The sequence below is a fragment of the Oncorhynchus clarkii genome, chromosome 27, assembly GCF_045791955.1.
Source record: "Oncorhynchus clarkii lewisi isolate Uvic-CL-2024 chromosome 27, UVic_Ocla_1.0, whole genome shotgun sequence".
Taxonomy (NCBI): domain Eukaryota; kingdom Metazoa; phylum Chordata; class Actinopteri; order Salmoniformes; family Salmonidae; genus Oncorhynchus; species Oncorhynchus clarkii.
The window spans coordinates 32,129,390-32,189,308 of record NC_092173.1 but is presented as its reverse complement, the minus strand read 5'-3'; the positions used below and the strand labels follow the sequence as shown (position 1 = coordinate 32,189,308).

General features: G+C 43.5%; 3 protein-coding genes across 5 annotated transcripts; 2 read left to right on the top strand and 1 right to left on the bottom strand.

Moving 5' to 3' along the window:
- The first annotated feature begins 6,317 nt into the window (after nucleotides 1-6,317).
- Nucleotides 6,318-30,771, top strand: LOC139385622 (RAC-beta serine/threonine-protein kinase-like). 3 transcript variants are annotated; one of them, XM_071130841.1, is made up of 13 exons: nucleotides 6,332-6,384; nucleotides 6,660-6,790; nucleotides 19,926-20,104; nucleotides 22,896-23,027; nucleotides 23,317-23,428; nucleotides 23,695-23,845; nucleotides 25,359-25,490; nucleotides 25,808-25,873; nucleotides 25,994-26,185; nucleotides 26,900-27,028; nucleotides 27,334-27,548; nucleotides 27,629-27,819; nucleotides 27,940-30,771. In XM_071130841.1, the coding sequence occupies exons 3-13, from the start codon at nucleotides 20,059-20,061 to the stop codon at nucleotides 28,020-28,022; spliced, it is 1,449 nt and encodes a 482-aa protein (XP_070986942.1). In that variant the 5' UTR covers nucleotides 6,332-6,384; nucleotides 6,660-6,790; nucleotides 19,926-20,058; the 3' UTR covers nucleotides 28,023-30,771. The 3 variants fall into 3 exon arrangements, with proteins under 3 accessions (XP_070986941.1, XP_070986942.1, XP_070986943.1); XM_071130840.1 differs by lacking the exon at nucleotides 6,660-6,790 and having other exon boundaries at nucleotides 6,318-6,384; XM_071130842.1 differs by lacking the exons at nucleotides 6,332-6,384; nucleotides 6,660-6,790 and having other exon boundaries at nucleotides 19,978-20,104; nucleotides 22,896-23,031.
- A 353-nt stretch (nucleotides 30,772-31,124) lies between these two features.
- On the top strand, nucleotides 31,125-42,648 carry LOC139385761 (cyclin P). Its single transcript, XM_071131021.1, has 10 exons — nucleotides 31,125-31,193; nucleotides 31,620-31,718; nucleotides 37,503-37,628; nucleotides 38,070-38,145; nucleotides 38,238-38,410; nucleotides 40,318-40,416; nucleotides 40,639-40,751; nucleotides 41,491-41,677; nucleotides 42,158-42,336; nucleotides 42,471-42,648. Exons 1-10 carry the CDS (start codon nucleotides 31,125-31,127, stop codon nucleotides 42,646-42,648), a joined length of 1,299 nt encoding a protein of 432 aa, XP_070987122.1.
- A 7,497-nt stretch (nucleotides 42,649-50,145) lies between these two features.
- LOC139385479 (sodium- and chloride-dependent GABA transporter 2-like) lies at nucleotides 50,146-57,619 on the bottom strand. Its single transcript, XM_071130551.1, has 13 exons — nucleotides 57,378-57,619; nucleotides 56,993-57,127; nucleotides 56,033-56,173; nucleotides 55,237-55,324; nucleotides 54,304-54,436; nucleotides 53,904-54,142; nucleotides 53,614-53,738; nucleotides 53,405-53,517; nucleotides 53,177-53,314; nucleotides 52,037-52,139; nucleotides 51,709-51,809; nucleotides 51,275-51,445; nucleotides 50,146-50,739 (listed from the first exon to the last, which is right to left on the bottom strand). The coding sequence occupies exons 1-13, from the start codon at nucleotides 57,550-57,552 to the stop codon at nucleotides 50,617-50,619; spliced, it is 1,785 nt and encodes a 594-aa protein (XP_070986652.1). The 5' UTR covers nucleotides 57,553-57,619; the 3' UTR covers nucleotides 50,146-50,616.
- Nucleotides 57,620-59,919: the final 2,300 nt, after the last annotated feature.

The window sequence follows — 59,919 nt, the reverse complement described above, 5'->3', positions numbered from 1 at the left end:
AAGTTCTACGCTTTGAGAATTAGTGCTGAGGTATGTAATAAATAACATGTAAATGCAATGTCTCATCCTTCTCACTAGGTGGCAGTATAAACCAGCCTTTCTCGACAATGATAGGCAGATGAGCAGAAGAGCCAGAGCCCCAAGCTGCCTGCAGCATGTTTAAGATTCACTCAAAGAGTTGAAAGAGTAAAGAAGATGACATTTCATTCTGCTTGTCTCCTTCTCTCCAGGGGGTTTAGGGGTGTTCCACTGTGTTACATTAGAAAATCGTATGCCTCAGAAATCAAGGCTACAGGCAATCTTAATGGGGATGAGATACAAAGCCACAAGCTCACTCATGAATTTGCACATTGAGATACATTTACACTTTTTCTCACTTGCTGAAACACACACACACCAGACTGATTGCATACATTTCACCCGCTCAAATGCACCCATTCTCTTTGGTTGTAGGACTGACCAGGACAGAACCTCCACACTTGGGGGATGAAAGCCTCTGTATTAAACTGAGCAGAGGATGCATTCGAGTCTCTCCTGATTCAAGCACATTGGAAATAAGAATAACCACAGAATCTATTTTGTATTTAGGAAATAAAAGGCAAATTACATTTCTAAAGCAACATTAGTCTATTTTACATTTTCTTCCTCTATTCCCATTCCTCAAAGAGGGAACATGTGGGTTAAGAGAATGCAGCATGATTTATATATACAGTACCAGTAAAAAGTTTGGACACACCTGCTCATTCCAGAGTTTTTCTTTATTTTTATTTTTTTACAGTTTTCTACATTGTAGAATAATAGTGAAGACCTCAAAAACTATGAAACAACACATATGGAATCATGTACAGTTGAAGTCAGAAGTTTACATTCACCTTAGCTAAATATATTTAAACTCAGTTTAACAATCCCTGACATTTAATCCTAGTAAAAAACCCTGTTTTAGGTCAGTTAGGATCACCACTTTATTTTAAGAACGTGAAATGTCAGAATAATAGTAGAGAATTATTTATTTCAGCTTTTAATTATTTCATCACATTCCCAGTGGGTCAGTAGTTTACATACACTCAATTAGTATTTGGTAGCATTGCCTTTAAATTGTTTAACTTGGGTCAAATGTTTCAGGTAGCTTTCCACAAGCTTCCCACAAAACGTTGGGTGAATTTTGGCCCATTCCTCCTGACAGAGCTGGTGTAACTGAGTCAGGTTTGTAGGCCTCCTTGCTCACACACACTTTTTCAGTTCTGCCCACAAATCTTCTATAGGATTGATGTCAGGGCTTTGTGATGGCCACTCAAATGCCTTGACTTTGTTGTCCTGAAGCCATTTTGCCACAACTTTGGAAGTATGCTTGGGGTCATTGTACATTTGGAAGACCCATTTGCGACCAAGCTTTAACTTTTTGACTGATGTCTTGAGATGATGCTTCAAAATATCCACATCATTTTCCATCCTCATGATGCCATCTATTTTGTGAAGTGCACCAGTCCCTCATGCAGCAAAGCACACCACAACATGATGCTGCCACCCCCGTGCTTCACGGTTGGGATGGTGTTCTTTGGCTTGCAAGCCTCTCCCTTTTCCTCCATACATAACAATGGTCATTATGGCCAAACAGTTCTATTTTTGTTTCATCAGACCAGAGGACATTTCTCCAAAAAGTACAATAGTTGTCCCCATGTGCAGTTGCGAACCGTAGTCTGGCTTTTTTTAATGGCGGTTTTGGAGCAGTGGCTTCTTCCTTGCTGAGCGGCCTTTCAGGTTATGTCGATATAGGACTCGTTTTACTGTGGATGTAGACACTTTTGTACCTGTTTCCTCCAGCATCTTCACAAGGTTCTTTGCTGTTGTTCTAGGCGACGGAACACCTCTCCTTCCTGAGCGGTATGACGGCTGCGTGGTCCCATGGTGTTTATACTTGCGTACTATTGTTTGCACAGATGAACGTGGTACCTTCAGGCCTTTGGAAATTGCTCCCAAGGATGATCCAGACTTGTGGAGGTCCACCATTATTTTCTGAGGTCTTGGCTGATTTCCTTTGATTTTCCCAAGCAAAGAGGCACTGAGTTTGAAAGTAGGCCTTGAAATACAGCCACAGGTACACCTCCAATTGACTCAAATTATGTCAATTAGCCTATCAGAAGGGTCTAAAGCCATGAAGGGTCTAAGCCTGTTTGGCCCTGTCCGGGGGTGTCATCGGATGGGGCCACAGTGTCTCTTGAGCTGGTTGAGAGGCTTCTACACCTGCATTGCTTGCTGTTTGGGGTTTAGGCTGGGTTTCTGTACAGCACTATGAGATATAAGCTGATGTACGAAGGGCTATATAAATCAATTTGATTTGATGACGTAATTTTCTGGAATTTTCCAATCTGTTTAAAGGCACAGTCAACTTAGTGTATGTAAACGTCTGACCCACTGGAATTGTGATACAGTGAATGATAAGTGAAATAATCTGTCTCTAAACAATTGTTGGAAAAATTCCTTGTGTCATGCACAATGTAGATGTCCTAACCGACTTGCCGAAACTATAGTTTGTTAACAAGAAATTTGTGGAGTGGTTGAAAAACGCATTTTAATGACTCCAACCTAAGTGTATGTAAACTTCCGGCTTCAACTGTGGTAACCAAAAAAGTGTTAAACAAATCAAAATATATTTTATGTTTTACATTAGACCGGTGGAAATCTGTCCTTTGGTCTGATGAGTCCAAATCTGAGATTTTTGGTTCCAATCGCAGTGTCTTTGTGAGATGCAGAGTAGGTGCATGGATGATCTCCACATCTGTGGTTCCCACCTTGAAGCATGGAAGAGGAGGTGTGATGGTGTGAGGGTGGTTTGCTGGTGACACTGTGTGATTTAAAAAAAAAAAAATCAATTCACACTTAACCAGCATGGCTAGCACAGCATTCTGCAGTGATATGCCATCCCATCTGGTTTGAGCTTAGTGAGACTATAATTTGTTTTTCAACAGGACAATGACCCAAAACACACCTCCAGGCTGTGTTAGGGCTATTTGACCAAGGAGAGTGATGGAGTGCTGCATCAGATGACCTGTCCTCCACAATCACCCGACCTCAACCGAGGTGAGATGGTTTGGGATGAGTTAGACAGCAGAGTGAAGGAAAAGCAGCCAACAGGTCCTCGGCATATGTGGGAACTCCTTCAAGACTGTTAGAAAAGCATTTCAGGTGAAGCTGGTTGAGAGAATGCCAAAAGTGTTCAAAGCTGTCATCAAGGCTACTTTGAATCTCCCATATAATATATATTTTGATTTGTTTAACACTTCTTTTGGTTACTACATGATTTCATGTGTTATTTCATAGTTTAATGTCTTCCCTATTATTCTACAATGTAGAAAATTGTAAAAATATAGAAAAACCCTTGAATGAGTAGGTGTGTCCAAACTTTTGACTGGTACTGTATATATTTATTATTATACAGAATGATCAACTTACATCCCTACATCAAACATGTCTAACAAAACAAAACACAGGTATAAACAAGAAAATACTAAATACATACAACAACAAAAAATATATATAAATAACATTAAAAATATATATTAAAAAAATATTTTAAAAATATGACAATTCTAGTGCAATTGTATTCACTCAGAAAAAAAGTATCATTGTAATGATTCAGCAAGATGCTATTACTTTTGTTATTCACTATGGCTAATGTCTTAACAAGATATTTGTAATTTTGGAATAGAATTCTGGAATTTTTGTTTATGTATAAAGTATTTGGCAGCAAGAATAAAAAGAATCACAATCATTTCAATGGTCTTGTTATCATTGCAATAGTAACATATTATATCCTTCATGTTAAAAACATGGGTAGTGTTTAAAAAGGTAAATAAGTACACTGCAAGGTTTTTCCAAAAATATATCACAGATTTACATTCATAGAACAAGTGAGTCAGATATTCACCGTCTTTTTCACAACAAATTTCCACAACATAGAATTACATGGATATATCTTATGTAGAATCTTAAAAGTGCAGTTCCTTAAATGTGTTTGGTATACAATATTTGTAAGGCATTAACCAAGCTTTTTTCCAGTCAATGTCAGGAATAAGCATGTTCCAGAAACATTTTCCTCTAGTCGTAAGTTGGTTCCGTGAATGGAAAATGTGTCTTATGTATTTGTTACAACAAGATTTCTCAAGCTCACACCTTCCAAACTGAGTTCTGCATAAGCTCTGTGGTCATCCCCAAAGTTAAGATGAGTTTTCATTCGTGTAGTAAGACCACTGGGAATGGCTTTGATCACAGAAATAAACTATCTGAAAGGTATTGGAAACTCATTCAATGTTATAAATTGAAATGTGAAAGAAACATGAAAGAATATTACCCCTGTTGTCAAAAACATCAAGAACAAAGTTAATATTCTTTCTTCTCATGACAGCTAGGGTAGAACAATTACTTATTCTTTGCGGTTATGTCTGAATTATGCCACAAAAGAGCTTTGTGTTGTTAAAAATTGTGCAGGAAACATATTTTCCAGGACATTAAAGCTTGTTGGTGAAACCTAGCCAATTTAGCGGGTAATCTTTCAGGAATATAATTACATTTCAGTTCAAACTTAATACCTCCCAACTTATTAAACACGTCGTTTAGAATTAAATACCAAATTGATTCTGTATTGACCAAATATATTTTCAACCAATTGCTCTTGAAAGTGTTATTTATGTCAACAAAATCCAACACTTCCAGACCTCCTTCAGGTATTTTATTTGAGAGGACTGACTTTTTTAGTTTGTAAAATGTATTTTTCCAGATGAAGTCAATAAAGGTGTTGTTGATGTCTTTATAGGTAGAGGGATTTACAAATAAAGATAATGAGGCATACACAAAGCTAGACAGTCCCTCTGCCTTGGACAGAAGCACTCTCCCAAGTATAGAAAGATCCCTTTGTAGCCAATTATTAAATATATTCTTGGTTTTCTTAATTTTAGGAGAGAAATTAATGTCTGACTAAGTGTTTTTTTGGTAGATGTATTACTAAATATTTAACACAGCCCTTTACAGGAATATTTTCTATTTCTTTACATCAGAGTCATATAATCATAAGATTTCACATTTAGAAATGTTCAGTTTGAATTCAGATGTGATAGAGAATGCAGTGATAGCATTAAGGGTATGGACAACCTGGTCTTTGTCTTAAAAAACAAAAAAAGAAGAGTAGTAGCCATTTGGGAAATTTTGATTGCTATGTAAAAATGGATAAGCCATACAGATTTGTATTATTAAGAATATCTAGAGATAAAGTTCCACTACCAAAATGAATAAAAAGGCTGAAATTGGGCATCTCTGTTGTACACTTCTGTTGATACTGAATATTTTGGAAGTAGTAAGGTTTAATATCACATAACTATTTATCAATGTAAAAAAAAATGTGAATGACTTTGAAAACATTTTCCCAGAAACCAAAATGTTTAAGAGACCGAAAGAGAAATGAATGTTCAATTATGTCAAAGGTTTTACAGAAGTCCAAAACTAAAATGACAGCATCGGAGTCAATTGCATCTGAACACTAAACGAATGGTGGAGCTTAAATGACGGCCCTTCATACATATTTTGTCATAAACCAGAGCAATACATTTGTAATCAATATTTAATAAAGTAATTGGTTTCCAATTGTCAATGAAAGAAGGGTATTTGTCAGGCTTCGGAATCAGTGAAATAAGGCCCTTTTTCATAGTGGAGACTATTTTACAATTTTCAATGAAACCTTGAAACATATTAAAAATAGGGTATTCTAGTATCTCCCAAAACTGCCTATAGAATTCATCTGACAGGCCATCAGGGCCAGGTTATTTCCCTTTTTTCATTAAATTCAGAGCCTCATCTAATTTCTTAGATTGACACAGGTGAATCGCAAACAGTGGAACTAATCTTCAATTACAGGGACATAATTCTGAATGTGGCAAATGTAGCTATCACAGCCATCTTCCTGAGGTTTTCGTAAAAGGACTAGACGAATCTTGAAAATATCAGCTATTGTAATGGGATCTTTGCATTATTTAACTAAGCAAGTCAGTTATGGACACATTCTTATTTTCAATGACGTCCTAGGAATAATGGGTTAACTGGTTCATTTTTACCTTGTCGGCTCAGGGATTCGGTCTTGCAACTTCTCGGTTATTAGTCCAACGCTCTAACCACTAGGCTACCTGTCGCCCCATATATGTCATTAATTTTGAGTGCCATTACAAATTTTATTTTGTAGTATCTCTTTTCAAGTGCAAACAAATAGTTGGTGTTTCTTTTCGAGTTCTCAGTTGTTTCATGTAGGGTGGCCTCTCAAAACGTCATATCCTGTTTGTGAGCGTTTGAACGGGGCCTGCTGATTATAATTGAAGCACCAGCAATAACAGGGGACTGAAGGTAAAAGCAAATATTGTTATAACGTAAAAGGGAGAACAATAATGCCGGAAAAAAATACATATGAACTGTAATTCCAAATCCTAACGATTTGTAATTCTTTAAAAGTTGACTAGTAAAAACTAACGTACAATTCGCGAGTTTACACGACCACCGTTTTACTAACGTTATCTTGCTAGCTAACGTTATGCTAAGTTAGCTAACTAACCTGCAATAACACGCCGCCGTTGTGGGAAGAAAAACAAGCTCAGCTGGCATTTGTTGGTTGTTTTTTGGAGGATGTGAGACAGAGATCAATACACCACCTTGGAGAATCTGCAGAGGATTTGCTACTTCGTGAGAGCGTTATCCAGTTTGCTATTATTTCGGGGAGAGGGTCTCTTTGGCTAAAGTATCTAAAGAAGTCAAGGTAAGAAGCTTATCGTCAGTCGACTCAGAACTCGAATGATTGAGAACTAGCTGTTAGGAACTAACCAGCGAATGTTAGCCAGCTAGCTGCTAACAACACAAAACTAAAGGCAGTAAACCGTTCATTTACTATTCCATTCAAATGGCTTTATTGACATGGGAAACATGTTTACATTGCCAAAGCAAGTGAAATAATCAATACAAAATGTACAGTAAACATTACATTAACAAAAGTTTCAAAGGAATAAATACATTTTAAATGTCATATGGCTATGTACAGTGTCATAATGATGTACAAAAGGGAAAATAAACATAAATATGGGTTCTATTTACAATGGTGTTTGTTCTTCACTGGTTGCCCTTGTGCCAACCGGTCACAAATCTTTCTGCGGTGATGGCACAATGTGGCATTTAACCCGATAGATATGGGAACAAAATGTAATATGTTTTCAAATTCTTTGTGGATCTGTGTAATCTGAGGGAAATATGTGTCTCTAATATGGTCATAGATTTGGCAGGAGGTTAGGAAATCCATCTCAGTTTCCACCTCATTTTGTGGGCAGTGTGCACATAGCCTGTTTTCTCTTGGGAGCCAGGTCTGCCTAGGGTGGCCTCTCAATAGCAAGGCTATGCTCACTGAGTCTGTGCAGAGTCAAAGCTTTCCTTACTTTTGGGTCGTGGTTACGTGGTCAGTTATTCTCCCTCTGTACTCTCTGTTTAGGGCCAAATAGCATTCTAGTTTGCTGTTTTTTTTCTTTTTTTTTCTTTCCAATATGTCAAGTAATTATCTTTTTGTTTTCTCATGATTTGGTTGGGTCTAATTGTGCTGCTGTCCTGGGGCTCTGTAGGGTGTGTTTGTGAACAGAGCCCCAGGACCAGCTTGCTTAGGGGACTCTTCTCCAGGTTCATCTCTCTCTAGGTGTTGACTTTGTTATGGAAGGTTAGGGAATCTTTTCTTCGGGTGGTTATAGAATTTAACGTCACTTTTCGGGATTTTGATAATTAACGGTTATAGGCATAATTCTGCGCTGCATGCTTTATTTTGTGTTTTACATTGTATAAGGAAGATGGATGTTTTTGCAGAATTCTGCATGCAGTCTTAATTTGTGGTATGTCCCATTTTGTGAATTCTTGGTTGGTGAGCGGATCCCAGACCTCACAACCATAAAGGGCAATGGGTTCTATAACTGATTCAAGTATTATTTTGCCAGATGCTAAAGGCCCTCCTTGTCTTGTCACTCCGTACACGTTGGACCACCAACAGAGCTGATGAAAATGACTAATCAAGCCATGTCTTTGTTGGTAAATAGCAGTTTGTTTGGTTGATAACGTTAATGTGAACAAATTGGTCAGGTCGTTGGCTAACTTTCACAGGTTACCGGCATCTTTGGCTTTATTTTAGCATGTTTAGTAAGTAACTAGCTATTTACTAAGGTTAACGTTTTGTCTTGCTAACGTTGCTTAGTTAATGTTAGCTAGCTACGCTAGTTAGCTATTAATTTCAGTAGGCCATACAGGATGGCTAATTGTAACTTCATTTTGTAAACATCAGTCATTGGAAGCTAGGTAGAGATAGCCAGATGGCTAGCTAACCGGCCATTGTTCACAGCAGGTCATGCAGAGGCGAATTTAGTTCAGAGTGTGTTAACTAACCATTATCCATTGTTGTTCATTCACCCACACCTCCATGCAGTGGTGTCATTTTATCTGTCAACAACATTTTTACAAGGGGCAGGTGTAGATGGCGACCTAGCCGATTAAACTTAACTCCACGATTTATGATGAGTTGAGTCGGCTAATATCGATTCATGGTCACCGTTCGACGTAATGTTACTCTGAAAAGCCCCGGTCATTTAAGGCTTCAGTTGAGGTAGCCTCATATGTTTCATGCAGTAATGTTATTTAGCTAAGGCATGTCACCCACACGCAAGTTTTTCTTTTGAAAGTAGCAACCTACCCACCTAGTTGATGCTGTTATTGGTGGTTTGAATTTGTATCAATTCAAGTGTCTTACTGGTTGGTACCCAGTTCTCATCAAAATCAACCCAGATTTACACTTGATTATTTTAATAATATATTTGGAATTGACTAAGTGGAAGGGATCCATTGGATTTTATCTCTGCAAACAGTACAGTTCAAACAGACACCAGTCACTTCTGTGTAATGTCAGGCCCCTCCCACTGTTTATCATTTTGTGTTAACAAATAAACATTGAACATTTGACTACTCCTCTCCCAATAGAATATGGTTAAATCTACGTAGCCTATCCTGTAGCAGAACGTGTTGTCCCATTGTGTTTCTAGAAATTGATAATGCTGGTTCCCCTGTGGGGAGGCAGGTAGCCTAACGGTTAAAGGACAATTTCACCCAAAAATGGTCTTTTGGTATTTGTTTCATTAGTCTCTATTTTCAAAGTTAAATGTCTTAAACTTGATTGCTGACATGCAAAACATTTTGGGACTATATCAATAATGGACTAATAGTTTTTGGGTGGAGTTTTCCTTTTAAGGACTTTGGGCCGGTAACCAAAGGTCCCCGAGCTGACATATCGACTTAATCAGTCGATATGCCCTTGAGCAAGGCACTTAACCGTAAATTGCTCCTCTAAGTTGAATCAATGTGTCAAATAAATGACTAAAATATACAATGTTATGCTATTTCTGCCATCTTGGAGATAGGAAGCAAAATGTTTTGGATCCCAACAGACGTCTGACCTATTAGTTGATGAAGGGAAAAGCTCATCTTCTAAAGCAGAACAACTTCACATGTGATTCTTTGAAACTCATATGTCAATCTATTGGCCAGGAGACCAGTTGCCATGATGAGCTGCAGTTTTTTTTTTTTTTTTTTTTTTTTCTTCACCTTTATTTAACCAGATAGGCTAGTTGAGAGCAAGTTCTCATTTGCAACTGCGACCTGGCCAAGATAAAGCATAGCAGTGTGAACAGACAACACAGAGTTACACATGGAGTAAACAATTAACAAGTCAATAACACAGTAGAAAAAAAAGTTTATATACATTGTGTGCAAAAGGCATGAGGAGGTAAACGAATAATTACAATTTTGCAGATTAACACTGGAGTGATAAATGATCAGATGGTCATGTACAGGTAGAGATACTGGTGTGCAAAAGAGCAGAAAATTAAATAAATAAAAACAGTATGGGGATGAGGTAGGTAAAATTGGGTGGGCTATTTACCGATAGACTATGTACAGCTGCAGCGATCGGTTAGCTGCTCAGATAGCAGATGTTTGAATTTGGTGAGGGAGATAAAAGTCTCCAACTTCAGCAATTTTTGCAATTCGTTCCAGTCACAGGCAGCAGAGAACTGGAACGAAAGGCAGCCAAATGAGGTGTTGGCTTTAGGGATGATCAGTGAGATACACCTGCTGGAGCGCGTGCTACGGGTGGGTGTTGCCATCGTGACCAGTGAACTGAGATAAGGTGGAGCTTTACCTAGCATGGACTTGTAGATGACCTGGAGCCAGTGGGTCTGGCGACGAATATGTAGCGAGGGCCAGCCGACTAGAGCATACAGGTTGCAGTGGTGGGTGGTATAAGGTGCTTTAGTAACAAAACGGATGGCGCTATGATAAACTGCATCCAGTTTGCTGAGTAGAGTATTGGGAGCTATTTTGTAGATGGCATCGCCGAAGTCGAGGATCGGTAGGATAGTCAGTTTTACTAGGGTAAGTTTGGCGGAGTGAATGAAGGAGGCTTTGTTGCGGAATAGAAAGCTGATTCTAGATTTGATTTTAGATTGGAGATGTTTGATATGAGTCTGGAAGGAGAGTTTACAGTCTAGCCAGACACCTAGGTACTTATAGATGTCCACATATTCTAGGTCGGAACCATCCAGGGTGGTGATGCTAGTCGGGCGTGCGGGTGCAGGCAGCGAACGGTTGAAAAGCATGCATTTGGTTTTTACTAGCGTTTAAGAGCAGTTGGAGGCCACAGAAGGAGTGTTGTATGGCATTGAAGCTCGTTTGGAGGTTAGATAGCACAGTGTCCAAGGACGGGCCGGAAGTATACAGAATGGTGTCGTCTGTGTAGAGGTGGATCAGGGAATCGCCCGCAGCAAGAGCGGCATCATTGATATATATACAGAGAAAAGAGTCGGCCCGAGAATTGAACCCTGTGGCACCCCCATAGAGACTGCCAGAGGACCGGACAGCATGCCCTCCGATTTGACACACTGAACTCTGTCTGCAAAGTAGTTGGTGAACCAGGCAAGGCAGTCATCAGAAAAACCGAGGCTACTGAGTCTGCCGATAAGAATATGGTGATTGGCAGAGTCGAAAGCCTTGGCAAGGTCGATGAAGACGGCTGCACAGTACTGTCTTTTATCGATGGCGGTTATGATATCGTTTAGTACCGTAAGCATGGCTGAGGTGCACCCGTGACCGGCTCGGAAACCAGATTGCACAGCAGAGAAGGTACGGTGGGATTCGAGATGGTCAGTGACCTGTTTGTTGACTTGGCTTTCGAAGACCTTAGATAGGCAGGGCAGGATGGATATAGGGCTGTAACAGTTTTGGTCCATGGTGTCTCGGTGTCTTGTGCTTTGTAGTAGAGGTCGACCGATTAATCGGTATGGCCGATGATATTACTAGATATTATGTAGCGTGTCCTGCGTTGCATGTAATCTGACTGAGCGGTGGTAGGCAGAAGCAGACGCGTAAACATTCATTCAAACATCACTTTCATGAGTTTTGCCAGCAGTTCTTCGTTGTGCGTCAAGCATTGCGCTGTTTATGACTTCAAGCCTATCAACTCCCGAGATGAGGCTCGTGTAACCAAAGTGAAATGGCTAGCAAGTTAGCGTGCGCTAATTGTCGTTATGTTGCAGGTTCGAGCCCAGGGAGGAGCGAGGAGAGGGACGGAAGCTATACTGTTACACTGGCAATACTAAAGTGCCTAGAAGAACATCCAATAGTCAAAGGTTAATGAAATATAAATAGTATTGAGGGAAATAGTCCTATAATTCATATAATAACTACAACCTAAAACTTCTTACCTGGGAATATTGAAGACTCATGTTAAAAGGAACCACCAGCTTTCATATGTTCTCATGTTCTTGAGCAAGGAACTGAAACGTTAGCTTTCTTACATGGCACATATTTTACATGGAACATATTGCACTTTTACTTTCTTCTCTTTTACTTTCTTTGTTTTTGCATTATTTAACCCAAATTGAACATGTTTCATTATTTACTTGAGGCTAAATTGATTGTATTGATGTATTATATTAAGTTAAAATAAGTGTTAATTCACTATTGTTGTAATTGTCATTATTACAAATAAATAAATCGGCATCGGCTTTTATGGTCCTCCAATAATCGGTATCGGTGTTGAAAAATCATAATCGGTCGACCTCTACTTTGTAGGTCTAATCTGAGATTTGACACTGCAGTGTTCAGGCATGTTGCCCATCCCTTGGAACAAAACAAATCGCTAGTGACATACCAGTAGAGAGCTCATCTCTTTACCTGGGAACACCAGAGTACCAGTACTGTTGCCTACCTCCATCTGTCATTACGACTTGCATCATGACATTTTCTTTTGAAATGTCAGAGGAATGGGTAAACAAACCGAAAAGAGGCGACAGCTCAAGCTAGCTGCAAAAGGTTTCACCCAATAAGGTCATGTTACTACCATGGTGGTAGCACTAGTTCTGTTTGTCTTGTTCCTCTAAAGCAGTGGTTCCCAAACTGAGGGGTCGGCAGGAACTCAACTTACTCTTCTCTAAAGTTGTAATTGTAGAATGCACCTTGGGTATTGCATCGTCAGTTCTTCTGGTCATGTTTTCTAGCCCATATATATTGTTTTAGTCACTCAAATATCACATGAATACACATGGCAAAATGTATAGAATTGCAATAAAATTTGCTTTAAACCCACAACATTTCTCCACCAACAAGAGGGATGTGAACAGTTTGTGTCATTAGTTTGTGTCAAAAGTTTGGGAATCCCTGCTCTAGAGGACTTCACGTGTGTATGAGTTGGGTAAATGAGATAAGGAAGCAGCAGTGGGGGGTGGGGAGATGAAAGGTAGTTGGCAGTTATTTGATTGTGTAGCCTAGTTGTGTAACAGCCGGTGGGCAGTGCATCACAAGGTGGGGATTATTCGGTAGTGCGGTGCCCATGGTAACCAGGAGTACGGCTAGCTTGTGCCAAGGCAAGCTGAGGCAGGTGGCCGCTGGGCTCTAACTGAACAGAGCTGGCTGCAGAACAGACACAGACCCAACACTTTCTGGTGATGAGGATTCACATACACACGGGCCAGAATCAGAAAGAGGAGTCAGTCAACAGAGATTTGATGATTTAATAAACTTGCCTTGCTGGTCCAATTTTTTTGCTCTCCTCGTTGTACACCTGCATGCCTGTTAAGGCGTCCACATGCTTCCCAACCATAACAGTTTGGAACAGTTAGGGCATATGTTTTGACATTTTGAACAGATATGTAATTGTTAATTGGATCAGTCTAAAACTTTGCACACACACTACTGCCATCTAGTGGCCATAATCCAAATTGCACCCGGGCTGGAATAATACATCATGGCCGTTCTTTCTCTCTTCAAAGATGGTACCAAAACGAAACTCATGTTTATTTTCTTTGTATTTCTCTGATATTTTTGTTCTATGGAGGGGTGATGCAAAACAGCTCCAGGCGTTCCATGCTTTTCTTATCTCCTGTTCTGAGCATCTGAGATTTACTATGCAATCTGATACATGTCAAATCAGTTTTCTTGATCTTCTGATCTTGTGTGAAGATAATGTTCTATACACTGATCTTTACAGGAAGCCTACTGATCGTAACAGTTTGTTGAGGGCTGATAGTTGTCACCCACTTCCCTTGAAAAATAGTTTGCCCTTACAGCCAATTCTGTCAAATCAAAAGAATTTGCAAAAAACAATCCGATTTTGACAGAAATATGGCTGAGACGCAAAGAAAGTTCAAGGAGAGGGGCTACAAGAATGATCAGATTAATATTGCCATTGAGAAAATTCAAAACAAAACGAGACATTACCTTTTTCAAGGTCAGTCTCGCAAAAAGACGCATTCTTGCGTTCTAACTACCCGCTTTTTCAAAGTGCTCTGAACAAATTAAGGGAATTGTTCACAAACATTGGCACATCCTAAAATCCGATGATAGTCTCGGTAATGTGCTTTCGGACCTTCCCTTGGTCGTATTCTCGCGGGGCAGAAATCTCAGAGACCAATTGGTAAACTCTGATTTACCACCCCAAGATATTCCTGAACAACGTCTATTTGCGCCCCTACCGGATGGAAATGACAAATGTAATGGCTGTGCTCAATGCAATGGCACTTATAAATGTAGATCTTTCAAACACCCACAAACAGGGAAATCGACTCTGCGTTTATATTGGCATCGAACATGTCACCCTCCCTAGGAGAGGGGGTGACCTTGATAATTTTTTGTTAAAACGAGAGGCTGCCTGGATCTTTAATTTAAAGACTATTGCGCACTTCGGTCTCAACGTAGACTTTGATCTGAAGCCATTCTTGTGATTATTGTGACTTTGCCATTGTAATTGTTTGTAAACTTGTGTAGTCAAATTAATCTATGATCGTATGCTATCCATTTGTTTGTATGCTGTTCTTTGTATGACATTTTAATATTTGATGATTAACCAATGATATTAGGCCTCTCCTGGCCATGATTACAGACACCTGTGTCTTTTGACACTATATAAACGAGTCATCCCGCAGTGTTTGTGATTATACCCTGATGAAGACAGCTTGGCTGTATGGTATTACATTTTTGCATCTGAGCTCCTAGAGTGTGCGGCTCTTTTATTTTTATTTTCTATTTTACCAGATGTAATGTTAAATTATCCTAAATTAATTTCACATTTCCACAAACTTCAAAGTGTTTCCTTTTAAATGGTATCAAGAATATGCATATCCTTGCTTCAGGTCCTGAGCTACAGGCAGTTAGATTTGGTCATTTTAGACAGAAATTGAAAAAAGGGTCAGATTCTTAAGAGGTTTTAACAAGCAATAGAACTATGCACAAGGACTACTTTTAAAAATGGCCACTGAAAATGTTACCAACACATTTACAGTGCATTCGGGAAGTATTGACACCCGTTTCCACGTTTTGTTACGTTACAGCCTTATTATAAAATTTAGGAACACATTTAAAACAGATTCATTATGTACATAAGTATTCAGACCCTAGCATCCCGAGTGGCGCAGCGTTCTAAAGCACAGCAACGCAGGTCTATCTGCATCACTACAGATCCTGATTCGATTCCAGGCTGTGTCGCAGCCTGTCTCGCCTGCGAGACCCATGTGGCGGCGTACAATTGGCCCTGCGTTGTGTGAGTTAAGGGAGGGTTTGGCGGGCCAGTTTGTCCTTGTCCCATCTCGCTCTAGCAACTCCTGTGGCGGGCCGGGCGCAATGCATGCTGACACGATCGCCAGGTGTACGGTGTTACCTCCGACACATTGGTCTGCCTGGGTTCTGGGTTAAGCGTGCGTTGTGTCGAGAAGCAGTGCGGCTTGGCGGGGTCATGTTTCAGAGGACGCACGGTTCTCGACCTTCGGCTCTCCCGAGTCCGTACGGGAGTTGCAGCAATGGGACAAGACTGTAACTACCAATTGGATATCATGAAAAAGAGGTGAAAAAATATATGAATTATTCAGACCTGTAGCTATGAGATTTGAATTTGAGCTCCGGTGCGTCCTGTTTCCACCTGTGGTAAATGCAATCGATTCGACATGATTATGAAAGGTACACACCACAGTTGACAGTGCATGTCAGAGCAAAAATCAAGCCATGTGGTCGAAGGAATTTTCCGTAGAGCTCCAAGACAGGATTGTGTCGAGGCGCAGATCTGGGAAAGGGTACCAAAAAAATTCTGCAGCATTAAAGGTCCCCAAGAACACAGTGGCCTCCATCGTTCTTAAATGGAAGAAGTTTGGAACCACCAAGACTCCTCCTAGAACTGAGCAATCGGAGGAGAAGGGCCTTGGCCAGGGAGTCGACCAAGAACCAGGAGCACCAAGTCTAGGTCCAAAGGCAGCTTCTACCCCCAAAGCCATAAGGCTCCTAAACGGCTAATCAAAGGGCTACCCACACCCCTTGTTTATGCTGCTGCTACTATCTGTTTGTCTTTCCATTGTCACTTTAACTCTACCTACATGCACATATAAACCTCAATTACCTCTACTAACCGGTGCCCCCACACATTGACTCTGTACCGATATGCCCTGTATATAGCATCGCTATTGTTATTTTTCTGCTGCTGTTCAATTATTTGTTAATTTTATTTTCTATTTTGTTACTTCATACTTTTTTCTTTACTTCTTAAAGCGTTGTTTGTTAAGGGCTTGTAAGTAAGCATTTCACTGTAAGGTCTACACCCGTTGTATTCGGCACATGTGACAAATACAATTTTATTTGATTTTGATTTGAACCCGATGGTCACTCTATAGAGCTCCAAAGTTCCTCTGTGTAGATTGTTGTCCTTCTGGAAGGTTCCCCCATCTTTGCAGCACCAATCGGGCCTTAAGTAAAAGGCACATGACAGCCCGCTTTGAGCGTGCCAAAAGGCACCTAAAGACTCTTAGACCATGAGAAACAAGATTCTCTGGTCTGATGAAACCAAGATTGAACTCTTTGGCCTGAATGCCAAGCACCACGTCTGGAGGAAACCTGGCACCACCCCTACGGTGAAGCGTGGTGGCAGCATCATGCTGTGGAGATGTTTTCAGTGGCAGGGACTGGGAGGCAAGTCAGGATCGAGTGAAAGCTGAATGAATCAAAGTTCAGAGAGATCCTTGATGAAAACCTGCTCCAGAGTGCTCAGGACCTCAGACTGGGAGCGAAGGTTCACTTTCAATAGGACAACGACCCTAAGCACACAACCAAGACAACACAGGAGTGGCTTCGGGACAAGTCTCTGAATGTCCTTGAGTGGCCCAGCCGGAGCCCAGACTTGAACCCGATGGAACATCTCTGGAGAGACCTGAAAATAGCTGTGCAGCGACACTCTCCATCCAACCTGACAGAGCTTGAGAGGATCTGCAAGGAAGAATGGGAGAAACTCCCCAAATACAGGTGTGCCAAGCTTGTAGCGTCCTACCAAAGAAGACTCGAGGCTGTAAATCACAACCTAAGGTGCTTCAATAAAGTACTAGGTAAAGGCTTTGAATACTTTTATCTACAGTTGAAGTCGGAAGTTTACATAACTTAAGTGTAACTCTTTTTTTTCAACCACTCCACAAATTTCTTGTAAACAAACTATAGTTTTGGCAAGTTGGTTAGGACATCTACTTTGTGCAATTGTTACAGACAGATTATTTCACTTAAAGTTTCCTACTGTCTGCATGTTTTATGGGCAAATGTTTGCTCTTTTGGAGGTGGTGTTATTGTACTGCCCTGAGCATTAACGTCTATATGTTGGATAACATTTACATGAATGACATGACTATTGTTGTCTCTTGCTAGGCACGTGAGGTTGTCAAGACTGCTAGTGTTGGAGCAATTGTAGCGCAGTATTAAAATTATCCTGAGCCAAGCAGCTGAATTATGAAAACAAGTGATTTTAACCTGAAGATGGTATGAATTCTACAAAAAATGTATTTAAATGGCCTTGCTGTCCTGTAGAGCAATGGTTTCCCAACCTTTTTCAGTTAATGTAACACCAAGTACATTTTGCTCTCTTCAGAGTACCACTGAAGTACCCCCTTTATGTATATTTTATCAGTAGGCCTATGGTCTCATGAGTCTTCTCAAGTACCCCCTGTGGATGGGCCAGGTACTCCCAAAGGTGGAAAGCCAAATAAGTTGCAAACAATATGTTCTGGGCACCATCAGACTACTCAAGATGTTTTGAGAGGAACAAAATGTTCACGCCGAAACAGGGGTGTAACTGTAAATATTGGTTATGTAAAGAAATAGCTATATATGATGATGTTGATATGTAGCCTAGGAAGCCAATAATGCGTGCTCGATATGCACTAGGCTAGATATGCACTTTGGCTGCCTAGGCTAGATGATTTGCTAATTCATAAACGTTAATGATATACAGTGCATGACACAAGTAATATTTCCAACAATTGTTTACAGACTCTTTCGCATATAATTCACTGTGTTACAATTCCAGTGGGTCAGAAGTTTACATACACTAAGTTGACTGTGCCTTTCAACAGCTGGGAAAAATTATGTAATGGCTTTAGAATCTTCTGATAGGCTAATTGACATCATTTGAGTCAATTGGAGATGTACCTGTAGATGTATTTCAAGACCTACCTTCAAACTCAATGCCTCTTTGCTTGACATCATGGGAAAATCAAAGGAAATCAGCCAAGACCTCAGGAGAAAAAAAATGGTGGACCTCCCTCCAAGTCTGGTTCATCCTTGGGATACATTTTCAAACGCCTGAAGGTACCACGTTCATCTGTACAAACAATAGTACGCAAGTATAAACAACATGGGACCGCACAGCCATCATACCGCTCAGGAAGGAGATGCGTTCTGTCTCCTAGAGATGAACGTACTTTGGTGCGAAAAGTGCAAATCAATCCCAGAACAACATCAAAGGACCTTGTGAAGATGCTGGAGGAAACCAGCTCAGCATTGAAGAAGCCTCTGCTCCAAAACCACCATTAAAAAAAGCCAGACTACGGTTTGCAACTATACATGGGGTCAAAGATCGTACTTTTTGGAGACATGTCCTCTGGTCTGATGAAACAAAAATAGAACTGTTTGACCATAATGACCATCGTTATGTTTGGAGGAAAAGGGGGAGGCTTGCAAGCCGAAAACCACTATCCCAACCGTGAAGCACGGGGTGGCAGCATCATGTTGTGGTGGTGCTTTGCTGCAGGAGGGACTGGTGCACTTCACAAAATAGATGGGGTCATGAGGGAGGAAAAATTATATGGATATATTGAAGCAACGTCTCAAGACATCAGTCAGGAAGTTAAAGCTTGGTTGCAAATGGGTCTTCCAAATGGACAATGACCCCAAGCATACTTCCAAAGTTGTGGCAAAATGGCTTCAGGACAACAAAGTCAAGGTATTGGAGTGGCCATCACAAAGCCCTGACCTCAATCCTATAGAAAATGTGTGGGCAGAACTGAAAAAGCGTGTGCGAGCAAAGAGGCCTACAAACCTGACTCAGTTACACCAGCTCTGTCAGGAGGAATTCACCCAACGTATTGTGGGAAGCTTGTGGAAAGCTACCTGAAACGTTTGACCCAAGTTAAACAATTTAAAGGCAATGCTACCAAATACTAATTGAGTGTATGTAAACTTCTGACCCACTGGGAATGTGATGAAATAAAAGCTGAAATAAATAATTCTCTCTACTATTATTCTGACATTTCACATTCTTAAAATAAAGTGGTGATCCTAACTGACCGAAGACATGGAATTTTTACTAGGATTAAATGTCAGGTATTGTGAAAAACTGAGTTTAAATGTATTTGGCTAAGGTGTATGTAAACATCCAACTTCGACTGTAAATGTGATTTGTCTAAACCCTGTTTTTGCTATTGTGTGTTTAAAATGAATTTTAATTAGATTAAGGCTGTAATGTACTATCCCTTACTCTACCATTGTACAGGTGACCATCACAAAGTAGCCTTCTGCCATTGTAATCCTACTTTTTTTTGTAATCTTGAACAATGAATTTAGAAGTATTTTATGTTTGAGCAAAAGAGCACCGGGCAAAATCTATAGAATTGCAGGAAACTAGCTTTAAAACGGCACAATGTTCTCTCGGATCAATGGAGAAATTTGTACAATTTGCAGGAAATTGGCTTCTGCGGCACCAAGATGGGGGCCTCTATAATGTACTCTAAAATGTAGCCTCCCCGACGACCAACCACGCTCATTGCCACGCCCCCTGCCATGCAACAGTGTTTTTCCTATCTGACAGTGCCTCTTATTTCCAGTTTACATTACACACGCATCTTGGAAAGTGATGTTTATGTAATCGGCATGCGGGCAATTATTTTCCATTGTCATAAGCCAACGCAGTGATGTGTTTTCATGATCATCAGTACTCAGCTTTTCATTGGTAATAATAATCAATGAATATGTATTCTCTTTCAATTGCGGCTAATATCTTTATCTTTGGTCTTTCTGTCCCCCAGGTATTGAGTGACGTTTTTGTCAGAGACACATCTGACGCCCTTCGCCAACAGTCACAGCCCCCCCCCCCCCCCCCCCCCATTCCCCCTGTGACCCCACCCTGACACCCAGCAACCCTCCGTCCTCTGCCCCAGCATGAACGACATCAGTGTGGTCAGAGAGGGCTGGCTCCATAAGAGGGGTGAGCTGAGCTTCACTAGTTGCTGTTTCAATGCGTCTGTTACTCTGTTTCTAGGACACTGTGTCCACTTTACTCAGAATTAGTTAAACATAAACCCTAATACAGTGGGGAGAACAAGTATTTGATACACTGCCGATTTTGCAGGTTTTCCTACTTACAAAGCATGTAGAGGTCTAATTTTTATTATAGGTACACTTCAACGGTGAGAGAGGGAATCTAAAACAAAAATCCAGATAATCACATTGTATGATTTTTAAGTAATTAATTTGAATTTTATTTCATGACATAAGTATTTGATACATCAGAAAAGCAGAACTTAATATTTGGTACAGAAACATTTGTTTGCAATTACAGAGATCATACGTTTCCTGTAGTTCTTGACCAGGTTTGCACACACTGCAGCAGGGATTTTGGCCCACTCCTCCATACAGACCTTCTCCAGATCCTTCAAGTTTCGGGGCTGTCGCTGGGCAATACGGACTTTCAGCTCCCTCCAAAGATTTTCTATTGGGTTCAGGTCTGGAGACTGGCTAGGCCACTCCAGGACCTTGAGATGCTTCTTACGGTGCCACTCCTTAGTTGCCCTGGCTGTGTGTTTCGGGTCGTTGTCATGCTGGAAGACCCAGCCACGACCCATCTTCAATGCTCTTACTGAGGGAAGGAGGTTGTTGTCCAAGATCTTGCGATACATGGCCCCATCCATCCTCCCCTCAATACGGTGCAGTCGTCCTGTCCCCTTTGCAGAAAAGCGTCCCCAAAGAATGATGTTTCCACCGCCATGCTTCACGGTTGGGATGGTGTTTTTGGGGTTGTACTCCTTCTTCTTCCTCCAAACACAGCGAGTGGAGTTTAGACCAAAAAAACTATATTTTTGTCTCATCAGACCACATGACCTTCTCCCATTCCTCCTCTGGATCATCCAGATGGTCATTGGCAAACTTCAGACGGGCCTGCACATGTGCTGGCTTGAGCAGGGGGACCTTGCGTGCGCTGTAGGATTTTAATCTATGACGTTGTAGTGTGTTACTAATGGTTTTCTTTGAGACTGTGGTCCCAGCTCTCTTCAGGTCATTGACCAGATCCTGCCGTGTAGTTCTGGGCTGATCCCTCACCTTCCTCATGATCATTGATGCCCCACGAGGTGAGATCTTGCATGGAGCCCCAGACCGAGGGTGATTGACCTTCATCTTGAACTTCTTCCATTTTCTAATAATTGCGCCAATAGTTGTTGCCTTCTCACCAAGCTGCTTGCCTATTGTCCTGTAGCCCATCCAAGCCTTGTGCAGGTCTACAATTTTACCCTGATGTCCTTACACAGCTCTCTGGTCTTGGCCATTGTGGAGAGGTTGGAGTCTGTTTGATTGAGTGTGTGGACAGGTGTCTTTTATACAGGTAACGAGTTCAAACAGGTGCAGTTTATATAGGTAATGAGTGGAGAACAGGAGGGCTTCTTAAAGAAAAACGAACAGGTCTGTGAGAGCCGGAATTCTTACTGGTTGGTAGGTGATCAAATACTTATGTCAAGCAATAAAATGCAAAATAATTACTTAACTTCTTATTGTATAGGGGACGCTTGAGTCCCACTTGGCCAAAAGCCAGGGAAAATGCAGCGCGGCAAATTCAAATAAATTTATATAAAAATCAAACTTTCGTTAAATCACACATGTAAGATACTAAATTAAAGCTACACTCGTTGTGAATCCAGCCAACATGTCAGATTTTAAAAAGGCTTTTCGGCAAAAGCTTAAGAAGCTATTATCTGATGATAGTATAACAGTAATCAATGAGAGAGTAGCATATTTCAACCCTGCAGGCGCAACACAAAACGCAGAAATAAAATATAAAACATGCCTTACCCTTGACGAGCTTCTTTTTTTGGCATTCCAATATGTCCCATAAATATCACAATTGGTCCTTTTGTTTGATTAATTCCATCCATATATATCCAAAATGTCAATTTATTTGGCGCGTTTGATCCAGAAAAAAACAGCTTCCAAATTGCGTAACGTCACTACAAAATATTTCAAAAGTTGCCTGTAAACTTTGCCAAAACATTTCAAACTACTTTTGTAATACAACTTTAGGTATCTTTAAACGTTAATAGTCGATCAAATTGAATTGAAGATCTGTGTTCAATACAGGAAGACAACAAACCAAGCTACTTTTCAAGTCCTGCGCAACTCTCAACAGTGTTATGCAATTCCTAGATGGCCGTACTTCTTCATTGCACAAATGAATAACCTCAACCAAATTCCAAAGACTGGTGACATCCAGTGGAAGCGGTAGGAACTGAAAACAAGTTCCTAAGAAATATCGTTTCCCAATGAGACCTCAGTGAACAGACTTTTAAAAAATAAAAAAAAATCTGAACGGTTAGTCCTCTGGGTTTTGCCTGCTACATAAGTTCTATTATACTCACAGACATGATTCAAACAGTTTTAGAAACTTCAGTGTTTTCTATCCAAATCTACTAATAATATGCATATCTTATATTCTTGGCGCATGAGTAGCAGGAAGTTGAAATTGGGCATGCTATTTATCCAAAAGTGAAAATGCTGCCCCCTATATCTTAAGTTAAAAATCATACAATGTGATTTTCTGGATTTTTAGATTCCGTCTCTCACAGTTGAAGTGTACCTATGATAAAAATTACAGACCTCTACATGCTTTGTAAGTAGGAAAACCTGCAAAATCGTCAGTGTATTAAATACTTGTTCTCTCCACTGTATGTATGGCTCATGTGCCCCTCTAACTCCCGCTCTCCCCCCTCTCTAACTCCCGCCCCCTGCAGGAGAGTACATTAAGACGTGGAGGCCACGGTACTTCATCCTGAAGAGCGATGGCTCCTTCATCGGCTACAAGGAGAAACCAGAGATGTCGTCCGACCACAGCCTCCCACCCCTCAACAACTTCTCTGTGGCAGGTTGGTCTCTGTCATTTTTGGGCCAACTTCTAGAGCCTGGTGGTACTTGGATGAGGATGAGAGTTGCTTGGTGGTGTTCACACAGATTGGCTCTCTTAATTTTAATATTTTTTATTTTTGTATTATTTCTTGTGTTTCCTCTCCTGGAATCCTCTCCTCACATCATAAGGTGACTTTTTGAGGAGGTTTTTAGAGAAGACTGGAGGAGAGGAATCGAGGGACGACTATTGAGATTCACTCAGTGTCTAGAGTAGCACACTCTAACTTCTCGATTACTCCCTGTCTGCAGAGTGCCAGCTGATGAAGACAGAACGGCCCAGGCCCAACACGTTTGTCATCCGCTGCCTACAGTGGACCACAGTCATAGAGCGCACCTTCCACGTGGAGAGTAACGAAGAAAGGTGAGAACAGAAAGGTCCAGAGGCAGGGACAACATGGAAGAGTTGAGTGGGTGTTTGTTTCTCTGTAAACTGGTCAATGCCCTCCTTCTCCAAGTTGTATTATTTTTACTTAACCAACTTTCAGGATTAGAGGTCTGCAATTGACCTCACTAGTTAATCACCCTCATATCCACTGTATCTACACACACACACACACACTCAGTCAATGTACATTCATGTCTTTTGGGCTTGAAGTGATCTACATTTAACCTCCTCTCTCCTTCCAGGGAGGAATGGATGAGGGCGATCCAAGCGGTGGCCAACGGCCTGAAGATGCGAGAGGAAGAGGCGCCCATGGACGTCACGTTTGGCTCCCCCAGCGACTGCAGCAGCATGGAGGAGATGGAGGTGGCCATGTCCAAGTCCCGCAACAAAGTGGTCAGTGTTCTGCTGTCAACCTAGCAGACCTGTCATTGTCCCCTTAGTAACCTAGCAGACCTGTCAATGTACCCCTACCAACCTAGCAGACCTGTCACTGTCCCCCTACCAACCTAGCAGACCTGTCACTGTCCCCCTACCAACCTAGCAGACCTGTCACTGTCCCCCTACCAACCTAGCAGACCTGTCACTGTCCCCCTACCAACCTAGCAGACCTGTCACTGTCCCCCTACCAACCTAGCAGACCGGTCACTGTCCCCCTACCAACCTAGCAGACCTGTCACTGTCCCCCTACCAACCTAGCAGACCGGTCACTGTCCCCCTAGCAACCTAGCAGACCTGTCACTGTCCCCCTACCAACCTAGCAGACCGTTCACTGTCCCCCTAGCAACCTAGCAGACCTGTCACTGTCCCCCTAGCAACCTAGCAGACCTGTCACTGTCCCCCTAGCAACCTAGCAGACCTGTCACTGTCCCCCTAGCAGACCTGTCACTGTCCCCCTAGCAGACCTGTCACTGTCCCCCTAGCAGACCTGTCACTGTCCCCCTAGCAGACCTGTCACTGTCCCCCTAGCAAACCTGTCACTGTCCCCCTAGCAGACCTGTCACTGTCCCCCTAGCAGACCTGTCACTGTCCCCCTAGCAGACCTGTCACTGTCCCCCTAGCAGAACTAGCAGACCTGTCACTGTCCTCCTGTCCCCCTAGCATACCTGTCACTGTCCTCCTGTCCCCCTAGCATACCTGTCACTGTCCTCCTGTCCCCCTAGCAGACCTGTCACTGTCCTCCTGTCCCCCTAGCAGACCTGTTACTGTCCTCCTGTCCCCCTAGCAGACCTGTCACTGTCCTCCTGTCCCCCTACCAACCTAGCAGACCTGTCACTGTCCTCCTGTCCCAATCCCCCTAGCAGACCTGTCCTCCAGTCCCCCTAGCAGACCTGTCCTCCAGTCCCCCTAGCAGACCTGTCTTCCAGTCCCCCTAGCAGACCTGTCTTCCAGTCCCCCTAGCAGACCTGTCCTCCTGTTCCCCTAGCAGACCTGCCCTCCAGTCCCTCTAGCAGACCTGTCCTCCAGTCCCCCTAGCAGACCTGTCACTGTCCCCCTACCAACCTAGCAGACCTGTCCTCCAGTCCCTCTAGCAGACATGTCACTGTCCCCCTACCAACCTAGCATACCTGTCAGTGCTCTTTGTGTTTGTCCAACAGCCCTCCTCTAGATGTGGCTGCGTTTGTCCATTGGAAACTCTGTATCCTAGTTCTGAATATCTCCTCCTTAGTAACAGTACCTCATCACAGCGGGTTTACCATCTCCCTATGTGACCTGGGCCATAGTGTGTGTTGGTGCGTTTTCTGCTCCATTCTCTGCTCGTTCTTCATCTAAAACCGTTGTGCAGGTCTATGTAAACTCTTTATTACTTATACTCTGTAATTGTCATGGTCAAATAAATCCTGTCATCCAAGCTGTCTTGAATAAGCCTGAGATCTGAACTCTCATGGTGTTTGTCTCCTCCCCACAGACCATGAGTGACTTTGACTACCTGAAGCTGCTAGGGAAGGGAACGTTTGGTAAGGTGATCCTGGTGAAGGAGAAGGCCACAGGGATGTACTACGCCATGAAGATCCTGAGGAAAGAAGTCATCATCGCTAAGGTAACCATTTGGCATCAAAGGAAATGACAGTCGCTCAGACAGAGACGTCCAAATGGTTCTTATATATGGCGCTACTTTTGACCGGTACCCATAGGGCGCTGGTCAAAACTAGTAGTGCACTATATAGGGAAAAGTGTTCCGTTCTGTACGAGGCCAGACTTCTGCACCATACCCCTGGAAGTATGCTGCTTTTGATGACTGTTACTTCTTGGTTCTATTGTGGGTTCTTGAGTGGCTCAGAAGTCCAAGTCCAGCTGTACACTGCTGGGTGAATGTCTGTCCCTCATGGTGTGTTTTTGTGTGATGTGTTCCATAAGGATGAGGTAGCACACACGGTAACAGAAAGCAGAGTCCTTCAGAATACAAGGCATCCCTTCTTAACGGTGAGTTCCTATCTGACATCATCTGACCTTACTGAACACTGATTACAACATTTCATCAAGGAGCCACCTGATTCAAATGTGGTCACTAATTCTGACTCCTCCCCCCCACCTCACACACAGACACTGAAATACGCGTTCCAAACACATGACCGGCTATGCTTTGTGATGGAATATGCAAACGGAGGAGAGCTGTTCTTTCACTTGTCGCGAGACCGTGTGTTCACAGAAGACCGGGCACGGTTCTACGGTGCGGAGATTGTGTCTGCGCTGGAGTACCTCCACTCACGGGACGTTGTCTACAGAGACCTTAAGGTAATGGCCGCTTCCCTGTCTGGATGTCTGGCTGATGTTTCCCTGACGCACCTCCTCACATTGAAAGTATATTCTCAAGACTAACATTTCGCACAATATGAAATATGGTCTGTTTTCCTGGACCCAGATGAAGCCCAGTCTTGGACTAAAAGTGCTTCTGAATTAGTATAGGACTAGGCTCAATCCTACCACAGACTGCTTAATCTGGGTCAAGGAAAACAGCCCATATTTCCTATTGTTTGAAATGTGTCCGTACTGTTTCACCCATTTCATATGTAAATACTGTATTCTAGTCAAGTCCATTCTATTCAGCTATAGCTGTGTGTGTGTGTGTGTGTGTGTGTGACTATTCTATCCTACGTGTTCTTTGGGGCGGCAGGGCTGACAAGGTACAAATCTGTCGTTCTGCCCCTGAACAGGCAGTTAACCCACTGTTCCTAGGCCGTCATTGAAAATAAGAATTTGTTCTTAACTGACTTGCCTAGTTAAATAAATATACTACATATTCTGTCCACAACGTCTATACATCCCATCATATATAAATATGTGTATGCGACAATACATTGTGATTTGATTTGAGCACCAGACTCTTGGTGAAAAGCCTGTAAGTCTGTGGTCCATTCTACAGTTAGCTGTCATGTCAGCGGTGGTGTTTTCTGCTGCTGATTCTCCTGTGGTCACTCACTCTTCATTCTCTCTGTCTTCCTCTTCTAGCTGGAGAACTTAATGCTGGATAAAGATGGACACATAAAGATCACAGATTTTGGACTGTGTAAAGAAGGAATCACAGATGGGGCTACCATGAAGACCTTTTGTGGGACTCCAGAATACCTTGCACCTGAGGTAACTACAGTGTAGTGAACAAAATCATACATTCTAGTTGTGCTTTGAGCAGTACATGGCAGTGTGTCCAGTTAACAATTCCAGATGCATTCCTTGCTGGTTTCTCATCTTGGATTGGTTTCCAGTCAATAATTATCTATCCAGCAAAGAATGCTTAACATACAAAGTTAATAACTCTACCATTGTAAAGTAAATGATTATCAACCGGAATAGACAGCCCATCTGCAAATAGTTCATTGTTCACATTGCAATGGCTTCCATAGAATTGGATTTGCTATTTCTCTTTGTATCTCTCTCCCCTCCAGGTATTAGAGGACAATGACTACGGCCGAGCGGTGGACTGGTGGGGTCTGGGTGTGGTCATGTATGAGATGATGTGCGGTCGACTGCCCTTTTACAACCAGGACCACGAGCGGTTGTTTGAGCTCATTCTCATGGAGGAGATCCGCTTCCCCAAGAACCTGGCCCCCGAAGCCAAGGCCCTGCTTGCTGGCCTGCTCAAAAAGGACCCCAAGCAGAGGTGTGTATTTCTGTCTTATATTTATATATATTGAGTGAAGAAAATAGTGACGATGCTGATGATTACTGATCATTTTGTAGGCTTGGAGGTGGACAAGAAGATGCCAAAGACGTGATGACTCATATGTTCTTCACCACCATCAACTGGCAGGATGTGGTAGAGAGGAAGCTCTTGCCTCCCTTCAAGCCCCAGGTGACGTCGGAGACGGACACACGCTACTTTGACGATGAGTTCACGGCACAGACCATCACCGTAACGCCCCCGGACAAGTGTGAGTTGAATGTGTCTCTTTGTGTTTGTCTCACTGTTTAAAAATGTTTTTTAATTGTAGGAAGAAAAATAAAACATTTCCTTGTTTGTGTATTAAATCTCCTGGTTCTGTCTACTCCAGACCACAGCTTAGACGCAGAAGACCAGGACCAGCGCACACACTTCCCTCAGTTCTCTTACTCCGCCACCAGCATACGGGACTGACCTCTCTCGCACACACTTCCCTCAGTTCTCTTACTCCGCCACCAGCATACGGGACTGACCTCACACACTCACATGAGCAGGCAAGCTACCACATGTTGACACACTAGCACTGCTGGGGAAATGGGTGCGCGCGTGCACACAAACTGACACACTCAAACAAACACTTGCACAAGACACACACCAGGAAGTGGTGAAAACATGGATCCTAGAGCATGACGTGATGACTGACCTCAGCAGGCCTGTGTGGATAGACTGGCGGCCCTGTCTCTCATTCTGACGGGACCAGGTGGAACAGGACAGGGCTGCCCTTGGCCATGCCTGCAGGACCCCACCTGTCTGCCCTCCACACTACTACTACACTGGGCACATCAAAACATGGACAACACTTTACCATCCCTGGGTTATGCCAGCAAATACCACTCCACCACCAGCCAAACGGATGCGGCACCTATCCGAACACACACAAACACTGACAAACAACACATCAATCCTTCCATACACTGCAGATGGTTTTGTATTTTTTTTTACTACTGGATAATAATAAATAAATAAAATAATCCAAACAAATGTAGAAACACATGAAAGAAGAAGAAAAATATTTTTGGGGGAGGGTGAAAAATATTTAAACTCGTTTTTATTTTGATTGTTACGGTTTTAAAAGCCATATTTCTGCAAGTGCTCTTGCTGAAACTTGCTGTTACAAGTCGTGTGGACTGTTCCTACAGAGGGGGAGTGGGAGAGGGGTAAGAAGAAGTGTGTACCTTGAAGAGTAGCCATTTCCCTGCTTGCACTGTGTATAGGAATGGGTTTGAGTGTGTGGAAGAGAATGTATGAACAACCATTTTGAATTTCAACATCAGTTTTATGTTTATGCATCTGCATGGATATCTTTGGATTCTGCATGTCGGCTAAACAAGGAGAAGAAAGGACACTACAGCACAGTCGATGAGACTTTTAAAGGGAAAAGAGAGGTGGTGGAGTTGTAGCTTCAGCAACCTTGTGGATTGACTTGTTCCCCTGGTGGTTAGAACGGTCATGAGAAAAGAAAGAATAGAAGAGTGACCACAGCGCCAGCCTGACCAATCCCCTGTCCGGAGCCCAGTCCAGATCCCCACACAGCCATTCACATTTTCCCAGTAGCTGATGTTCCCTCTGAGCAGAAATATCCTGGAGAATAGCTGTCAATAATTTTTTCGAATCATCTCTTCACTTTTTATTTTGATGTAAAGATCTGTTGTTTTTTCAATAATTGGAACGTTTCCATATTTAAGGATGAAAACGTTTTTTATCATTTATCAATTATTATTTGTGATGAGGCCAAGCTAGACTCATCACGAGGTTGATATTGAAGGTTGTGGTTTGTATTTTTAAAGTAATATAAGACACAGACTAAGTAATTTGTCAGTATGCCGGAGTAGGACCATGTAAACAAGGGTTGGGGTCAATTTAGGAAGTCAACGGCGTTAGTCATGGATTGAAATGGAATTGACTCCAATTCTGGTGTGATGCTGTATATAATGACGAGATGGTATTGTCTCTGCTCAAACAAAGGGAGTCATCCCAAAGGCGGGAGGGTAGTCAGTCTGCTTATCGCTGTATTCTCCCGGAGCGGAACCCTCACATGATGCACCAGTCTTGAATGCATGCCTACGGCATATAGAGAAGTGGTCACAGGTGAAACAACCATTGCTGTGACATTTCATTTTTGCCTTTAAAAAAAAAAAGATTCCTTCAATTATGGAACATTTCATTTATCTTTGTTCTTGATATAAGTTGTTCCCTTTTGGTCCACCTATTCCAAAACTTTGGAAGACATTGTCTCAATTATATATTATATTAAATGTGTGTGTGTCTATATAAAACAAGTTTAAACATGTTGATATTTCTTTAGGTTGTTCATTTCGATCATTCATGTGTTCCTTTTGTGTGTGTGTGTGTGTGTGTGTGTGTGTACTCATGCACAGCAGCAGGTTGGTGTGGGGCATTGTAGAACAGTTCTCGAGTCTGTGCTCTGTACCTGTATCCTCCGTACCTCGGTGTGTTAGTATAGTCTGACTACTGTACTCTGAGGCTATGGGAAACATCCCTCCACCATCCCTTCTTGACTAAGGCCCATATTCAGCCCTGGTAAATGCAGATTCAGAAACGGCAGGACCGGATTTCAGGAACAACCTCCCTCTGATGGCCATCTCGTGTCGTCAGCAATGTTAGGATGGCCACGAGGGGGTGTTGTGGACCTTTTGTAATGTTGACACTGGCAGTAAAGCCACACATCTCTGAACCTTGTTGCTCTCTGTCTCAATAAATTGAACATGCTTTGTCTAGTAGTGTGTACACCTAACATGCAAGCCAACACCCCTGACCTCTCTTGTAGGCTTTACACACAGACAATCCATATGGAACTCTTCACTGGCAATGTAAATACCAAAAAGGTTTGATGAATGCATCATTTATAGGCTAGAAGAGGGGAAATCCACAGCTTTGTAGATGGAATGTGAGTTGTAGCTTTACAATGATTACCTTGCTTCTCTGTATTTTGAATGTGATCAATAGTCACGAATGTCATATCGCAATGCTGGTATACCAAGAATTGTTAGCTTGTTTTTGAGTTGAGGTTTACCTGGGGAGGAGCTAAGGTAAGCTATGTTTTTAGGGAGAAGACTATGTCCTGGTAGACAGCTTCAGCTCCCTTGTTACAAGATTTGACATTGTGACAATTATGTGCCAGTAAAGACTTGTACTGAATTAAGTGTTTGTCTCTTTCTTCATTTGGTTACCAGCTTCAATGTCCCATATTCTACCTTCTGCTGTTGTGCCCTCGAGCAAGGCACTATACCCCTAATTTCTCCGGTGCCCTGCTCCCAGCCTGTGATGTGTTCGAGGACCGAGCATGTCCCCATTCTCATAGACAGGGCTGCAGTGGAGCAGATTGAGAGCTTCAAGGTCCTTGGTGTCCACATCACCAACAAACTAACATGGTCCAAGCACAAAAAGGCAGTCATGAAGAGGGCACGACAAAACATGTTCCCCCTCAGGAGTTTGAAAAGATTTGGCATGGGTCCTCAGATCCTCAAAAGGCTCTAGAGCTGCACCATCGGGAGCATGGTTGCTGGTTGCATCACTGCCTGGTTTGGCAACTGCTCGGCCTCTGACCGCAAGGCACTACAGAGGGTAGTGCGAACGGCCCAGTACCTCACAGGGGCCAAGCTTCCTGACATCCAGAACTTCTATACCAGACGGTGTCAGGGGAAGGCCTGAAAAATTGTCAGACTCCAGCCACCCTAGTCAAAGACTGTTCTCTCTGCTACAGCACGGTAAGCGGTACCGGAGTGTCAAGTCTAGGTCCAAGAGGCTTCTAAACAGTTTCGAAAAGTAAAAGTTTTGAATTACAAATTGATTGATGTAGGCTAATTCCTCATCTGCCAAATGTATGCTGAATATGTAAGTGTAAACTGATCAGGGATCAGTCACACACATGCAAATCATGACGTCTACCTCCCCAACCCCAATTAGTCAATCACGTGTGTTTATTAGCCGACTGTCAGATAATGTTGACTGTTTTGTGTCTCATCTGCCACTCCTCGTGGTTTCAAGTAGCTGCAGCGCCTCGAAGTGAATTTGCTCTCTCCGGATCGAAGCATCATGGCCAAGACCGGATTCTGCGATTCCATACCACTGCTGGACTTGCACAAGAAGGTGAGTTTAAAGTTGAAATATAATGCGTACAGTTTTGTGTATTCGACGTCCCATAATGTGTCCAAACATTTAAATGGCGCACAACACCTTTCCAAGTAAATCACATTTTATTTGTCACATTCGCCGAATGTAACAGGTGTTAACCTTCCCGTGAAATGCTTACTTAGAAGCCCGTAACTCTATTTTTAACTGCATGATTGGTGAATAAAATATTGACTAAATAAACTGGTTTTATCTTTATACCTGTCGCACGACCCACTGGTTGATGCTCAAGTTATAAAACCCTCTTAGGCCTCACTCACCCTAAAATACCTACTTTAGCCCTCGTCCTCCACATACAACACCCGTTCTGTTCTGCCAGTCACATTTGGTTAAAGGTCCCCAAAGCACACACCCCTGGGTCGCTCCTCTTTTCAGTTCGCTGCAGCTAGCGACTGGAACGAGCTGCCAAAAAACACTTATTTCCATCTCTTCAAAGACTCAATCATGGACACTTACATAAGTGCGAAGCAGCTACAACTGTATCTGCCTTACCTTTGTGCTGTTGTCTGTGCCCAATAATGTTTGTACCATGTTTTATGCTGCTACCATGTTGTGTTGTCATGTGGCGCTAACATGCTGTGTTCTTAGGTCTCTTATGTATTGTGGGTTCTCTTGTCGTGATGTTTGTTGTCCTATGATTTTAATCCCAACCCCACAGGGGGGCTTTTGCCTTTTTGGTAGGCCGCAATTTGTAAATAATTTGTTAGTAACTGACTTGCCTAGTTAAGTAAAACAATTTACATTCATTTTCTGGTTTTGGGTGTGAATGGTTTCATAGATCATTTGTAGCCCTTGATCATGATGCTCAGGTCCATTACACATGTCATTGGACAAAGGCATCTTCTGTGGGAGGGAGTTTTGTTATTAAGGGTGTTTACACATTGTCCTCTTAATAAAATAAGCCATCTCAGTCTTTAAAGTGAACTCTGGGGTAAAATAAATGAAGGCAAAATAATTTTTTGTACTGCCTTCGGGTGAGAACTCAGCTCTTTTGCCAGTTCACATCCCTTTTTTTTGTTTAGGCTTCTGTTCTCTGCATTCACATTGCTGTATTTAGGAACAAACAAGGTCTTTTTTTACAAGAGTCACTCAATGCTCTCAGGGTTTTACATAGTAAAGCACAAGCCATTCAATCAGGACGTGTTATTGAACAGTGTGTGTGTGTGTGTGTGTGTGTGTGTATATATACATTTAGGAAGCTAATAGATTGCATTTAGTTAAAAGATTAGACGTAATTGTAATCAGAAGCTACTATTAACATGTAAATAGTATTGGTAACAGAAGAAATGGCAGAATAACTACAGATTAATAACTGCTTTAAATTAAATTGTACACCCAAGGTAGGCTACTGCCCCTTTAAGAGCTAGAATTGCTTTTTTATTTTACAGATTTATTTGATTGTGATTCCCACCAACTGTTGCCTAATCACACTATTCAACCCCCACAATCGAGTAATCAGTTTGACGCTGTCTTGGCCTATAGATCAAATACTACATAGAAATAATAATAACTATAACCCCCCACGAGGCTGCACGTCATCTTCTCTTTTTGGGTAATGGCAGGGGAAACTGTGTTGCACTAGTTTAGTGTGTGGTGTGGGAATAATGACAAACGCACCTGGGGAGCTTTGTTTTCACATTGCCCTGAAAAAGGGAACCAGACTGAGAAATTCAAGCAAATCAAACTCAGACCAACTCTCAACAGGGGCTCTTTTTGAGGTGTTCCTTTTGGAGTGTTAACACTGAACAAAAAATGAAGCAAACCACACTGAGTTCACACACATTGGCTGAAAGGGACAAAGTGAGGACATCCTAACACACGCTGCTTGTCATATGGTTTATGAAACAAAGACTTTACCTTTCATATCGGCAAGAATCCCCCCAAAATAATCATTTAGTAGACAACTTTAGGGTTTCCACGCGGCCGTGTAGGGTTAGGGTTTCCACGCGGCCGTGTAGGGTTAGGGTTTCCACGCGGCCGTGTAGGGTTAGGGTTTCCACGCGGCCGTGTAGGGTTAGGGTGATTGTTTGTGGAAAACAGTATCTGCATATCTGTGTGTAACAGGAGACGGACACCACAAACATGTTGGCACTAAAAAATACTGTTGGCTGCAACTGTTAGAACCAGTTAAAACTGTACAGCAGTGGAGGCTGCTGAGGGGAGGACGGCTCATAATAATGGTTGGAAGGGAGAAAATGGAATCTATGTATTTGATTCCGCTCCAGCCATTACCACAAGCCCATCCTCCCAAATTAATGCACCACCAGCCTCTTGTGGTATGCAGTGTATTTTGCATTTGTGAAATACTTTTGATCTGATATGAAAGTAGAGGGATTTGTTTCTAGAACTATACCGCAACTGAGCATTGGTTCACGTTTAGATGCATTTGGCTGTTTTGGTTTGCCTGGTTTTATAAAAGTAAAAAGCCTTTAAACATGTCATGCTATTCTACATACTTTTACATATTAGCAGATTTTATTTATTTTTATACCACACAAATTACAGGCTAAGAATGGACAGCGATTCTTTAACTGCTGGCTACTCTTCAGTGAGTAGCTAAAACAACGGAGGCAGCTTATGGTTGAGAAATTAACATTAAATTATTTGGCAACGGCTCTTGTGCTCCCTCAACTTGAGACATCTGTAGCGACATGTTTTAGTGGCTTTCTTTTTTCCATAGCACAAGGTGCACCTGTGTAATGGTCATGCTGTTTAATCAGCTTCTTGATATACCACAGCTGTCAAATTGATGGATTATCTTGGCAAAGGGGAAATACTCACTAACAGGGATGTAAACCAATTTGAGAGAAGCTTTTGTACTTATTGGACATTTCTGAGATCTTTTATTTCAGCTCATGAAATATGGGACCAACACTTTACATGTTGCGTTTATAGTTCAGTCTCGATTACTTCCCAAGTGAAGTTTGCCTCTAAATGTCAATAACAATACAAGGATATCCCAATATGCATCTGATGTAATGTAAGTTACTTGAATCTGGTGTATTGTGAAGTCAATAACTCTGATAAATACATCATGGGAAAGAATTATTGTAGTAGTAGTAGTAGCAAGCTATCAAAGTTGCTCTCTGGTCCTCCTCTATGCACTCTCCTTCTTACTCTGAACAGAACATAGACTAGTCTGCGCACAATATGGTATATTTTTGGGGGGGACCAAGCCTAATCAAAAACTATTTTTGGCAGAAACTGTTGACTCCCCTCCTGAACTGCCACTGTAGCTCTACACTGCACAGCCATTGGTTAAGAAGCACACAAACTATTTTGATCAGCAAGAGAAGAGCAGACGGGCGTAGGGTTGGAATATCTATTGCAGTGTGTAAAAACTGCCTAGTTTTATTTACACCATCCCAGCATCTTAGAAATATAACTTTGATCTGTGCTTAGTAGCTTGTTAATCAAATGATTGAGACCACATTAAATGGCCTATAGGCGCATTTGATATTGCCCGCCCAGGGGAGAATCAGAGATGAGGGGTGGCATCGCGCACGTGTGTGTGCACTTCATTTGGAAAGTATTCAGACCCCTTCCACATTTTCTTTCATTACAGCCTTATTCTATAATGGATTTTTTTTTAAATACAATCTCATCAATCTAGACACAATACCCCATAATGACAAAGCGAAAACAGGTTTTTAGAAATGTTGGCTAATTTATTAAAACATACCTTATTCACTTACGTATTCAGACCCTTGCTATGAACCCTTGCTATCCCTTGCTATCTCGGGTGCATTCTGTTTCCATTGATCATCCTTGATTGGAGTCCACCTGTGGTAAATCCGATTGATTGGACATGATTTGGAAAGGCACACACCTGTCTATATAAGGTCCCACAGTTGGCAGTGCATGTCAAAGCAAAAACCAAGCCACAAGGTTGAAGGAATTGTCTGTAGAGCTCCGAGACAAGATTGTGTCAAGGTGGGCCCCTTCGAACACAGTGGCCTCCATTATTCTTAAATGGTGGTTCCAAACTACTTCCAAGACTCTTCTTCTGGCCAAACTGAGCATTCGGGAGAGGAGTGCCTTTATCAGGGAGGTAACCAAGAACCCGATGGTCACTCTGACCGAATTCCAGAGTTCCTCTCTAAAGATAGCAGAACCTTCCATAAGGACAACTATCTCTGCAGCACTCCACCAATCAGGCCTTTATGGTAGTGGCCAGATGGAAGCCACTCCGCTTGGAGTTAGCCAAACGCCACCTGAAGGACTCATAACATAAGAAACAACATTCTCTGGTCTGATATAACCAAGATGGCATTCAGGCCAAAAAATTCAAAGCGTCACATTTGGAGGAAACCTGGCACCATCCCTACGGTTAAGCATGGCGGTGGCAGCATCATGCTGGGGGGGATGTTTTTCAGCGGCAGGGACTGGGAAACTAGTCAGGATTGAGGCAAAGCTGAACAGAGCAAAGTACAGAGACCCTTGACGACAACCTACTCAGGACCTCCGACTGGGGCGACGGTTAACCTTCCAACAGGATAACAAGCCTTAGCACACATCCAAGACAACACAGGCATGGCTTCTGGAAAAGTCTCTGAATGTCCTTGAGTGGCCCAGCCAGAGCCCAGACTTGAACCCGATCGAACATCTCTGGAGAGACCTGAAAATGGCTATGCAGGAAAGCTCCCCATCCAATCTGACGGGGCTTGAGAGGATCTTCAGAGAAGAATGGGAGGAACTCCCCAATACAGGTGTGCCAAGCTTGTAGCATTACACCCAAGAAGACTTGCGGCTGTAATTGCTGCCGAAGGTGCTTCAACAAAGTACAGAGTAAATGGTCCGGCTACTTATGTAAATGTTTCCGTTTTTAATAGTTAATTTCTAGACCTGGTTTCTCTGTCATTATGGGGTATTGTGTGTAGATTGATTGATTAGGAGGGGGGGGGGGTTGAAATTACAGTGAAATGCTTAACATGCACCTGTGGAACGGTCGTTAAGACATGAACAGCTTACAGACGGTGGGCAATTAAGGTTAGTTATGTAAACTTTGAACTGAAGAGGCCTTTCTACTGATTCTGGAAAAACACCAAAAGAAATATGCCCAGGGTCCCTGCTCACCTGCGTGAATGTGCCGTAGGCATGCTGCAAGGAGACATGAGGACTGCAGATGTGGCCAGTGCAATACATTGCAATGTCCGTACTGTGAGACCCCTAAGACGGCACTACAGGGAGACAGGACGGACAGCTGATTGTCCTCGCAGTGGCGGACCACGTGTAACAACACCTGCACAGGATCGGTACATCCATACACCTGCTGGACAGGTACAAAATGGCAACAACTGCCCGAGTTACACCAGGAACGCACAATCCCTCCATTAGTACTCAGACTGTCCACAATAGGCTGGACTGAGGGCTTGTAGGCCTGTTGTAAAGGCAGGTCCTCACCAGATATCACCGGCAACAACGTCGGCTATGGGCACAAACCCACCGTCGCTGGACCAGACAGGACTGGCAAAAAGTGCTTTTCACTAACGAGTTGCAGTTTTGTCTCACCAGGGGTGATGGTCGGATTCGCGTTTATCGTTGAAGGAATGGGCGTTACACCGAGGCCTGTGCTCTGGAACGGGATCGTGTTGGTGCTGGCGGTTCCGTCATGGTCTGGGGTGGTGTCACCGCATCTTCGGACTTTGCTTGTCATTGCAGGCAATGCTGAGTTTATATAGGTAACCGTTGTGTACATTTTCATCCGTCCCTAAGATGTATTTTTGGCTGCCTCCAACACAGGTGGCGGAAGAGAGACGAGCCCCCTTAAGAGCCTTGGCCAATGCCTGTGGGCCCAAAGAGCGTTGGCAGCCCCAGGAGGGAGAGTCCAAGGGGACCTACCAGAAAACTGAGCCAGAGGCCAGATGGGTACACCTCTTTCATTCTAATAGAGCCTGACCTGCCTTCTATTCCATTTCCTCTTCCCCCTGTTAACGCTCTTCCGTCTGTTCTGGAGTGTAATCATTAGTCCATACTGTAAAATTTGAGGTTCTATTGGACAAATTCAGGTAGGTTCCTTTCAGTTGGCTTATGTTTAAGGAGTGTTTTGCAACAGAATTGGCAAAATGAATAAACCCCAGCTGCGAAGGCCCACATTCAAGTGCATATCCTAATGTCTCACCCCATTGCTTGCTCTCTAGTCTTTATGCATCGAGTACACTTCACATCAAATCATTTATTGAAGTCTCGGAACAGTATGTGGAGTCTCCATATTAATGCAGTCTTACAATACCATATTTTGATATCTTATCCTTCCTCTGTGCCACACTTTGTGTTAATGTAATTGTCCTGCTGTGTATGTCTGTGCAGGCCAGGAGGCTGCCTGTGTCAACGGATGATGGCATTATCATGGGCTTCCATGAGGACGACAGCCCCTCTCATTCAGGTCACTGCAATATATTCCTGTACCAAATATGACATATAATTGTGTGTCAAGCCATGTCTGTACTAAGTTAACCCTATCTCTACTAAGGTCAGGTGGCTGTATGGAGGAAGAGGCTGTGCTGATCTACCTGCATGGCCTCCAGGGCCTCTATAGCCTGCAGGCGTTGGTGCCTGGCATGCTTCGTCATGAGACTGAGCTGGCCATGGAGACGCTTGGTCTTATCTACGACAGGAGCTACGCATGGGACATCTTCTCTGACATGATGGTGGGGGTTGTAATAGAGGTGGTTCCATGTAATGAGTAGCCTTGCGTCAGAACCAGATAGTCTTGATAGATCCCAGAGTTAATTCCTAGGGTTTTTAGCTTCCTAGGCTTTAGCTCACACTCTTGTCACAACTTAGGAAAGTTGAACAAGATTGGGAGTAGGCTTGTATTGTTAGTCAAGAATCGCTCTACATTTGAATCAGTAAATATGTTTTCATCTACAATTTTTATGCTGGTAGTCATACCGTATAATCAAAAAAATATCACGTCAGCTGTGCTGCAACAGGAAGTTTTGGTACAATTTTATAAATGCGGACAGAGCATTTGTTCATTCAACATCTTTCTGTCTGTAAAATTAATTCAGCAAGCTATTGATTTTAGCAACCATAAACTTTGAGTCACGAAGGCCAGAGTCTGCGCATTTGCTATTTAATGCAACTGTTTTTGTGACAAAACTATCGGTAGAGTTGAAGCTGTGATGGAAATGCAAATGTTATTTTTGTCTGCAAATTTCAATTTGGTTGAAACGCCACTGGGAAATTGTTTGAATATCCGCATGAAAATCTTTTGCCAATGGGCTGGAAACCAAGCTAGTGGAGTTATTTTGTTTGTTTGCTGTACTTCTGTCATTGACACAAATGGTCGGCCCATTAGGGCCGATTTCAAGTTTTCATAACAATCAGAAATCTGTATTTTTGGGCACCGATTTGCCTTTTTATATTTTTATTTTAATACTTTTATTTAACTTGGCAAGTCGGTTAAAAACACATTCTTATTTACAATGACGTTCTAGGAACGGTGGGTTCACTGCCTCGTTCAGGGGCAGAACGACAGATTTTCACCTTGTCAGATCGGGGAATCCAATCTTAGTTAACTAGTCCAACACAATAACGACCTGCCTCTCTCTCGTTGCACTCCACAAGGAAACTGCCTGTTACGCGAATGCTAGCTAGCATTAAACTTATCTTATAAAAACAATATCAATCATAATCACTAGTTAACTACACATGGTTGATGATATTACTAGATATCTAGTGTGTCCTGCGTTGCATATAATCTGACTAAGCATACAAGTATCTGACTGAGCAGTGGTAGGCAGAAGCAGGCGCGTAAACATTCATTCAAACAGCACTTACATGCGTTTTGCCAGCAGCTCTTCGTTGTGCGTCAAGCATTGCACTGTTTATGACTTCAAGCCTATCAACTCCCGAGATGAGGCTGGTGTAACCGAAGTGAAATGGCTAGCTAGTTAGTGCGCACTAATAGCGTTTCAAACGTCACTCGCTCTGAGCCTGTGGTTGTTTCCCTTGCTCTGCATGGGTAACGCTGCTTCGATGGTGGCTGTTGCCGTTATGTTGCTGGTTCGAGCCCAGGGAGGAGCGAGGAGAGGGACGGAAGCTATACTGTTACACACACTGGCAATACTAAAGTGCCTAGAAGAACATCCAATAGTCAAAGGTTAATGAAATACAAATGGTATTGAGGGAAATAGTCCTACAATAACTACAACCTAAAACGTCTTACCTGGGTATATTGAAGACTCATGTTAAAAGGAACCACCAGCTTTCATATGTTCTCATGTTCTTGAGCAAGGAACTGAAACGTTAGCTTTCTTACATAGCACGTATTGCACTTTTACTTTCTTCTCCAACACTTTGTTTTTGCATTATTTAAACCAAATTGAACATGTTTAATTATTTACTTGAGGCTAAATTGATTTTAGTGATGTATTATATTAAGTTAAAATAAGTGTTCATTCAGTATTGTTGTAATTGTCATTATTACAAATTTTTAAAAAATGTATCGGCCGATTAATCGGTATCGGCTTTTTTGGTCCTCCAATAATCGGTATCGACGTTGAAAAATCATAATCGGTCGACCTCTAATTGACACTGCCTCCTTTTCCAGAGAAGTCAGTTGCGGTTCACCTTCCCCAATGCAGACCTACCCAGACCTTTCACATACACCACCCGTGCCATCCTGGTCGACTGGCTCATCCAAGTCCATGTGAGTTCCACTCGTGTTCGTCTACTTTTTATCTAAAAGGATTTCCTGGTTAAAATGTACTCACCTTGCTACTTCTCAAATTTAGAAAATGTGCACTTGACAACAGGTTGACCCTCTAAAGTGAAGCAGGTTTTAAGCAGATGCCCTTCAGCGTACCTAAGACTAAATGTATGTGGTAGAATTCAGGCCATTGTGTCCTCCCATCACCCCTGCCTCTTACAGGAGGTGTTCCATTTCTCAGAGGAGACCCTCTACCTGTCTGTCCACCTCCTGAACCGCTGCCTACACCAGATCAAGGTTAACACAGCCAAACTGCAGCATCAAACTAGGGAGTGGTCTGAAGCCATTATACCTAGCTTGGTGTAGCATAATCAATTAAGAGTTGGATATATGTCTGGTTCTTCCAGACTTTCAAACACTGACAGTGGGAGCTAGAGAAGGGGATTGAGCAGGGTTGTTTTTGTACCAGGGCTTTCTCTGTAAAACTGACTATCCTACCGATCCTCGACTTCGGCGATGTACAAAATTGCTTCCAACACATCAAACACAGTGCCAGGCACCTTATACCACCCACCACTGCGACTTGTATGATACATATGGTGTTCTTACAAGTCCATGCTAGGTAAATGCCTTATTTTCACTGGTCACGATGGCAACACCCATCCGTAAGCCATTATGCCTAGCTTGGTGTAGCATAATCAATTAAGACTTATCTCCCTCACCAACTTAAAACATCTGTTGAGCAGTTAACCGATCGCTGCAGCTGTATTGTCTATGTATATAGTTCTCATCCCCATACTGTTTTTATTTATTTAATTTTCTGCTCTTTTGCACACCAGTATCTTACCTGTACATGACCATCTGATCATTTATCACAGTGGGATTCGCCTACCTCCTCATGCCTTTTGCACACAATGTATATAGACTCCCCCTTTTTCTCTACTGTGGACTTGTTAATTGTTTACTTACTCCATGTGTAACTTTGTTGTCTGTTCACACTGCTTTGCTTTATCTTGGCCAGGTCGCAGTTGGGCTTTCTACCTGGTTAAATAAAGGTGAAATAAAATGGAATAGTGTTCTCCAAACCCCTCCCTCTCTCCAGGTGTCTGAGCTGTGCTTCCTCATGGAGAATGGCTACTCCAATAGACAGCTGCTCCGTATGGAGCGCCGAGTCCTCACTGAGCTGAAGTTTGAGCTTTCCCACTGCTCTCCCCTGCACTTCCTGCTCCTCTCTGCCTCAATCGCCCACTGCAGTGCCAAGGTGGGTGAACCCTCAACACTTTAACCCTGAGCAGTTCGGACAGATTCTAGAATGGATGCCATGTTGGCTCCTTTATTCTCTAAATGTTGGAGAGTTAACAAGACGAGTGCCTCCGACAGTTCCCTCAAATGACAGAGCAGTGAATTTAACACCCGTTTTGTTTTGTTTAGCATTCAGGATAATATGTAAATTTGTACGGTATTGTGATGTCAACAAATTGCATGTCTACCTTCACTGGACATCTTAATAGGGATATAAAACTTTCAGAAATTAACCGCACAATGCAGAATGTCACTTAACAAGTGCTATGTGGCGCCATGGGAATGTTCAGACATTGGCCAAATGACTGCTTTAACCTAGTTGCTAGTCAAACTGCTCAGATTATCAGATCCACATGACAATGTTAGTAATCTGAGATGTCCAGCACAACCGTAATTAAGACAACCTGGAACGTCCCCCTTTACATGTCTCTACGTCCAGGTGGTGTGGATGGCCCGTTACCTTCTGGAGCTCTCTCTGTTGGAGGGACAGTGTGTGGTGTTCCTGGCTGCCCACCTGGCTGGTGCTGCCCTCTGTCTGTCCCGCAGGGTACTGCAGGAGCCCCCCACCCCAGAGGGAGAAACTGCCTGGTGTGTTGCCTCAAGTATCCACGTAGGCAGGTGAGAAGAGGCTCTTTTCTTGATTGCAAATATACTTGACATGATACCCAATCATTTTCACTATTAGACTTTGAAGTAGAATGTACTTCTTTTGTGTTTTGACCCAACCTTTTTGTCCTGTCTGCCTCCTTCAGTGAGACGACCCTGCTGAGGATAATGCTCATCCAGGCAGGGGCTGCAGCCCGGGCCCAGAGCAAAGATACTCGCGCTACTTTCCTCAAGTACTCCACAGCAGGGACCATGCATGTCAGCAGCCACCCGTCCCTGCTGAGTGCCCCCTGTCTGTTGGGCCTGCCAACTACACACACCTGAAGCCCCACAGTAGCCTGCACATGAGGTGCGTGTCTGTTTTTCTCTGGGAATGGGCCATTTTAGGAGGAATCAGTATCACGTTTTGAGGAAGGGAGATGGACATCCTAAATGAGGACTGCTGGCCCTTAGTCACCTTTTACTTCCAGACATTTCATATTGTAAACGAGAGAGCTTGAGATGAAGGCTTGCGAGATTACATTTGACCCACCACATCAAGAAGAGGTGTGAGGGGGAGGAAGGGGACGTCAATATAATATGCAGTACCAAACTGACTTGTATGGTTAAACAGGATTTGAGTGCCTGTTCTGGACTGGCCAGTGCCACATTTCTTTTATGCTCTTATCTTGGATCTAATTGCGAATAAAATTAAAAAAATGTTTTGTCTTTTGATGATGCTTCATCTTTTTTACTGTTTCTTGTCAAATGTTGGGACAAAAAAAGCAGGCTTCCATTGTTTAAATGTGAGATGGTTTAATGGAACTTTTTTAATGATGTTAAATAAAGTTGTCTGCTAGCATTTGTTGTAAGCTACCTCTAAGTTTCTGTCTGCACTTATTTATATAGCCTGGCTACATCTGCCCCTTAGCTCAGGGATTCTTGAAAGTAGGGACAATCCTTGTCCAGCAGAAACTGTCTACTGTGCATTTGGAAAGTATTCAGACCCCTTTTTCCACATTTTGTTACATTACAGCCTTATTCTAAAAATGTATGAAAAACAATTTAATATCTCTACATATAATGACAAAGGGAAAACAGGCTATGAGAAAAGATGTGCCCATTTTTTATTGTTTAACCTGTTTAGGATAGGGGGCAGCATTTTCACATTTGGATGAAAAATGTGCCCAGAGTGAACAGCCTGCTACTCAGTCCCAGTTGCGATTTATATGCATACTATTGGATAGAAAACACTGAAGTTTCTAAAACTGTTTGAATAATGTCTGAGTATAACAGAACTCATATGGCAGGTGAAAACCTGAGAGAAATCCAACCAGGAAGTGGGAAATCTGAGGTTTGTAGTTTTTCAAAGCTTGGCCTATCGAATAGTGTCTACAGTATCTAGTGCTTGTGCCTCATGAAGATGGATTACTGGGCTGAACGCGCTAACAACAAGTAGCTGTTTGGACGTAAATTATGAACTTGATCGAACAAATCAAACATTTATTGTGGAACTGGGATTCCTGGGAGTACATTCTGATGATCATCAAAGGTAAGTGAATATTTATGCTATTTCTGACTTATGTTGACTCAAATGGTGGATATATTTTTGGGTTGTTTTGGTCTCTGATCGCTGTACACAGATTATTGCATGGTATGCTTTTTCCGTAATTAAAAAATAAATAAATCTGACACAGTGGTTGCATTAAGGAGAAGTCTATCTTTAATTCTGTGAATAACACTTGTATCTTATCAATGTTATGAGTGTTTCTGTAAATTGAAGTGGCTCTCCGCAAACTCACCATGTTTTGGAAGCAAAACATGACTGCATGTAACGCGCCAATGTAAACAGATTTTTTTTTATATAAATATGCACTTTATCAAACAAAGCATACATGTATTGTGTAACATGATGTCCTATGAGTATCATCTGATGAAGATCATCAAAGGTTAGTGATTCATTTGATCTATATTTCTGCTTTTTGTGACTCATCTTTTGGCTGGAAAAATTGCTGTGTTTTTGACTTGACTCTGACCTAACATAATCATATGTTGTGCTTTCACTGTAAAGCCTTTTTGAAATCCGACACAAGGGGTAGATTAACAAGAAGTTGATCTTTCATTTGGTTTATTGGACTTGTTAATGTGTGAAAGTTACATTTCTAAAATATATTTTTGAATTTTGTGCGCTGCCTTTTCAGCGGAATATTGTTGAGGGGTTCCGCTAGCCATAATCCCTTAAGTATTTAGACTCTTGCTATGAGACTCAAAATTGAGCTAGTGCATGCTCTCGCCATTGAGCATTCTAAAATGTTTCTACAACTTGATTGGAGTCCACCTGTGGTAAATTCAATTGGTTGGACATGATTTGGAAAAGCACGCACCTGTCTAAAGTCTCTCAATTGACAGTACATGACAGAGCAAAAACCAAGCCATGACGTGGAAGGAATCGTCTAGAGCTCCGAGACAAGATATGGGGATGTTTTTCAGCGGCAGGGACTAGAAGACTAGTCAGGATTGTGGCAAAGATGACCTGCGCAAAGTACAGAGCGATCCTTGATGAAAACCTGCTCAGGACTTCCAACTCTGGCGACGGTTCACCTTCCAACAGGATAACGACCCTAAGCACACAGCCAAGACGACACAGGCATGGCTTCGGGACAAGTCTCTGAATGTCCTTGAGTGGCCCAGCCAGAGCCTGGACTTGCTGGCAGCACTCTGGATCATTGCTACTCATACAAAGCCCTCCCTCGCACTGCTTTTGGCAAATCTGGCCACGACTCAATTTTGTTGCTCCCAGCCTATAGACAGAAACTAAAACGGTAAATGCTCGTGCTCACGTCTGTTCAACACTGGTCCGACCAAATCTGATTCCATGCTTCACGATTGTTTAGATCACGTGGACTAGGATATGTTCCGGATAGCCTCAGACAAAGACATTGATGTATACGCTGATTCAGCGAGTGAGTTTATTAGCAAGTGCATTGGTGAAGTCGTAACCACGGTGACGACACAAACCTTCCCCAACTCCGGTGGATTGATGGCATTGAGAGGATCTGCATTCGCTGCCATGGTATAAATCATGGCAAGGCGACCGTAAAAATGGCAGAATACAGTGTAGCTATTCCCTCAAAGGCAATCAAACAAGCTAAGTGTCAGTATAGAGACAAAGTAGAGTCTCAATTTAACGGCTCAAATACGAGACGTATGTGGGGTCTACAGTCAATCACAGATTACAAAAAGAAAACCAGCCCCATCACGGACACATCTTACTCCCAGACAAACTAAACAACTAATTTGCTTGCTTTGAGGAAAATACACGCTACCAAAACCTGCGGGCTCTCCTTCACTGCAGCCAACGTGAGAAACATGTTAACCCTCGCAAGGCTGCCGGCCCAGATGGCATCCCTAGCCGCATCCTCAGAGCACGCGCAGAACAGCTGGCTGGTGTGTTTTTCAACCAATCCCGATTTACAATCTGATGTTCCCAAATGCTTCAAGGGCCACCATTGTTCATGTTCCTAAGAAAGCTAAGGCAACTGCCCTAAAGACTATCGCCCCGTAACACTCACTTCCGTCATCATGAAGTGCTTTGAGAGGCTAGTCAAGGATCATATCACCTCCACCCTACCTGACACCCTAGACCCACTCCAAATTGCTTACCGCCCCAATAGGTCCACAGACGATGCAATCACACTGCACACTGCCCTAACCTATCTGGACAAGAGGAATACCTATGTGAGAATGCTGTTCATCGACTACAGCTCGGCATTCAACACCATAGTACCCTTCAAACTCGGTATTAAGCTCGAGACCCTGGGTCTCAATCCCGCCCTGTGCAACTGGGTCCTGAACTTCCTGACGGACCGCCCCCAGGTGGTGAGGGTAGGTAACATCTCCACCTCACTGATTCTCAACACCCACAAGGGTGTGTTCTCAGCCCTCTCCTGTACTCGCTGTTCACCCACGACTGCGTGACCATGCACGCCTCCAACTCAATCATCAAGTTTGCAGATGACACAACAGTAGTGGGCTTGATTACCAACAACGACGAGACGGCCTACAGGGAGGAGGTGAGGGCCCTCGGAGTGTGGTGTCAGGAAAATAACCTCACACTCAATGTCAACCAAACTAAGGAGATGATTGTGTACTTCAGGAAACAGCAGAGGGAACACCCCCCTATCCACATCAAAGGGACAGTAGTGGAAGGGGTGGAAAGTTTTTAAAGTTCTTCAACCTCAGGAGGCTGAAGAAATCCGGCTTGTCACCAAAAACACTCACAGACTTATACAGATGCATAATCGAGAGCATCCTGTCGGGCTGTATCGCCGCCCATAACCGTAAGGCTCTCCAGAGGGTAGTGAGGTCTGCTCAACGCATCACCAGGGGCAAACTGCCCTCCAGGACACCTACACCACCTGATGTCACAGGAAGGCCAAAAAGATCAAGGACAACAACCACCCGTGCCACTGCCTGTTCACCCCGCTATCATCCAGAAGGCGAGGTCAGTACAGGTGCATCAAAGCGGGGACCGAGAGACTGAAAAACAACTTCTATCTCAAGGCCATCAGACTGTTAAACAGCCATCACTAACATTGAGTGGCTGCTACCAACATACTGACTCAAATCTCTAGCCACTTTCAATAATTAACATTTGGATGTAATAAGTGTGTCCCTTTAAACAATGCCTTTTATATGTTTACATAACCTACATTACTCATCTCATATGTACAGTGAGGCAAAAAAGTATTTGGTCAGCCACCAATTGTGCAAGTTCTCAAACTTAAGATGAGATGCCTGTCATTTTCATCATAGGTACACTTCAACTATGACAGACAAAATGAGAAATCCAGAAAATCACATTGTAGGATTTTTTAAAATTAATTTATTTGCAAATTATGGTGGAAAATAAGTATTTGGTCACCTACAAACAAGCAAGATTTCTGGCTCTCACAGACCTGTAACTTCTTCTTGAAGAGGCTCCTCTGTTCTCTACTCATTACCTGTATTAATGGCACCTGTTTGAACTTGTTATCAGTATAAAAGACAGCTGTCCACAACCTCAAACAGTCACACTCCAAACTCCACTATGGCCAAGACCAAAGAGCTGTCAAAGGACACCAGAAACACAATTGTAGACCTGCACCAGGCTGGGAAGACTGAATCTGCAATAGGTAAGCAGCTTGGTTTGAAGAAATCAACTGTGGGAGCAATTATTAGGAAATGGAAGACATACAAGACCACTGATAATCTCCCTCAATCTGGGGCTCCTCGCAAGATCTCACCCCGTGTGGTCAAAATGATCACAAGAACGGTGAGCAAAAATCCCAGAACCACACGGGGGGACCTAGTGAATGACCTGCAGAAAGCTGGGACCAAAGTAACAAAGCCTACCATCAGTAACACACTACGCCGCCAGGGACTCAAATCCTGCAGTGACAGACGTGTCCCCCTGCTTAAGCCAGTACATGTCCAGGCCCGTCCTGAAGTTTGCTAGAGAACATTTGGATGATCCAGAAGAAGAGTGGGAGAATATCATATGGTCAGATGAAACTAAATATAACTTTTTGGTAACTCAACTCGTCGTGTTTGGAGGACAAAGAATGCTGAGTTGCATCCAAAGAACACCATACCTACTTTGAAGCATGGGGGTGGAAACATCATGCTTTGGGGCTGTTTTTCTGCAAAGGGACCAGTACAATTGATCCGTGTAAAGGAAAGAATGAATGGGGCCATGTATCGTGAGATTTTGAGTGAAAACCTCCTTCCATCAGCAAGGGCATTGAAGATGAAACGTGGCTGGGTCTTTCAGCATGACAATGATCCCAAACACACCGCCCGGGCAATGAAGGAGTGGCTTCGTAAGAAGCATTTCAAGGTCCTGGAGTGGCCTAGCCAGTCTCCAGATCTCAACCCCATAGAAAATCTTTGGAGGGAGTTGAAAGTCCGTGTTGCCCAGCAACAGCCCCAAAACATCACTGCTCTAGAGGAGATCTGCATGGAGGAATGGGCCAAAATACCAGCAACAGTGTGTGAAAACCTTGTGAAGACTTACAGAAAATGTTTGACCTCTGTCATTGCCAACAAAGGGTATATAACAAAGTATTGAAACTTTTATTGACCAAATACTTATTTTCCACCATAATTTGCAAATAAATTCATTAAAAATCCTACAATGTGATTTTCCAGATTATTTTTAACTATTTTTTATATATATATATATATATATATATATATATATATATAATTTTTCTTATTTTGTCTGGGAGAACTTGCACAATTGGTGGTGGACTAATTAATTTTTTGCCCCACTGTATATATTGTACTCTATACCATCTACTGCAGCTTACCTAAGCCGCACAGCCATCGCTCATCCATATATTTATATGTACATATCTTTATTCATTCCTTTACACTTGTGTATAAGGTAGTTGTGAAATTGTTAGATGACTTGTTAGATATTACTGCATGGTTGGAACTAGAAGCACAAGTATTTAGCTACACTTGCACTAACATCTGCTAACCATGTGTATGTGACCAATATAATGTTATTAGATTTTGACTTGAACCTGATCAAACATCTCTGGAGAGACCTGAAAATGGCTGTGCAGCAAAGCTCCCTATCCAACCTGACACAACTTGAGAGGATCTGCAGAGAAGAATGGGAGAAACTTCCCAAATACAGGTGTGCCAAGCTTGTAGCGTCATACCCAAGACTCGAAGCTGTAATATTTATGTAAATATATTTCTGTTTTTTTATTTAGTGTAACCGATGTGAAATGGCTAGCTAGTTAGCGGCTAATAGCGTTTCAATCGGTGACGTCACTCGCTCTGAGACCTTGAAGTAGTTGTTCCGCTTGTTCTACAAGGGCCGTGACTTTTGTAGAGCGATGTGTAACGATGCTCATTGTTGTGTGCAGAGGGTCCCTGGTTCGAGCCCAGGTATGGTCAAGGAGAGGGATACTATGCTGTTACATTGATGCCATTGACCCGGATCACTGGTTGCTGCGGAAAAGTTGTTATTGAGTTGTTATTTTACCTGAAATGTTCCTCTACTCTGACAATTAATCCACACATAAAACGGCCAACAGAATCGCCTTTTTATTTATTTTCCCCCCTTTTTCCCCCCCAATTTCGTGGTATCCAATTGTTTTAGTAGCTACTATCTTGTCTCATCGCTAAAACTCCCGTACGGGCTCGGGAGAGACGAAGGTTGAAAGTCATGCGTCCTCCGATACCCAACCAAGCCACACTGCTTCTTAACCTAGCGCGCATCCAACCCGGAAGCCAGCCGCACCAATGTGTCGGAGGAAACACTGTGCACCTGGCAACCTTGGTTAGCACTCACTGCACCCGGACCGCCACAGGAGTCGCTGGTGCTGGTGGGTAGAGGTGACTGGTGGGTAGAGGTGACTGGTGGGTAGAGGTGGTGACGGCTGGGTGGAGGAGGAGGTTACAGGTGGTAAATGTCAGAGCGAGCCAAGTCTCAACCACTGAATGATTTTAGGGATGTATTTGATGGCACCATTAGACTCATCCTCTTACAGCAAGTCAAGTCCCCTTTAAATAAGTTACCCTTCTTTACAGTATGTGTTAGAAAGAGGAGTTGCCTCTTTCTCTCATCTTCCCTTTATCTTTCCTTTCGGCTTCAGTATTGACAAAGTATTGTGATTTTAGATTAAATACTGTGTAGCAGAACAAGTGTGTGAGTTTGCTTCTTGAGTGCCAATACACACACTTCTATGTGACAAAGACAAAACACGCTTCATTTTTTAATCTACTTTAATTAGTGTTTTTAGGAAAACATCCTGTTTCTGATGTCTAGTAAGGATTATAAAAATGCAAGTGAAGGCTAACGTTGAGGTAAAGCACTAATACAAAACAAAAATGCCATTAGTCAGTTGCTGTATATTAGCCAAAGGTGGTCTTTCATAATAAGAAACTGACAACCTAGATGACCTTTTATGAGACTACAACTGCTACCATGGAAACTGGATTGAGTGACTTCAGAAAGGAAAGTCATGAGCTGCCAATAACTCATGTTAAGCCCTGAGTGGGGACAGTTGAAAGAACATTGTTTTGTACAATGACAACCTACAGTGTCTCTAGGTTGCTTGAGCTATGTCCTTTCAAATGTAAGGTGGCAACACTTCAAATATGGAACATGATGACACTGTATTGAAACATGCACCATTGTTCATTATCAATGTGTTTCTCTCAACGTGTTGGTAAAGATACAAGAGTTCAGCTAGGTCTTAAAATAAACGTTCAGTATACGAAGAGCTTTGACACAGAAGCTGTTCTGGGTATGTGTCAGTTGTCTGTGCTTTCCCTTGCTGCAGTCATGAGTGTACCTCCATCTCTGCTCCAGAGGACAGCCTTTCTCTTCCGGGTCAACGGGAGGTCATTGTCTGGCCGACACAAGTGGAGGAAACGCTAAGGAGTTGAGGGGAAAGTCAGCACATCAACATGTCAACTTTAGTGGTTAATGATTTAAACATCATTATTTCTTTGTTAGTTGGTTTCTTCAATAATTTATAGTGAATTAATAATACCTACCCACTCAGTTTACAAAAATAATTTAAGATCTATATGTCCTCCAATTTGACCCTCTAAACATAATCATTCTATGACCAATCCACAAAGGAAACCAGAGTTTTAACTCCAGTCACAGGACAGTCCCACTCTCACCTCTCTAAGGCTGCCTGTCACAGGGCAGTCCCACTCTCACCTCTCTAAGGCTGCCAGTCACAGGAGTGTCCCACTCTCACCTCTCTAAGGCTGCCTGTCACAGGGCAGTCCCACTCTCACCTCTCTAAGGCTGCCTGTCACAGGGCAGTCCCACTCTCACCTCTCTAAGGCTGCCTGTCACAGGGCAGTCCCACTCTCACCTCTCTAAGGCTGCCTGTCACAGGGCAGTCCCACTCTCACCTCTCTAAGGCTGCCTGTCACAGGGCAGTCCCACTCTCACCTCTCTAAGGCTGCCTGTCCCGATGCAGATCTGCAGCAGGGCCCACCCGGGGACCAGGACGATGGAGGAGAGGGCCAACAGCCAGCCCAGAACATACACCCATCCTGGGTACACATACCAGCGGTTGAAGGTCAGGGGCTGGTACTCCACCAGAGAGCAGATGAACGACACCTGGGAGAGACGAGGGAATGAGCATTTCTTCAACATGAATGCTTTTAACTTCTAGAATAACTCCAGATCAGTCCTTGTTGACGTGAGCATGTGAACATAGTTGCTTGTGTAAAGCAAGTCAACGTCCAAATGCAACAGGTACCATTTACAAAACATGAATCTGTAAACTATTGCATTGTGATAGTGCCATCTCCTGGTACCTTAGAGGATTGCACAATGTGAGTCTTGCTTGCCGTTACTGTCCATCATAGCCTGAAACTCACCAGGGAAACCAGAGGGGTCAGGTAGAGCCAGCAGAGCTTGAAGACGGGGTTAGGCCTCATCCCTGTCATGTCCTCTATTACGCCATACATACGCTCTGCACCTGGTGGGCAAGATTGGGTGCACGTTAATGACATTATCGACATGTTGTATTGATATCAGGTTTATCATTTCAATAAGATTGATAGTGGAATGATACTGGTTTACCATTCTATAGGATTCTATGGCACTACAGTGTTTATCTTTTATATATATTTTATAAATGATATTTTTTATTTGACAGAAATGATTGACATAAATGTATTCCAGGTTAGTTCACATCAGCCTCACCAAATATCCATCCCATGGCCAGGGACTCGAACACAGAAAGGAAGAGCAAACAGGTTCCGTTACAGGCGTAGTAGTCAAACAGCTGGAACACATACATCCCACCCTGGGGACAGGAGGAGGGAGGTGTGACTAGGACAAACACTCTCTTTAAGTAGATCACAGAGATCTGGAACACATACATCCCACCCTGGGGACCTAGGACAAACTCTCCTTTAAGTAGATCACAGAGGGAACACATACATCCCAGGACAGGAGGAGAGAGGTGTGACTAGGACAAACACTATCAAGTAGATCACAGAGATCTGGAACACACATCTCTTTAAGTAGATTGGAACACATACACCCCACCCTGGGGACAGGAGGAGAGAGGTGTACTAGGACAAACACTCTATTTAAGTAGATCACAGAGATAGATCACAGAGATCTGGAACACACCCCACCCTGGGGACATGGAACACATACATCCCACCCTGGGGACCACTCCTTTAAGTAGATCACAGAGATCTGGAACACATACACCCCACCCTGGGGACAGGAGGAGAGGGTAGATCACAGAGATCTGGAACACATCCACTAGGACAAACTCTCACAGAGATCTGGAACACATACATCCCAGGAGGAGAGAGGTGTGACTAGGACAAACACTCTCTTTAAGTAGATCACAGAGATCTGGAACACATACATCCCACCCTGGGGACAGGAGGAGAGAGGTGTGACTAGGACAAACTCTCACAGAGATCTGGAACACATACATCCCACCCTGGGGACTGGAGGAGAGAGGTGTGACTAGGACAAACACTCTCTTTAAGTAGATCACAGAGATCTGGAACACATACATCCCACCCTGGGGACAAACACTCTCTTTAAGTAGATCACAGAGATCTGGAACACATACATCCCACCCTGGGGACAGGAGAACACATACATCCCACCCTGGGGACAGGAGGAGAGAGGTGTGACTAGGACAAACTCATACATCCCACCCTGGGGACAGGAGGAGAGAGGTGTACTAGGACAAACTCTCACAGAGATCTGGAACACCATTCCTGGCATTTCTCTCTCTCTTCTTCTCTCTCTCTCTGCTCTCTCTCTGCTCTCTCTCTCTCTCTGCTCTCTCTCTACCCTCTCTTTCTCTCTGACCTCTGTGACCATGATGAGTTGGAAGAAGAAGCAGGTGAGACAGAAGAAGAGGAGGAAGAGCTCCCTGCGCCCAGTCCACCGCAGCACTGTGGGAAACAGGTCTGATACTGACGTCATCACCACCTCCATGGCAACAAACTGGATGGGGGGGAGGAATACAGAACGCCTTTAAACTTTAGAGATGAATGTGTGAACTATTGTGTGTGGACTGTGTAGATAATAGCTAACCTGTGTATCCAGACCCAGTAGAATGATCATGATGAAGAAACAAGCAGCCCACATCTGAGGCAGGGGCATCATGGCTACTGCCTGGGGGTACGCTATGAACGCCAGCCCAGGACCTGAGAGAACCCAGTTTAAAATACAATGTATTTGTTTCACTTCATTTCATCCAAGTGTCCAACTGTCCTGAAAATAAAAACTCATTTGTGCAGTACCTGACTCCGCCACCTCCTCAATGGGGACGCCCTGTTCATGAGCCATGAACCCCAGGACTGAGAAGACTGCGAACCCAGCAACCACGCTGGTGCCGCTGTTCAGCAAGCACAGCCACAGGCAGTCTCTGAAACATACACAGACACAACATTCAACACACACAGTGTCAGAACACAGTGTCACCACACACAGTGTCGGCACACACAGTCAACACACACAGTGTCAGAACACACACAGTGTCAGAACACACAGTGTCACCACACACAGTGTGCTGATGAGGATAAGGACTCACTTGTAGCAGTTGTTGTTGTAGGTATTGTAGGAGCCCAGCACGGTTAAGGAGCCCACTCCCACACTGTAGGAGAAGAAGATCTGGGAGCCGGCCTCCATCCACACCTGGGGGTCAGAGAGCCGGTCTGGTTCAGGGTAGAGGTAGAACAGGACCCCCTGCAGGGCCCCTGGCAGAGTCAGGCCTCTGATCAGTAGTACCAGCAGCATCGCGTAGGGGAAGGTAGCAGTGAAATATACAACCTAGAGAGAGAGCGTGTGTATGGATGGAGACAGGGAGAGGGTGTAAAATCACAAAGACAGAAAGCCATGAGAGAAAAAGGATAAGAGATTGTACTCTTTTAATGCTAAACAGAACATATGTTGTGTGTGTGTGCATATGTGCTGTGCACAAACACACACACCTTGCCTGTTGACTTGACCCCTTTCCAGATGCAGAAGTAGCAGATGACCCACATGACGATGAGACAGAGCAGCACCTCCCACCTGATACTACCCACCTCCTCTATACCCCCCGAGATGGCCAGCACACGACGCCTAGATGGAGAGAGGGGAGAGACACAGAGGGGAGAGACAGAGATAGGAGAGAAACAGAGAGGGGAGAGACACAGAGGGGGGAGACACAGAGAGAGGGGAGAGAGACAGACAGAGATAGGAGAGACAGAGATGGGAGAGAAACAGAGAGGGGAGAAACAGAGGGGAGAGACACAGATGGGAGAGACAAATAGAGGGGAGAGACAGAGGGGAGTGTCACAGAGGGGGGAGAGACACAGAGGGAAGAGTCACAGAAAGGGGGGAGACAGAGAGAGGGGAGAGACAGAGAGGGGAGTGTCACAGAGAGGGGAGAGACAGATAGGAGAGAGAGAGACAGAGAGGGGTGAAAGAGAGAGGAGAGACAGAGGGGGGGAAACAGAGAGAGGAGAAACAGAGAGAGGAGAGACAGAGGGGGGAGAAACAGAGAGAGGAGAGAGAGGAGGGCTAGAGAGATGGGTGAGAAACAGAGAGAGGAGAAACAGAGAGAGAGGAGGGACAGAGAGGGGGTGAGACAGAGAGAGGAGAAACAGAGAGAGGAGGGACAGAGAGGGGGTGAGACAGAGAGAGGAGAAACAGAGAGGGGGTGAGACAGGGAGAGGAGAAACAGAGAGGGGGTGAGACAGAGAGATGGGTGAGAAACAGCAGCAACTCCCACGTGACACTGCCCACCTCCCCTTTACCCCCCAGATGACCAGCACACGACGCCTAGAGAAAGAGACTGGTGGAGAATGTAGACAAACTGACGTTGTCTTTTATGTTGTGGCCAACTGGAAGATCAAGGTATGTTGAATCCGTAAACTTACTCCCAGAATTCAGTGGCTGCAGAGGTTGAGTTCATCTGTCCAGTCCAATTGAAAGTACGGTTTTGAGAGGAGAAGTCAACACAGTCATCTAATGGGGAAGAGAGAACATCATGTTTACAACTAAAACTTGCTCTAACAATTCTTATGGTAAAGAACACCCTTTATGTTATAATTTTTTACTATTTTACCAGGTGAGTTGACTGAGAATACATTCTCATTTGCAGCAATGACCTGGGGAAAGTTACAAAACATGGTCAAAATACATACCAAAAACGTGAGTGAAATTCACCTGGTGGTGAGTTGGAGTACTACGTACCAATGGTGCAGCCGGCCCAGGGTACCTACCAGCGTTCCAGGGGTTGGTGCAGCCGACCCAGGGTACCTACCAGCGTTCCAGGGGCTGGTGCAGCTTGTCCAGGGTACCTACCAGTGTTCCAGGGGTTGGTGCAGCCGGCCCAGGGTACCTACCAGCGTTCCAGGGGCTGGTGCAGCTTGTCCAGGGTACCTACCAGCGTTCCAGGGGCTGGTGCAGCCGGCCCAGGGTTCCTACCAGCGTTCCAGGGGCTGGTGCAGCTTGCCCAGGGTTCCTACCAGCGTTCCAGGGGCTGGTGCAGCCGGCCCAGGGTACCTACCAGCGTTCCAGGGGCTGGTGCAGCTTGCCCAGGGTTCCTACCAGCGTTCCAGGGGCTGGTGCAGCCGGCCCAGGGTACCTACCAGCGTTCCAGGGGCTGGTGCAGCCGGCCCAGGGTACCTACCAGTGTTCCAGGGGTTGGTGCAGCCGGCCCAGGGTACATACCAGTGTTCCAGGGGTTGGTGCAGCTTGCCCAGGGGAGCTGAGCGCTGAAGGAGAAGACCAGGTAGAACAGAGCCCAGGCCAAAATGATGATGTAACACATACAGCTGTAGAGAAGGATCAACTGCCCTGCATAGCCGATACCTGAGAGGGAGACACATTGACAGACTACATAACCAGATGATTTCCACATGGTCCTGAATGGACAGGTGTTACACTAACCCTAACTTTATCAAGAGTGAATTACCACACTTTCTTTCTGCCAAAGGTTGGGGAACAAGGCTCAGACAAACAGTTCCCACTCATCTTCCATCTCTTCAAAAAGGAACTTGATTACTTGATTACAAAAAGGAACTATTACTCCCCTCTCCCTCTAACAAAATGTAATAAAACATTTCCTGCTCTAACACTTGTCTTTTCCTTCTAGCACTGACTTTGCTGATAGCTGCTCTACTGAATGAAAACATGTACTTACTGTGATATGTGTTTGTCTCACCTAGCCACCTTAAGCTGATTGAACTAACTATACGTTGGGTCTGGATAAGAGCATCTGACTCAAATAAAAAATGTGTATGTAAATGACAGAAGCATTTACCTTTGATCTGTGAGAATGTGTCACCAGACTTGGCACTTGTTGTGCCTCCAGCCTGCTTACATATTAACCCCTCTGTATTCACAAATGAACCTCTTCATGTCATTCTTATCCAGTGGCACCGAGGCCATAGGTGTCAGTGTTTTCGGCCTCCTAGAACGGCCATGGATACCTTTCATTTGTCGTCAGGAGTTTGTGTCAACTTATTTAGGATTAATTGGAAATCCACCCTAATTACACAGTCCAATTCAGATGAATTGAAATAGTTTGAGCATCATGTATTCCTATGTTCTTCTGCCTGTTCTGTCTACAGCCCTGTTTCTGTGACTCCTCAGTGGGTGGGGGTGTCATCGTGTTGCCATGGTGCTCACCCTCGGCCAGTGGGCACAGCCTCTTCCAGCAGGTGATGCCCCCCTCCTGAGTGTACTGTCCCATGGCCGTCTCCAGCAGGAACAAGGGCACCCCGCAGGTCATCACAAACACCAGGTACGGCACCAGGAACGCCCCTGACAAATACACACCACCAGATCACTACATGAGAACAAAATGATAGCTACTATATAGTTACTATAAAGTACCTTATAGAAACAAGAAGAGAAATGCCATGCTTCCATACCTTGGCTTTGTCTTGTGATCTCTATACCTGGTCTGTACGAACGGTACTGTATCAAACATACTGCTATGATCTAAGTTGCCTAATTTGATCAGCTGATCATCATTTGAAAAACAATGGCACCCTCTCCTTCATGGACTCACCTCCACCATTTTTGTAGCAGAGGTAGGGGAATCTCCACACGTTACCTAGTCCCACCACGTTCCCTGCTACGGCCAGAAGAAATTCCGTCTTGCTGCCCCAATGACCTCTCTCCTCCATTTTCACCTTCGCTGATCCCTCCTTCACTGCACATCCTTCCTTCACCATCACCAACATTTCCTTCTGACCCAGGTCGTCATCCTTTCTTTTTTCGCCCTCTATCCATGCTTTTCCTTTTGTTCCATCTCTCCCATATGCCTGTCCGTCCATTGTGTTCTGAAGGCTGGTATCTATCCCAAGTTCAGCCAGCGTGACTGAAGCAGCAGGAGTCTGAAATGTACTCATTGACTCAGACAGACACATTCCAACTTCTACTGTTGAGTTTGGACGACTACAATCCTTCAATAAGTTACTGAGGCCTGAAAGGACCCTACTCAAAGACATGGGCTCTAGAGTGCATCAATAAGTTACTGAGGCCTGAAAGGACCCTACTCAAAGACATAGGCTCTAGAGTGCATCAATAAGTTACTGAGGCCTGAAAGGACCCTACTCAAAGACATAGGCTCTAGAGTGCATCAATAAGTTACTGAGGCCTGAAAGGAGCCTACTCAAAAACGGGCTCTAGAGTGCATCAATAAGTTACTGAGGCCTGAAAGGAGCCTACTCAAAAACGGGCTCTAGAGTGCATCAATAAGTTACTGAGGCCTGAAAGGAGCCTACTCAAAAACGGGCTCTAGAGTGCATCAATAAGTTACTGAGGCCTGAAAGGACCCTACTCAAAAACGGGCTCTAGAGTGCATCAATAAGTTACTGAGGCCTGAAAGGACCCTACTCAAAGACATGGGCTCTAGAGTGCATCAATAAGTTACTGAGGCCTGAAAGGACCCTACTCAAAGACATAGGCTCTAGAGTGCATCAATAAGTTACTGAGGCCTGAAAGGAGCCTACTCAAAAACGGGCTCTAGAGTGCATCAATAAGTTACTGAGGCCTGAAAGGAGCCTACTCAAAAACGGGCTCTAGAGTGCATCAATAAGTTACTGAGGCCTGAAAGGAGCCTACTCAAAAACGGGCTCTAGAGAGCATCAATCAGTTAGCATGATGAGTTATGATTAACCTACATAATCTACTTAGGGTTCAAAACAATACAATGTTCAAAAAAAGGGGAGGAATGGCATTCCATCTCCTTGCATTCATAAAGTTTTTAATTTAATTGAAATCGAAATGTCTTTTGTCTCAACCATTAACACTGTGCCATTTGTTATGTTCAACAGTGTGATCATGATTCCTGACAGAAATGAAGGGGAAATTCCTAACTAGTGGAACCAGTCTGCTGTACGTGTATGAGGAAAACGGAGTCTGTGATGCAATCTCTGCAAGGGACCAATCAGTGTGTTGTACAACAAGGTAATGAGGCTTTGTCAACAAACCCACAGTAACAAAAGTGTGAATGGAAACTCGTCTCTTCACACTCAAGGTGCACACATCCATCTTCACATGAAGCGTATCTTGATTTGGGCTCTGCTTTGCAGCCATACCATACCATATCATACCATGGGTGGCGCTACAAAGTATTAACTTAAGGGTTCTGAATAATTTTGCACGCCCAATTTTTCAGTTTTTGATTTGTTAAAAAAGTTTGAAATATCCAATAAATGTCGTTCCACTTCATGATTGTGTCCCACTTGTTGTTGATTCTTCACAAAAAAATACAGTTTTATATCTTTATGTTTGAAGCCTGAAATGTGGCAAAAGGTCGCAAAGTTCAAGGGGGCCGAATACTTTCGCAAGGCACTGTAAGTACGCACCTTGGATCCACAACAAAAAAAAGGTAGACAAAGTTTAGTAGTCTTGAAATGAAAATGATGTCAGTGGTAGAGACAACGTTGACAACACTATGACCGTTGAGGTGGCTTGATTACACCTGGCGTTCTCGCAGTCCCTCAAGTGTTATTGATTGAAGAGGCCTACAGATGACCTCCACCTTGGAGGGTATGTGACAGGGTTCTACCCGCAGGCAGTGCAGGTGGAGTGGCTGGGCGCACAGGGTCTTCCCCTGGTGGACAGGGTGAGCAGTGGAGAGGTGCTGCCCAACGGAGACTCAACTGAGGAAGAGCCCGAGTGTCCCACAGGGATCCCAGGACACCCAGAGATACACCTGCTCCACAGCGGTGTAGCCAGGAACATCACAGTAACCCAGGATAAGGGAACATGAATTTGTGTCATCTTTCCATTTGTTAAGGAATGGACTGTTACCTACAGTATGAGGAAAATGTAACCTGTTCATTTGGAACGTCATTTTTAAATGACTGACACTTTGAACTGTCTTCATGTATGTCCACAGTTCAAGACCCGATCCAGCTTCTGGAGGAACAGTACCTTAACAGTGATTGGCTGTCTGTTTCAGTCTGTGTTGGTCTGTTGTGGAGGAGAGGAGTAGTCAGAGAGACCTCCACTGTGACTCCCAAGTCTGACCACGGCATGACCCAGTCCAGGTACTGCAGGCCACACGTCACTGTTTTGCTTCAACCGAGAGGAAGGAGCTC

Coding starts and splice junctions, on each gene's coding strand:
- LOC139385622 (XM_071130840.1), top strand. CDS start 20,059: ATGAACGACATCAGTGTGGTCAGAGAGGGCTGGCTCCATAAGAGGG. Junction 27,029..27,333: donor CAGAATACCTTGCACCTGAG/GTAACTACAGTG, acceptor TCTCCCCTCCAG/GTATTAGAGGACAATGACTA. Junction 27,549..27,628: donor AAAAAGGACCCCAAGCAGAG/GTGTGTATTTCT, acceptor ATCATTTTGTAG/GCTTGGAGGTGGACAAGAAG.
- LOC139385761 (XM_071131021.1), top strand. CDS start 31,125: ATGGTTGCTGGTTGCATCACTGCCTGGTTTGGCAACTGCTCGGCCTCT. Junction 37,629..38,069: donor CTGAGCCAGAGGCCAGATGG/GTACACCTCTTT, acceptor ATGTCTGTGCAG/GCCAGGAGGCTGCCTGTGTC. Junction 38,411..40,317: donor ACATCTTCTCTGACATGATG/GTGGGGGTTGTA, acceptor CTCCTTTTCCAG/AGAAGTCAGTTGCGGTTCAC.
- LOC139385479 (XM_071130551.1), bottom strand. CDS start 57,552: ATGTTGGTGATGGTGAAGGAAGGATGTGCAGTGAAGGAGGGATCAGCG. Junction 53,315..53,404: donor TACTGGGTCTGGATACACAG/GTTAGCTATTAT, acceptor CCCCCCATCCAG/TTTGTTGCCATGGAGGTGGT. Junction 51,446..51,708: donor TGACCCCTCTGGTTTCCCTG/GTGAGTTTCAGG, acceptor CGTCTCTCCCAG/GTGTCGTTCATCTGCTCTCT.